Source organism: Elaeis guineensis, chromosome 13 (genome assembly GCF_000442705.2).
Source record: "Elaeis guineensis isolate ETL-2024a chromosome 13, EG11, whole genome shotgun sequence".
In the NCBI taxonomy this organism is placed as follows: domain Eukaryota; kingdom Viridiplantae; phylum Streptophyta; class Magnoliopsida; order Arecales; family Arecaceae; genus Elaeis; species Elaeis guineensis.
The window spans coordinates 61,513,456-61,585,544 of NC_026005.2; the positions used below are offsets into that span (position 1 = coordinate 61,513,456).

General features: G+C 35.5%; 1 pseudogene; it reads left to right on the top strand.

The window, feature by feature from the left end:
- Positions 1-8,862: 8,862 nt before the first annotated feature.
- Positions 8,863-38,404, top strand: LOC140853140 (protein DOWNY MILDEW RESISTANCE 6-like; annotated as a pseudogene).
- Positions 38,405-72,089: the final 33,685 nt, after the last annotated feature.

Here is a 72,089-nt window from a genome sequence, read left to right on the forward strand (position 1 = left end):
AACATCAAAAAGGGGACACCATTTGATACCAACCATATTACAAAACTATGATATATGCAAAGTGAGTTTTTGTTTAGATGACTTGGCAATGACCACTTATCCAAGAAACTCTTTTTTTTTCCACCAAACAAATTTGTCTTTCATACTTCATAGTGCGGTAATAGAATTTAGCTCTCTCTTTTTTTGTTTATTCTCTTTGTATTTTAACCCCTCTTTCAGTGATATCTGACCACTTCTTTGTAATTTCTTTTTCGATTATCTGAATAAAATTTAAATGAGTAGTTGGGTCAACCACCACTCTCCTTTTACTTAAAGAAAGATAATAGAATTCAACCCTAGTCACGTCACGTAGAATTGTATCCTTAATTTTCTTCATTTCTTCGCATATTAATAACTAGAATGAAAAAAAGGGAATGACAAGGCATCTGAGAATAAACGATTAATTTCTATCAATAGACCTACTAAAGACCCAAAACATAGAGTAGTTAGCACAGGTACCATGGAGAGATATATTTTTATATCTCGCATTGAAAATCCTCCTTTATTGTAATACATATATGTATGGTCAACTGTTGTAGTTCAAGATCATTTGTATTTTTTTCACTTTACGCGGAATTTCTAACTAAAATAGATATGTACAATGAACCGATAGATGAGATTTTCCTGTCCCTAAAAAAGATATGCTGATTCCAGACTTGGTTATTATATGTAATGATCGAATCATTCATGATAAATAAAAAGAAAAAGTAAAGCCATTCCATTTCGATAAAAGACCATACCCAAGTTCAATAGCTTTGTGTCCGCTATCCCGATCATGATTTTCAGAGTTGGATTGAAATAAATTTTGGCTTTTATGAGTTGGTCTATATCACTTCTACTAGCGAGCATTTTGATGATCATAGAATTTGTTTTGTCTTTCGTAACTTAGTGACTACCAAATAAATTAACATATTGGCCACCGAACTAATGTTGGTGTTGAGATATAATTGACTGGTGGATGAGTCCAGACCCCCTAGATTTGTCATTTTACAAAGTTAATTTTATCATTTCTGAGCGGATGATGTCATTTGTGTTAGAAAGCTTGGGTGAACGAGAAACTATTTGTCACGCTCCGAACCCAACATCCGGATCGGATACGTGATGGCCGCACACTCCTTAGAACAAGTCCTAAAAAATATGAAAGGCCAAATTAAATCATTACAACCTTATCAACCATAATAATTTATTTCAACAATAATTCATAAAATCTTGCATAATTACAATTTAAATTTTTTCAATTCTCTGATCAGATACTATGACACTCTTATTTATCCTTCTGCTCACTTGTAAATCCAAGCCATAGCCAATCATAAGCATCCTGTAACTTTGAGAAGAAAAGAAAGATGAAGGGGTGTGAGCTTTACAGCCCAGTAAGAATTCCTATATCACACCAATATAATAATATAATCTGAAAATAAAGATAAGCAATAACACATAAAAGTCGATGTTTACTGTCCAGAATACTGCAAACATTTATAGATTATCTGTTTATCAAAAGAGATGCATTATCATATGTTAATAAGTGAAACAATTTTATTCAACGATTATTTCATGTCTTATCTTTCTATTTTCTTCTATTATCACATTGTCTTTAATCCTTTTCTTTTTAGCTTTGGCTTTGGACTACCAGGATCATGCGACGATCTTTTATTCGGATCGATTTCTGTGATCTTCCTCGGATCGAAATATTCATGATCTTTCTCGGATCAAAGTGGCCATGATCTTTCTCGGATCAAATTATTCATGATCTTTCTCGGATCAGATTCTTCATGATCTTTCTCGGATCATATTCTTCCACACATAAGCCTATGGGGGCTGTCCCAGGCATAAGTTCCTGACAGGCTATTCCACATGACAAAGCCAGTCTAAACCATATTTCTCTTTCTTTTCATTTTCATAAAATTATAATATTTGACTTCATTAATCAATTCAAATTTTGTAGTGTAATAAGTATGTCATACCCATATAATCATGCCATCAATCGCTGATACATATGTATTGATATAACGTAATCATGCTCAAAATCACATAAATAAATAACAGTGTCTCACATATAACAAATTCATCGATCTCAAATCTAACGATGCAAAATCAATGAGATAAAACCAACGATAAAATAACATATATAATGATGATCATGTACAGGGATTCTTATCTTTACCGATGACTGATCCAAGCACAGAAATCAATGTTCTTCTTTGATTTATGAATTTCTTTAACAAAATATTCCACTCGATATCATATGCAGACAATCATCTCTTTAAAACCCTAATCAAATATAAAAATCATATATGGAGAGAATTATCCGATAATCAATCCTAATAACACAAATCTAGGACCTCTCTCAGGATTAACCAAAATTAGGACTTGTCTATGTATCAGGATCCTTCATTGATCCATAAGACTTCTAGAGAGAAAAAATCCATGAACAGAGAAAAAATTTTAGAGAGAGAAAGTAGAGAGAGAAAATTTTTGTATCCTTCAGACGAGGCAATCATGATCGAGATCATCAAAGATCATATCAGGATGACTCAATATGGATTAACCATGATTGATGTTATCCATTTTGAATAAAGATCGGATCGGGATCTAATCTACTGCATGAATTTCAGAGCAATCTCAGATCATCTTATTTTTATCTCAAGTTTATCCTAAGATCCGTGATGAAATCAAAGAGAGAAAGACACTAGAGAGATAAAATCCATAAAAAGTGAGAAAAAAGGTCTAGAGAGAGAATCTAGAGAGAGAAAATATAGAGAAAAGGTAGAGAGAGGAAAGAGAGAGAAAGGAGGGAGAGGAGAGAGAGAAAAATCTCTCTCTTTTTTTTCCACGGCCCTCTCTTGGGCCGAAACAGGGGATCCCAAATCTCCTCCTTTGCTCGACCGACCAAGGGCCGCAGCCAGCATGATGGTGGCCGGACGACAAGGGCCGACGATCCCACGGTCCGGAGGGACCAAATCGGTGGTCAGCGGTGACCATCGACGTCGAAAAATCGAAGGAAGATGGGCAAAATAGAGGTTTCTTCCGCAACAAAATTCGACGACTCCGATCGTCGGTGAGCGTGCACACCGGCACGGGAAGGAAAGGAGAGAAGAGAGGAAGGAGGAGGAGGCTCACCTTCGACGCCGGCGAGGCTTTCCGATGAGAAACTGGGATGGGCACAGTAAGGGTATGCGCAGCACTTTTCCTGACGATCGCCGCTGATTGACCCGAGATTCTCCGGTGAGAGGGAGAGAGGAGGGTTCTCCTCCATAAATAGAGCTGAGGGGGCTCTTATCCGACTCCGATTGGGAGCCGATGAATGGAGGAAGAAGGGAGTCTTCTCCCCTATTTCTTTCTTTTTTTTTTTATTATATGGGCTGTGGGCTGTTAAGGGTTTATAGGCCCAAGAACCTGGGCTGTTACAATCTCCCCTCCTTAAAAAATTTCATCCTCGAAATTAAGTTATGTTGTTTGAGATACATATTTCAAAGTATACATTCTTCATGTCATTCTCAAGCTTACGATAATGTCTTATATATTATTTATTTCTTAAGATCTTGTTATAACAAAATTATTTGAAATTTCAAATTTATCTGATCTTATTGATTTCTCAACTTTTTGAAGAACTGTAATATTTTAGACTTGTATTAATATACCACCGTTATTTGTCTAATACATTCCACTCAAAATTCATAATTATCTCAAACTGCCTATGATAGAAAAATAAATAAAGGTCAAACATCGGGCACTCTTCACGATCATCGATTTCTTTCTTCTCTTGACCTTCCAACAAATTTTATATGTAAACTCTCATCTTAAGAAAATCTCAATCTTCTATATTAGTCCAAGTAACAATATTAAATTTAAAAAAAAATATGAGATCTATGTCAGGATATTCTAAGTTTGAACTAATATCAGAACTATTGAGCTGTTAATAAACTTGAGATATCTAGAATTTTTTGATATTATTTATAATGAAGCAACCTACTGACAAAAATTATCTAGCTATGATTAGATTAGATCAAAATTTATAGTATCCTTTCATTATCAATAAAATTCTTCCTTATTTGCAACTAATGTATTCCATCATAATATCTTTTGATTTAAAAGATTAATACTTCAAATCAATTTAATCCATCATGCTTTTGCTGCGCACTCTGATCTTAATTTATCAAATTATATAAGTCTATCAAAGATAAAAATATTCTTATATGTTAGATCAATCCAGGATAGATCCAACCTTCAAATTTCATATAAGACTTAGGACAAAATTTTAAGTTTCTTTATCTTTACTACCTTTGGGTATAGCATATAAAAATTAAATCTTGATCCACTTCCTATGTTTGAAATCATTGCATAAGTTTCATCACTCTTCAAGAATCCAACATGTCTAGAATTAATTGGAGTTAACCTTAGATTTACCTTACAATCATTTAGATAATTTCTAAATCAATCTTTCTTTTTAAAAGAATTAATTCTAACTTGACAAACTAAAAGAACTCAAGCCAACATCCTTATAAGTAGAATCAACTTGATTATTTCTTATAGAGCTCCCTTCATCACAACCCTTAATATTAATCAATAAATCCATATAAAATCTTGTCCCTTGTATAAGTCATTCAAAATTTAACACTAGCAAGATGTCTTAGTTCAATTTAGAAAAAAAAATTCAAACTTTGACTTGAATAATTAATACACTTCACCATCTTCAACAATCACAAGAAAAATTTTAAAAAAATCTAATCCGAAGATGGTAATATGAATTATTAAAGATTTCATCATAACCTGTATATCATACTCTGACAAAATAAATTTTCTTCTTTAAATTTAACAACAATGTCAAAATACTTTTGATCCACTTAGAAAAGTATGCTTTTGACTTGAAATTCAATGCAACTTGAAAGATCAAGGAATCATATTTAGAATATGATATTTTGAGTAACCAAAAATTTTACCAAGATGTGTATCTCATATTCTCATAATAAAATTCAAGTATATTTTTCATCTAAGATTGAGTTTCATATATGATCCTCTTATAGGTTCAATGCTCAAAAATATTTCTCTCTCATATGATGAAATTTCTTTTTAGACCATATCCTAACTTCCTTCTGATAAATTTAAAATTTGTAATGCTCAGATAATTAACATCAAAATTAGAAAAGTTATCATGATTTCCTTCCATATAAGCTTAGCATTCCAAAATCATCGAGTATACTCAACATAACATATCAATACCTCCCGCTTCCTTCTAAGGTCAACTCTTCTTATATTCAGGCCACCCTACTAATTGAAATCCAAGATATAACTCGTCAATTCTATTATAGATATCATATGCCACTTATGCATAAATTTCATCACAATACCTATTGATTCAAAATTCAAATATTGATTCCTTTCTTTTATATCCATCATGTTTCTTATGATCATAACCTAAGTTCAAACATCACTAAAGTTACAATTTTGAATAATTATAACCTTAAACTCAAATACCACTTAAATCATATTTTTTAGTGATCATAACCTAAACTCTAATATCATTCTATCATACCTTTAATGATCATAATCTTAAACTCTGATATTATCAATCATACTCTATTGATTATAATCCCAAAGTTTTGATATCACTTATATGACAATCCCTAGTGACCTTAAACCTGAGCTCTAGTACTGTTCTATCATATTCTTTGATATCACTCTGTCACATCCTATTGATCATGCATAAAGTTTTGACATCACTTCATGATCTTAATGATTTTAAATCTAAGCTCTGATACCATTCTGTCACATCCTAATCATAAATCTCACATGATCATAACCTAAGCTCTGATATTATTCTGTCATATCCTATCACGTATATCATAATCCCCAATGATCATAACCTAAGCTCTGATACCATTTTGTCACGCCCCGAACCCAACACCCAGATCGGATACGTGATGGCCGCACACTCCTTAGAGCAAACCCCTAAAAAATATGCAAGGCCAAATTAAATCATTACAACCTTATCAACCATAATAATTTATTTCAATAATAATTCATAAAACCTTGCATAATTATAATTTAAATTTCTTCAATTCTCTAATCAGATACTATGATACTCTTATTTATCCTTTTGCTCATCCGTAAATCCAAGCCATAGCCAATCATAAGTATCCTGTAACTCTGAGAAGAAAAGAAAGATGAAGGGGTGTGAGCTTTACAGTCCAGTAAGAATTTTTATATCACACCAATATAATAATATAATCTGAAAATAAAGATAAGCAATAACACATAAAAGTCGATGTTCACTATCCAGAATACTGCAAACATTTATAGATTATCTGTTTTATCAAAAGAGATGCATTATCATATGTTAATAAGTGAAACAATTTTATTCAATGATTGTTTCATATCTTATCTTTCTATTTTCTTCTATTATCACAATATCTTTAATCTTTTTCTTTTTAGCTTTGGCTTTGGACTATCAAGATCATGCGACGATCTTTTATTCGGATCGATTTTTGTGATCTTCCTCGGATCGAAATATTCATGATCTTTCTCGGATCAAAGTGGCCATGATCTTTCTCGGATCAAATTATTAATGATCTTTCTCGGATCAGATTCTTCATGATCTTTCTCGGATCATATTCTTCCACACATAAGCCTGTGGGGGTTGTCCCAAGCATAAGCCCCTGGCAGGCTATTCCACATGACAAAGTCAGTCCAAACCATATTTTTTTTTCTTTTTATTTTCATAAAATTATAATATTTGACTTCATTAATCAATTCAAATTTTGCAGTATAATAAGTATGTCATACCCATGTAATCATGCCATCAATCGCTGATACATATGTATTGATATAACGTACTCATGCTCAAAATCATATAAATAAATAACAGTGTCTCACATATAACAAATTCATCGATCTCAAATCTAATAATGCAAAATCAATGAGATAAAATCAATGGTCAAATAACATATATAATGATGATCATGTACAGAGATTCTTACCTTTATCGATGACTGATCCAAGCACAGAAATCAATGTTCTTCTTTGATTTATGAATTTTTTTAACAAAATATTCCACTCGATATCATATGCAGACAATCATCTCTTCAAAACCCTAATCAAATATAAAAATCATATATGGAGAGAATTATCCGATAATCAATCCTAATAACACAAATCTAGGACCTCTCTCAGGATTAACCAAAATTAGGACTTGTCTATGTATCAGGATCCTCCACTGATCCATAAGACTTCTAGAGAGAGAAAATCTATGAAGAGAGAAAAAATTCTAGAGAGAGAAAATTTTTGTATCCTTCAGACGAGGCAATCATGATCGAGATCATCAAAGATCATATCAGGATGACTCAATATGGATTAACCATGATTGATGTTATCCATTTCGAATAAAGATCAGATCGGGATCTAATCTACTACACGAATTTCGAAGCAATCTCAGATCATCTTATTTTCATCTCATGTTTATCCTAAGATCCGTGATGAAATCAAAGAGAGAAAGACACTAGAGAGATAAAATCCATAAAGAGAGAGAAAAAAGATCTAGAGAGAGAATTTAGAGAGAGAATCTAGAGAGAAAAAATATAGAGAGAAGGTAGAGAGAGGAGAGAGGAAAGAGAGAGAAAGGAGGGAGAGGAGAGAGAGAAAAATCTCTCTTTTTTTTTTCCTTCTTCCCACAGCCCTCTCTTGGGCCGAAACAGGGGATCCCAAATCTCCTCCTTTGCTCGACCGACCAAGGGCCGCAGCCAGCATGGCGGTGGCCGGACGACAAGGGCCGACGATCCCATGACCTGGAGGGATCAAACCGGTGGTCGGCGGTGACCACCGACGTCGGAAAATCGAAGGAAGACGGGCAAAATAGAGGTTTCTTCTGCAATAAAATCCGACGACTCCGGTCGCCGGCGAGCATGCACACCGGCACGGAAAGGAAAGGAGAGAAGAGAGGAAGGAGGAGGAGGCTCATCTTCGACGCCGGCGAGGCTTTCCGACGAGAAATTGGGACGGGCACAGTAAGGGTATCCGCAATACTTTTTCCGACGATCGCCGTCGATTGACCCGAGATTCTCCGGTGAGAAGGAGAAAGGAGGGTTCTCCTCCTTAAATAGAGCTGAGGGGGCTCTTATCCGACTCCGATTGGAAGCCAGTGAATGGAGGAAGAAGACTCCCTTCGGGAGTCTTCTCTCCTGTTTCTTTTTTTTTTTTTTTTTAATTATATGGGCTGTGGGCTGTTAAGGGTTTACAGGCCCAAGAACCTGGGCTGTTACACTATTTTTTCGGGGTCATATGATCTGGTGACTACAATTTGACTCAGCAAACTCTTAAGATGACTCAACTAATGCATAGGAAAGTAAGTTTGGGTTTTATGAGTTGGGGACCACTTCTATTAGAAAACTCTAGGGAACAAAATTTGGTAGACACCTAATAGATTCGGGTTTAAAGGCTTATTAGTTGAGGCACTTGCTATTAGTTTTGGCTTTCTTTTTTTCTAGAAAGATAAGATCATTGCATAATCACTTCCACCGCTCAAGCTGGCTTTTCCAAGTTGCTAATGCCACTTGTACAAGTAAATCCGAAGATCTAACTAATTTTGATTTCAATCGCAATGACCATAATTTGTCTTGTCAAATTTTCTTGCCACCAAACTATTTTTGTTTTTCGTAATTAATTGACTACCAATTGTTAACAAAATAAAGATAGATAATAAAACCGCTTCGCAATTATGGACTTCCCCAGCCCTATCTTTCCCATGCCTTCTATAAATTGGCCTTCCACTCCATTGCGGCATTACCTCTTTATTGTAAGGCCCATCATCAAACTAATTTGAAAACCCAAATTATGGCTCCCCATGCCACCCCTGTTTCTGCTTCACCTATTGTTATTGTAGTCAACCAGAAAGGAGCGAAGCACTTCTTGGAGGCTGCACTCTGACCCATTGGCTAAAGCTAGAATGATAAAGGACGCAGATAGGGCTTGCACCAACTTGGGTCTCTTGTTGTTAACCATGGTATCAAAGAATCAACTACAGCTTCACCAAAGAAAAGAAAAGAAAAGAAAAGAAAAGAAAAAAAAAATCAACTACAGAGAAGATGCTTGAGGCTATCAAGGCTATCTGTACCCTTCCATTGGAGGCGAAGATGAAGTACATGACAAGGGATCATACAGCACCAATAGACTACGCTTTACAATCAGATGGCACTTGGCTAGAAGTTCTCTGCCACCAGGGGTACCCTGCTAGTAGTGAGATCGTCCCTTTCTAACCCTCAAAACTAGAGATAGTAATCGGATGGGATCAAATTGGATACGAATCGGTTAATATTGAATGAATAAAAAAATCATCAATCTAAATCTGATCTATTTATTAAATAGATCAAAAATTTAAATATAAATTCGATCTATTTATTAAACAAATAATCCGATCCGATCAACTTAATTTGTTTATTAAATGGATCAAAATAGGTTAAAGGGGTTAAATAGATTAAACGGATTAAACAGATCAGATTAAATGGATCAGAAATACGTTAAGTAGATTTTAAACATATTAAATAGGTCTTAAACATATTAAATAGATTACTTGATTCAACTCAATTTAAATATTAAATGGATTAGATATCTAATATCCATTCTAATCTAAATATTAAAAAAGTTAAATAGTTCGATCCGTTAATGATTCAAATTTATTTAACTTAAATTTAAATCTATTTCTGATAGATCGAATATAAATTGGATTGATAGATTGAATCATATTTTATCACTCCTATTCAAAACCCTCCAACCATAGGGATACAACCGAGGCATTTCCGGAGGCAAGCTAGCAACTAGCTATAAGGCTAGCAAGGGCTATTTTTGAAGGACAAGGCAGAGATTAAGGGGACGTGGAGGGCACGATAAAAGAATATTTCCAATATATCTCAAGCAACTTTTATCCACCATGCCCCAATCCCCACCTAGCCCTTGGGATGGAGCCACATACGGATCCATTCCACATGGTGATCCTTCTGGATGATGCGGACAAGTTGCAACTGATCGACATGGTCATGGAGAAGTGGGTCACCATCCCACACATCCCAGGGGTATTCCCAGGGAAGCCCATGGAGAAACAGAGAGGGGAAGGTACAAGGCCGCGGAGCACCAGGTGATGGTGAACCAGAAAACCACAGGGACCTCGAACCCAAAATATTTGAATAGGTACGATTTCCTTTTGTGGTTTTCACTTGCCTGGTATTTCTCAAAATTTTCAAAGAGGCCTCTAGATCGCAAGCAATATGGCGATGTGCCCCAAGTTCACCCAGCAACCTTTGACATCCTGGTCAACAAAAAAAAATATTCGGTAATAATACAAAACAAGTTCCCTTCTACAATCACTTAAATTTTCTCTCTTGATCGTTTTGATGCTGATGAGTTTGCTTTCCAATGGTTTTATATTTTAATAAATAAAATAGAGTATATCTGCTAGCTGAACCATTCAAGCTTTCTAAAAGAGCACCTACTTCCCTTTATTTTTAAAATATTGATTCTGATCAAATCTTTTAGTACATTTATTGCTATGAGAGTTCTTATTATCATTTTGAGTAGAGTTTATTGGACTGTTAGTTTATTTTCCTTATCTCCGTTTCTCTATATTCTTGCTCAAGTTCTAGTAGCGGAGGATGATCCAATATTAAATATAAGGATAAGGAATCAACCTTACAGCTACAGAACCATTTTTATGATTGATGGAGGCAAGCTATTTGAGATGGTTGAGACTTATATTTTCTCAGATATTTCATTTTCGGTCCTTAGCAATCACAAAAATCTTATTAGCATGTCCTATGACATCATCACCTTCTTTTATTTTATATATATCATACCTATCATGAAGAAGTTAAATATGTGTACCTTAATTAATCAGTTTATGTTCTTCAGAACTCTAATTAAATCATCCTTCATGAAACTTAATATTGATGACTTGGTAACTAAATTGTCTTCTTCAAACTTTTCTACATTTTTTTTTTCTTTCTCTTAAATTGGTCTATCACTTGGGTGTTTTACCTTTCAGAATATCCAATAGCTTATATTGATTTGTACGTATTCCATTTTACATTTTGTCATGCCAAAAATTAGAACCATTTAACTTTTCAACTTTTGATAATCCATTCATAACTCTCAACTGGCGATTGTATATAACCTCCAAGAGAATTATAAAAACTAACTGGATCAACCCTAAAACTTACCCAATGAATCATGTTGAGTAGTCAGTCCTATTTTGCTACGTGATGTGCTCTGTCTGTTGCTGTAGAGCTGAACACATATGTCTGCTGGATGGATCATCAACTGGATTTGAGATGGTGAAGATGTTGTCCTATGAAGCTATAATTGAGCATAAGACTGCTTTTGAGCTTATACTGGGATGAAGACCCAGCAGATAGCTGGTCTATTGGTTTGAACATCACTGTTTGTAGGAACATGCTTTAGTGGATTACAGACCAAAATTATAGCAACTCCGAAGTTATGGACTTTTTTAACTACTGACAATGGTTGGTGAAGTATAATCTTAAAGAGAAAGAAACGTACAACATTATATTCCGGATATATTTGGTTAAGAGAGGTTGAATTCTAGAATGGCAATAAGAATAAATAACTGCTATTTTAGCAATTTAGTTGAAGAGAGTTTCATTTCAATTCTATGAAAAAATCAAAATGCCTCAATATCTCAAAATCTCTGTTTCGGCTTTCATTTTAAATCATTCGTATTACAATTCTGATTTCGATTGTAAACCAAACACATCTTTTGTTCATCAAATTTTGTTTTCTAGTTATACTTTGATAGAAAATTTATCACTTAACTAATTCTCAAAGATGGGGTTGGAGATTTTAGAATTCAAGGAAGTGTGGTATCTAATGAGGGGGAGTGGAATTTCGGATGAGGTCCGGTTCTTGGAAGAGGAGATTGAGATTTTAGATGCTAAGGTCTTTAGCTTTCTTGGACAGTTGATTTTTAATGAACACGCAACGATTGCAGTACAACAGTAATGTCTACCATGAGGGTATGTTATTTCAAGTGGAAATGCATGTCAAAGTTGAAATCATTAAGCAAAGAAAGCTAATATTCATGAGTTTAGGTTGTGAGATCTCTATTGCAATAAAGGCATATACTGGCTGGACTAGACTTGGGCCAAGCTGGGCTTTGGCAAGACCTAATCCAAAGGTCAAAAAAGTTTCTTAAGCCCAGACCTAGCTTAGCCTAGCCTTTGAGCCAACATTCTAGGCCTACGCCTGGCTCTTACACAAGCTTTGACTTTGGACCGGGCCTCAGGTTTTATAATCAATTTATTTTTTTCTAAAAAATTCTTAAAATACTATAAATATTTTGAAATATTAAATATAAATAATTAAATATTACTAATATTCTATAATATACCTGCCATCACATTAAGTTCATATATCAACAACAATTGTCAATTAAGTCTGCAAACATATCAAACATAAACAAATATCATAAGCAAAATAAAAAAAAAGATTGGCCTGGGCACCGACTGCGCTTTAATCCCCAAGTCTTAAGTCTGGCCTATTTATTAAACAGGCCTGTTCTTTGTTCGGGTGTAGCCCAATGGGCCTAAATCTTTAGCTTGAGCCCACCCAAAAAATTTTGGGCGCAGGTGGGCCAGGCAAGCTATGTAGACCCTGAACAGGTCTAAGCTGGATAAAGCTGAAGAAAAATTCTTTGTGCACTGCATGTGGTGCAATAAAATTGACATGGAGTGCACCGTCCAATTAAATTGGAGCACGTAGCATACTTAACGATGAGACAAACATTTAATGCTACTCAATTTTTTCTTTCTCTAATTTTTATGATGAAAATATCTTTTCTTCCATAGAATAAAGAAGGAACAGTATTATTACTTCTTGATATCTTGTATAATTTTTCGTATATATATATGACATCCTGAATCATATAAATGACTTCTTATATATTTATGACATCCTGAACCATATATATGACTTTCTGATGTCTTGTATGACTTCCTATGAATATATATGATATTCAAAATAATATATATGATTTTGTGTGAATATACATGATATCCTAAATAATATATATGGCTTTATAATGTCTTATACGACTTCTTGTAAATATATATGACATTTTGAACAATATATACGACTTCCTATGAATATATATGACATCTTGAATAATATATATAACTTCCTAATGCCTTATATGACTTTCTATTAATATATATGACATCTTAAATGATATATATGACTTCTTGTGAATATATATGACATCCTGAGTAATATATGTAACTTTCTGATTCCTTATATAACTCACAAAAAATCACATAAGGCATCAGAAAGTTATATATATTATTCAAGATATCATATGTATTCATAGGAAATCATATAAGATATTAGGAAGTCATATATATTATTCAAGATATCATATATATTCACAGAAAGTCATATATATTATTAAAGATGTCATATACATTTACAGAAAGTCATATAAGGTATTAGGAAGTTATATATATATTATTCAAGATGTCATATATATTGTTACTGATGTGATAAAGATATAAGAAGTTATATATATCATTCAAGATGTTATATATATATTCATAGAAAATCATGCAAGACATCAAAAAATAATAATAATATTTTTTTATTTTATGAAGAGAAGGATATTTTCATTAAAAAATGGAGAAAGAAATAAATTGAGCGGTATTAAATGTCTGTCTCATCTAAATATATTTATATGCCCTAATATTATTGGATGGTGTGCTTTTATTGTACCGCATTTGGTGCACAAAAAATTATTTTAGAGCTGAATGAATCCCATCTCAGCTCAATTGGGCTTAAAGTCTCTAATTAGGCCATTAACTAATCTTTTATTTTAGTGAGTAAAATGGATCCTGCTATCATTCAACTGTCTAGCTTTTTCCCAATAAAAATGCAAGACCTATGGGCAATTCTAGTCTTATTGATGTAAAGGTGAAATTGCATATATGCAGGCGATGGAAATCAAGCAGGCCTAATCTTGTATAAATCTTAGAAGATAATTGTGGAACATCATTATGAACCCTAAAACAATAAAGTGCATGCACAACTCACATTCATGTATCCAATTTTAGATCCCGTCTAAGTTGTTTAACTTGCCGAGTGTTCACATTGACCAATACATAGGATGTATAGTTGAGTTGGCTGAACAACTTTATATACGTAGATTGAATAATTAATCAATAGCTAAGGATCATGAGATACATAGATTGAATAATTAATCAATAGCTGAGGATCACGAGGTGTAGGGTTAGTACCTCAATTGAGAGAATCCTAAATTTTAATCAAAATAAATAAAAAAATTAATAGATTAAGTAAAAAATATCATCACTTAAAAAAGAAGAAGAAGAACAAGTTTAGTAAACTTAAACTATGTGAACATTGAAGTTTGAGCAAGATGAACCTCCACTCTGAACTCTCAATTGGAGAACCCTAAGACTAGGTTGAACTTCTATCCTTGAGGAAATATTGTCTAAATCCTATATATTAAAAGAAAGATAGGTCTCTGATCTAGAAGAAAGATTTATGAAATAAAATATAGATTCTATCCAAAATATTGACAAGGTTGACACTCAACATTAATAAAAGGCAATTATATATGTTGCCAAATTATTGGAAAGCCTCACCTTATTATCTTGTATGGCTTTTATCCTCAAAAAGAATATTTTATCATTTTCAATAATTGAATAATCACCAGGTGACAAAAATCTAAAACAACAAAGCTTTGAGAATGCAAAATCATCTAGGTGCATGTCCTCCTGAAAGCATCACGAGATCGTGCACACGTCTCCATCATTAGTTTTATCATATGCAAATAATTTACATCTTTTTTATATTTTCTCAATCACATTCATCTTATGTACTGTTTATACGACATATTTTAATTTTATAATACAAAAATTATTATAATAAATAAAATTTACAATGATGAAATTTTAGTAATACTTGGCAAAATCTGTTTTACCACTGTCGTAGGCGGTCAAAAATAAAAACCAACTCAAACTATATAGATAGGATGAGTAGGGATCGTTTTCATGGGGATGTAGGATGATTATCTTTTTTTTTTTTAAGAAAAAATAAAAGAGAATTATTTATAAAAGGATTAAATAGAAATAAAATAACAAGAATTCAATTGTAAATGTAAATTAATTTATGAAAGAAAACAAGTCAGAGAAATAACTCAGGAATTCCGAATTTACCATGCAAATTAGATTTTTTTTTCTTATGTTGCAATATTAATTCTTGTGATTAAGATATTAGCATAGCTTATCTCTAAGGGATACGGACTATATCAGTAGTTTACAGCTCGTCTTATTAGAGTATAAACTATCTAAATTTAAGTACAAGATATAAGATTTAATCTAACATACCACGATTTATCTCTCCAAAGTACGTACCATATCCAGAGATCATGGCACGTCAATAGAGGGTATAGGTCGTGTAGGCTGGATCAATACTTCAAAAAAAATAAAAAGATATAAAATAAAAATATAATTTTATTGCATAAAAATTAAATATAAAAAAAATAAAAATTCATTTACAGGCTTCATCGTATTTCTGAATTGAAGGGATTTAGCCACGCATCAAGCTCTCTTGCTCCATAATCTCTCAATATTTGATCCCTAAAGCTCCTTGATTTTTTTCTCTATTTTTTTCTTGCTTTTTCCTTGATTTTTTCTCCTCTCTACACTTATTTCCGGACTCACTATTTATAGATGAATTTTTCATATTTTTTTGGTAGGAAAAAAGTCCTAAAATCCTTAGAAATCGTATTATACTCTTTACATTAATTTTTGACCATCGGATCATCTTTGAACCACCCAAATCAGTCCAAAATTTGATGTTTTACTCCTTATCAAAGTCGGATGTATTTCTGACCATCCGATCGCACTTTAGATGGAATTCCAGCCGTTGGATCACGTAAATCTCTCTTTAACAAAGTTGAGAATCACCATAGCCGTTGGATTGAGCTCCAAATTTGATCTGGACCATCAATCAGCACAAAAAGCCTTCCTTCTACTGTGGACCGCAAACTGCTCCTATGGACCGCACCCTTGATTCTGTGGACCAAGCGGCCGGTCCACCGTGCACCGAAGGTAATTTTCAATATTTTTTAGGATATTTTGGCTTGATTTTTGCTTCAATTTTCATCTAAAAAATAAGAAAAAAATATACATTAAATTTTTCAAAAATTCTTCATTATTTTGATGCTTAAATTGCTCGATTAAATCAACATCTATTTTTCATAAATATATTTTAATTTAATATTTTTTAAAAAATTATTTATTTTTGTAAGAAAATCTAATTTATTCATGAAATTAAGTTTTTAAGAAGATGTTAGCACCATAAATTATCAACAATATCTTCAATAAATATAAAAATATATCACTTATCACACCTCCCAACTTGAACTTTATTCATCCTTGAGTAAAGAAAGAATTTAAAATTAAGTACCTTTTAATTTAAAATTTTGAATTTCATGAAACAATTTTCAAAAGAGCCACTGATGTTCAGTAGAGCGTAAATGAGGTATGTCATTGGAATATTAATATTAATCAATGTGGGAGTTAAGCTAAAAATACTAAATATTTTTTGAATTTTTTCTAAATTATTCCTATATTTATCTCCAAATCATTAACCTCATATGGACATGTATATTGTTACTTCCATCTTTCATTTATTAATTTTTTTTTTAACGTTGTATTGCTATTGAGTGTCTTAATCCCTTAAGCTTTCTGTTTGACCCATGTAGCAAGTTTTCAACCAATGACTCCCAAATCAGATGACTTTAGGGCACTAGGTATAAAATACCCCTCGGACCTACTTGCTTGAATCAAACAGACTACGAGTTAAAATTAGCTTTACAATAAAGCTTTTTTGCCCTTCATATCTTTTAACGTGAAACTCAATGCTTACTTAGGCAAAGAGACCCGATTACTCAGCATGAAGTATTTGAAAACTCTTTCTTTTTTTTTTTTAAATATGAAGAAATGTATAGTTACCCTATACAAGTCTATAAGAAGTAAACTCTTTTTTGATACTAGTAAAAAAATTTAGAAATGCTCAAAAAAAATTATTTAAGTTCTAAACTTAACTTTTTATTGAGTTTTCTTAATACTTGATCCCTCAATATCTCACAGACTCTAATTTGTACAACAATTTTTTTTTAAAAAATACTTGGTTTAACTCGATTCTTAAGTATAATCAAGTGCTTAAATACTAAATACTAACTTACTTGAGGACTTAAAATTTTTTTAATTTTTTTCTTATTCTCCCCCCCAACTTAATTGATATTGTCCTCAATGGAGTAGAAAAAATAAAGGATGCATAAAAAGAGAAAAAAAAAGAGATGTCACCTGATCTAGAAGTTTTTTCAAAATTAGTTTTCCCCTAACTTAGCCAATATTGTGCTCAAATCCCTTCAAAAGATACGAAGCAAGACTTGATTAACTTAAATAAAATACAAAAGAAAGCAAAAGTAAAAGCTGGAACTGGATTGCCTCTCAAAAAGTACTAAGTTTATTATCTTCAGCCAGGCCAAATTATTGACAGGTGCTTCCACATAGAGTAGTCCTTTATTTCTAAAAAAAATAAAGATTAGTTAAAATTAAAAAAAAATTAGATTGCCTCCCAAAGAGCGCTAAGTTTATCATCTTCAGCCAGACCATACTAATTCTACCTCACTTATCTCGTATCAAATATTAGTTGACAAATTCAAGTGGGTAAGGTAGGTGAGGTAAATCAAGCAGGGCATTAACCTCCTGGACTTGAATTTTTTCAATTGGTTCATTCAGAAAATTTATCTTTATAAGTAATTCGATAGGTAGTTGCCATTGTGGATGAACTCTCTGATCATTAGATGAAAAAATTTCATAAGCTATTTCAATTTTTTGATCTGGCCAGAGATTACAGTTAAAATCTTCTTCCCTTGGGTCAATGGTCTCATAGATCTCATTCTAGATCAAGTTTACATTAACTAATTGATCATTTTTATTTTCAAGATTAAAAATATTAAGATCAATGGATATGTTTCCAAATGAGACCTTCATAAGTCCATCGCGATAGTTGATCAAGGCGTTGATGGTTGCTAAAAATGATCTACCAAAGATGACTGGGATGTGACCTTTTGGATTTGATACTGGTTCAATTTTTAGGATCACAAAATCCACAGGGTAAATAAACTTACTGACCTTGATTAGCACATCCTCCACAACTCCTTTGGAGATTCTCACTGATCGGTCTGTCAATTGCAATGTAATTTTTGTATGCTTTAATTCTCCTATCCCCAATTTCTCATAGACCGAATCAGGTAAGATATTCACACTAGCCCCTAGGTCTAACAAAGCCCTATCAATGATGGTTTTCCCAATGACACATGAGATTGTAGGAGACTCTGGATCTTTATACTTGACTGGCATGTGGCTTGAAAGATATGAGCTCACACTAGCTGCCAAAAAGACTTTCTTAGGAATATTAGTGGTCTTTTTCTTTGTGCATAAGTCTTTGAGGAACTTAGCATAAGTGAAAACTTGTTGGATCATATCTAGTAAAGAAATATTTACTTTCACTTATTTGAATATCTTTAAGATTTGATCCATATGGGCTGAGTGTCTGTTGGACCTAAGTCTATTTGAAAAAGGAGCTATAGGATTGGTGGTTGATGTCTCAACTTGCTTGAACCTAGAGATGGGTTCTATAATTGGCTTGGATGGCTCATCAATCTTTGTTGATTCAGGCTTGTTAGACTTGGTCTGATCAGTCTGTGGTTCAGTCGATTGGTCTTCTTGGTTCTTAGTTATACCTACTTGATTGTCTACTTGTCTCCCAAATCTTAAGATGTGAATTATATTTACATAGTTGAATCGACTTTCAGGTTGAGATTGTTGACCAATTTGGGCTCTTGGGTTAGGTTCAGGTTGGCTTGACCATTTTTCTTTTTCTCTTTCACTAATGGTGGTAGCCAACTAACTTAATTGCATTTCTAGACAGGCAATAGCTTGGGTGTTTGAATTTACAACTTGATTCGTGGTTTGCATAAAATTATTTATATTTTTTGTCAAGGCTTCAAGGCTTTTCTCTAGTGAATTATGCTTTTAGTCATTAAATTATATACTATCAGAAGTGATTTTTATTAAAATCTCTAACCCTTTTTCTAGTGCATTAAGCCTTTGATCATTGTTGAAGCCTTGTGAATAATTTGATGGTTGAGTGGGCCTTTGATTGGATTGATTAAGGACAGGTCTACTGGGATTTGACCCTTGTGACCAAGAAAAGTTAGGGTGATTCCTCTATCCTGGGTTATACGTTGGTGCATAAGGGTCATTTGTAGATTTATAGTAGGCAGCATTAACCTGTGCTACTTTGTTTTCAGTTGGATTCATCAAAAAAGGACATTCTTCCATGATGTGGTCTGTGGCATTACATCCATTGCCAGTAGATGTTGAAACTTGGTTCACTTGGGTGTGTCCCTTGAGTTCTAAGGCCTCTAACCTACATAGTATAGTATGTATTTTGGCCTCTATAACTAGGGATGGGATACTTGGTGCATAGCACCTCTTGTAGGTTCCCTAGTTGCTTTCCACTGTAGGCTCTTTTCTGCAGGTCCTCTAAGAATTGTCGGGCTTCATTGGCTTTCTTATGCATAAACTGGTCCTAACACATTGACTCTAGAATAGTTCTAGAGTTTGGGTCTAGTCTCTCATAAAAGGTTTGGCATAGTCTCCAAGTCTCAATTTCATGGTGCGGGCATTGGGTTAAAAGATTCTTAAAATGATCAAAACACTTCCAGAAAGACTTACCCCCAAATTGATAAAATTGATTAATTTTATTTCTTAACTTGGTTATTTTATGATGTGGAAAAAATTTTCTCAAAAAAGTTTTGACAAATCCATCCCAAGTTGTGATCGAGTGATTGGGCAGACAATATAACCATTTCTTAGCACTGTCCTTGAGAGCAAAATTAATTAGCCTAAGTTTAATAGCATCATCTGACAATTGGTGTATTCTCATGGGTCACATACTTCCTCAAATTCTCTAATAAAAATATATGCATCTTCATTACCAGTGAATTTAGGGAGCATGTTAATGATTTGAGATTTAATTTCAAAAGTTGCATTGGTTTGGGGAAGTCTGATACAAGATGGTTGGACTGACCCAACAGGATAGCAAAGATCTTTTAGGATCTGAGGTTGATTGACTTCACTCATTGTGGACTTAGAATTTTCTTAGATTAGGGTAGGGTTTGAATCAATTCTCACTAAACGACTAGATTTTCTTTTCTAAGTTGCAATCTTGTGAGATTTTTAATGATTTTTTTTGTTAGAAAAGAGAAGAGAAAGGAGAGATAGATGAGAAGAGAATTTTAAAGATGAGTGCTTAAGAAGTCCTAAATCGAGAGACGATAGAGAAAAATATTTTAATTAGGGTTAATGGTTATAGGTTAGTAATTAAGTTATGCAGACAATCCTAACTAAGGATAATCCTAGATCTAGACAGCTTTTAACTATCAAGATTGCCTTTGAGCACTTCAGGTAAAAGACTAGCCACTCAACTAGTTAAGAAAGTATAAGATTGATGGGGGTCCCCTCGTTACTTTCCTTAAACACCAACTGAGTTGGTCAGATAAATGAACAGAATCAATTAAATAACCATCTTCAATTAGGATGTAGTCTCTAAATCACTTTTCTAGATACCAATCAAACTGCCTCATCCTAATCCAACCCAACTCTTTGGATCCCTTGTCCTATTGAGCTCGAGAGTCCTTAGGGACCAACGTCTAATTGATTTTAAGTTAAAGTTTAGGTCAATACAGTATGCAAGATGGTGATTTGTGGGCCAAGGAAGGGTAATAAAATCTCCATCTTATCTTATTTAGGATTTGTATCCTTAAGATGTTTTATAGAATTATGCAATGCAAGAAGAAAAGATAGCCAGATTTGGTAGTTAGTCAAGAGTAAATTGATTTGTTTTACTTTTTAGGTTTTGTAATTAAGTATCTAATTTTTTAAGTAGATTACGAGGTGTCAATGCAGAGATTTTTTTTTTGAAAGAAAATAAGTTTGACTAAGGAACTAAGAAAATTAGAAAGCAAATAAAAAGAAACTAAGAATAAGACTAAAAAAAAAATTTTTAAAAAAAAATAATCGTACCTAGATCTCTAGCAACGATACTAAAATTTGATCGCTGTTGTAAACGGTCAAGAATAAAAACCCACTCAAAATATATAGATAGGGTGAGTAGAGATCGTTTTCCACGGAGATCTAGGGCGATTATCTTTTTTTTTTTTAAAAAAAAATAAAAAAAAATTATTTATAGAAGAATTAAATAAAAATAAAATAACAAAAATTCAATTATAAATATAAATTAATTTATGAAAGAAAATAAGTCAGAGAAATAATCCAGAAATTCTGAATCCACCATGCAAATTAGATTTATTTTTTTTCTTATGTCGTAATATTAATTCTTGTGATTAAGATAGCTTATTTTTAAGGGATACGGACTATATTAGTAGATTACAGCTCATCCTGTCAAAGTATAAACTATCTAAATTTAATTACAAGATATAAAATTTAATCTAACATATCATGATCTATCTCTCTAAAGTACATACCATATCCAGAGATCATGGCACGTCAATAAAGGGTATAGGTCGTGTAGGCTGGATCAATACCGCAAAAAAAAATAAAAAGATATGAAATAAAAGTATAATTTTATTGCATAAAAATTAAATACAAGAAAAAAATAAAAATTCATTTACAGGCTTCATCGTATTCCTGGATTGAAAGGATTTAGCCATGCATCAAGCTCTCTTGCTCCATAATCTTCCAATATTTGATCCCTAAAGCTCCTTAATTTTTTTCTCTATTTTGTTACTTTTTTTTTGATTTTTTCTCCTCCCTATACTTATTCTCAGACCTCCTATTTATAGGTGAAATTTTATATTTTTTTGGTAGGATAAGGAGTCCTAAAATCTTTAGAAATCGTATGATACTTTTTACATTAATTTCTGGCCATCAGATCGTCTTTAAACCACCCACATCAGCCCAAAATCTGATGTTTTACTCCTTATCAAAGTCGGATATATTTCTGACCATCCAATCATGCTCCAAATAGAATTCCAGCCGTTGCATTGCACAAATCTCTCCTTAACAAAGTCGGGAACTACCACAGCCGTTGAATCGAGCTCCAAATTTGATCTGGACCCTCGATCAGTGCCAAAAAAAACATTCTTTCAGCTATGGACCACACCTGTGGATCGCAAACTGCTCCTGTGGATTGCATCCTTGATTTTGTAGATCGAGCAACCGATCTACCATGCACCAAAGATAATTTTTAATATTTTTAGGATATTTTAGCTTGATTTTCGCTCCAATTTTTGTTTGAAAAATAAGAAAAAAATATGTATTAAATTTTTTAAAATTTTTTTATTATTTTGGTACTTAAATTATTTAATTAAATCAACATCTATTTTTCATAAATATGTTCTAATTTTATTTTTTTTAAAATTATTTATTTTTGTAAGAAAATCTAATTTATTCGTGAAATTAAGTTTTTAAGAAGATGTTAGCACCATAAATTATCAAAAATATCTTCAATAAATATAAAAATATATCACTTATCACTGTTATTATAACTACTCTAGTAATTATTTTAAAAAATATCACCAAAGATATATAATATTATAGTGATTTGTCAGAAATGTTACTAAAAATTAATATATAGCAATAATGGTATATTATAACCACCATAAGAAATTATAATATAGAGTAACAATTTTAAAAATTATCATAAGAGTCTAAAATATTATAACAATTATTCATAGATATTGTAAAATTTTTTTTATATTGCTGTAGTACCTTGTAAGGATAATATTTTTTGGTTAAACAAAACTCAATTGGTAATATATATTGTTTCATTGCAAAATATAAACTATTTATCAATGAAATAAATTTTTCTACCTATATATCAATGTATAATTAATAATTTTATTGTTAAATATTTATGGTTTTTATTATGATAAATTTGTATTTGTTGCACATTGATTTCAGATTTTTATAATGATAATATTTCATCATGGAATATGTGGTTGAATTTTTTTCAAAAATAGATATTACATATATTTAATAGATTCTAAAAGTAACAAGGTTTTGCTACATATATTGACTATATGCTATTTATACTTAAAAATTCTTAATGGATTAAATATTCTATTTTCAACATTATTTGGATAGACTTATTTACTGAATGGGTTGCATGATCAGTCAAGTCAAGTAAATTGTTAGAGAAATATTAGTTAGGTCTAGCTTTAAATTTTTAATCTACTCTATGATAGTTTTATATACGTTAGTGATTATTAGTCAATTAAAGATATATTATTATAATTTATTAATACATGGGTGCATAATATCTTTTGCCTACTCTTGTGAAAAAAGTTTTAATATTTATTGGTTATTAATGGGACAATAAAGTTAATAAAATTGCTTGTATATTCTATTCTATCAAAGATTTTTTGATAGGTTTGATATATATTATTTTCAACTTGATTTGATCTAATCCATTTAATGAATAAGTTACATAAATCAAGTTAATTTAACAATTAGATGAAAATAGTTTATAATAGAAAATTTATTATTAATATTGCAAGTGATGCATCATAACCAAGTAATGATCTAAGATATAATTGTTATATCGTATTTGGTCCTCTGCTGACATGTCCAATTTTCGAAGACATGGCAGACACATAGCATCATAATCTAATGGTTCGAAGCACAAGATTTGAGAACCATCATGTGACCCAAACAGTATCATACACATCGACACTTAGTCGATCACCACATGAGATTGATAACATAGCGATGTCCACATCATTGGATTTTCATCAATCCTATATCACTTCCACCCTGGCTCCCTACAAGCCGTCCTCCAGATCAAATGTTCTCGAGAGTGTTAGGTGCATGGATCTTGCTGGGTCAGCATTCTGCCACGCAGGCCCACAATCTCTTCAAACATGAGTGGCAGACCCCATGGCAGCCTACTAACCCCCACTCTCCTAGCTCTGACAGCCACCATTCTGACTCCGATGATATCCACCATGATTGCTCTGACAGTCACAGCCTCGACACTGACGGGCGCCAACCACTTAACAAGCTCTCTCCTGTAAAAGGGGAGAGAAAGGGAAAAACAAAAGAGATTCCTTCTTCTTCTCAACTAGGGACTCTCGTTCTCATCATCTTCTTTCTCTTCTACCATTTTTTTTTCTAACTGTCACTGACTTAACCATCGAAGGGCCCATCGCTGGAGAATGTCTACCTCATTCTCTGATGGTCAGGCTTTCTTTATAGGTGCTCGGATCTGATCGGCTCCTGCTTGCCCTGATGATGGGCGGTCCTTGATCTGAATCATCCAGCCCAGTTACTCCAGCTAGTTCCACTACTTCGGTCCAGCCAGAGAGGAGCAGAAACATGTTGGTGCTAGAGGAACAGTGGGGGGCCATGCATCCACTAATCTCAATTTCTCGGAGAAGATAGTGCAAGCAAAGTCCTACCGACAACCTTCCCTGCATAGTGCACTTGATGCGCGACATGCCGAAGACCAACCTCCCCAACCAGATCCTACCAATGCAATGATGGAGAAAGTCCAAGCGCTTGTAGCTACTACACAATAGCTACGACACAGTGCGGTAAGGACCCAAGCTTTGCTAGCGTCTCTATCTCAGCATAGCCGTCGGACCCGTGTAGATGGGTCAAAATGAGGGTGCTAGCATTCAGACACGGCTCAAGCCTCTCACTGACTATCACAATTGGTAGAACTGGCTCCACATCACTCACCTCAACGCCCTCAAAGCTCAAGAAAAAATGATCGATGAGATCGAACGCTGAAGCCCTCTAAGAGGAACTCCACCACAAGTCAACACCAAGACCATTACTGACAAGAAGATGAACTTGAGAGGAAGGTATGGAAATTGAAACTACAAATTAGCGAGTTTCAAGGAGCTAGCCATTAGTAGAATGATGGCTATGGCTTCAACACCCAACCTTCATTCTCTCGAGAGACACTAAGCAAACTAATTATGCATCAATTCAAGATGCCGTGGGTCGGGCCGTATGACAGCATGACCAATCCGCTCGACCACCTAGAGGGTTATAGAACCCTCATGATGCTATGGGGCTGTGGGATGCATCCAATGCCCTCCTCTACCAAGCTTTTCTGATGACTCTCAGGAGAAGCACGAAAGTCTGATTCTCCAGCATTCCATAAGGATCCACTTACTTCTTTGAGTAGCTAGGAAAGCAGTTCATTACATACTTTGGTAGCTGGAAGCCACAACTAAAAAATGGTGACAACCTCTTTTTTATTGAGCAAAGAAAAGATGAGCCGTCAAGAGACCACACGGTGCATTTTAACATGGTTATGCTTGAAGTTCGAAACTTCAGCAAGTCCGCCACCACTTTGACGATGGAACGAGGATTCAGGGATGAGAGCTTGATTTTCTTCCTCAATAAGAACTCTCCAAAGGATTACGTCGAGCTCTTAGTCCAAGCCAAAAAATATGCTTGAGCCGAGAAAGGTAGAACTCATCATTGGGGAGAGAAAGGGAGGAAGAATGGTGACAAAAAATGGCCCTAGGATGATGATTGCGAAGCCTCAAAAGGAAAAGAAAATCACCCCTAAAAATAAAGGGAGAAGAATCCTTTCTATCATTCCAACGATCATGTCTCTCTCTCTACTTCATGTGCTCAGATCGTCATGGAGATCGAAGTTGAAACTTCACCCATCAGCCTCCAAAAATGAGAGTGCCAACAAATTAGAGAGATCGAGAATACTACCACACCCATCCCAACCATAACCACGGCATCGAGAAGTGCCATCAGTTGAAGGGTAGGATCGAAGACCTTGTCCGATAAGGGCACCTTATCAAAACAAGAGCCCCACGAAGAATCCTCATCGGAAGACCACCGATGTAGAGGACAACCTCGATGATAACTTGATAGCTGGCATTGTAGATATGACCTCGGTACCTATTGGTAGCAGGGGGTAGACAGCGCAGTGAATCAAACAACAAGCTCTGAAACCATCGATATTCAGTGCTAAAGGATGTGAATGGTTTCGTTCTACGATTACAGGCATCAATGACATTGAAATGAGGGGAAACTCCAATCATGGCAACCGACCACATTAACAAATGGATCGAAATCGAGCACCCCTCATAAGTCATCGGGATAAGAGCTCGAGATGGGATGGCATTGTGCTGGCGGTAAGTGACTAATCACTACAGCACCCGCACCAAAGCCACTGCCTGTTGACCCGAAGAACCTATGACTGAATGTACTGAATCATCCAAATCCATTGAACACGATAGGTGAACTCCAAATTAGGAATATTGAAAGAATAATATCCTACAAGCTAATCACAAGTGTAATACAATAAAATATTTTTTTGTATTTTATCTTTCAAACTCATGCAATTTGATAATTATTATTAATAAAGTAAGATTTTTTGATTCATTATATGCTGTATTTTATGTTTGTTTAAGATTATAATGAACCTCATAGATTAGGACAATGGTTTTAGGGCTATGATGAGATCATGCTAATGAGACCTAAATTTTTGATAGTTCTAATCTAAAATATTCTCAGTCATTGATTCATTGAGTCAGGGATCAATAATATCGATAAGACTGGGACATCCTATGTATGCTCGATGGTGAGGATAGTTGATCTCACAATCACTTGTGTGGTGATACTAATACAAGAATAAGAGTACTTATTAGAGAATGAGTTTACTGAATTGATCTATAAAAGAATATTTGATGGAGCCTTATTTGCATGTCAACAGATTATTCTCTAGTGGGAGCTATGTAAATGATCCTTAAACCTAAGATCACCATGGTAGCTTATGAACATGAATCCATATTTTGATTCATTCTCTAGCTTGATTTTTTGATCCTTATGTGGAGTGTTCTGGATATGATGAAGTGTGCATGAAGATTGTGAGTGGTCAATAAGGGATCGATTACTCCTAATAAGGAGAGTGAACATCCTATGTGATCTCACAGTTTGATGATTCAGAAAATCTTTGATCAAAGTAGGATGATAATTAGAAAAAAAAAATTTTAATATATCATCAACTGAATCATCACCTTTTGATCGAGATACATATAGATGAGCATTTGGATTTGATATGATTTCATACTCATAGCTCATCTGGGATGTTGTATGACTAAATGATTGAATTGTACGATAACTTGCTATTGAAGGATAATTTTGATATTTTTATCAAATTCTATCTCTTTCAGATAGTCATGATATATTACTAGACGTCAATCTTGACTTATAGACTTATAATAATTAAAAAAATTTAATTCAAAATCTAATTAGAAAGAGTTCTGATTAATTGATGTAATTAGACTGATCTAATTCAATCAGTTTGGTTTAGATCATGAGTCTGAGTCCACAGCTGGCTAGATATGAAATCCAATAGATCACACACTTTGAGATATGATTTTGATATGATTTAATTAAAATTTATTATAAATTTTATGAGTTAATTTGATATGCTAGTATATTGTGTTAACCCAAATTTCTAATTAGGTTAGTTCAAAGTATTTGAGCTAAACCAAACCTGTTGCCTTTGACCTAATTAGATTAGGTCTAAATTAATTAGTTTCCTACCTAACTTGAATGTGTTTTAAGTGTAGAAGGACTCTTCCATGCCACCAGATTTTTCATGCCAAAATTAATGCCGCCCACTTGGTTTTTGTGTTAAGGAAGAAGGAGAGTCCTTCTTCTTTAAGACTCTTAACCAATCTGACTTTTATTCCTCCCCACCTCTTCATATTACACACCTATTTATATATGAGAATTTATGGGTGTAGAAGAGGAGGAGTCCTTTTATTTGAAGGCTCTTCTGTGCCAATTAATCACATAGAGAATTTATTCTTTGCATGAGAAATTAGAGCGCCAAGAGTTGGCACCCCTTGGGATATGTTGGCGCCCCTTCATTCCATATATAAAGGGGGTGCCACATATGAATTAAACCCTAAATTTCTTTGGTTGTTAGGCATGTGACAAAAGAGGAAAAGATAAGAAAAAATAAGAAAAAATAAGAGAGAAAAACAGAAAGAAGAGAAGAGAGGAAAAGGAAAGCAAGGGTTGCTTGTCCTAGGATTTGATTTTTTCAAGTGTTGAAGTTCCAAATCAGTTTTGGGTGATGAGTTCTCTTAAAAAGAGATTTTTGGTATGATTTTAATGGAGGTTTCAAAGGTATATAGGTGGTGATGTGATTGGTTTTCGAGAAGAAAAGCCAGCAATGTTCTTGTGAAGAAAGGCTGCAGCACTACGTCGGTTGGAAAGGACTCTGATCTATCCCATGTGGATCACCATTGGAAGGCTCTACTTTAGAGTCTTATGGAGACCATTTTGTTACCAGACCACCATCTTCAGGAAGTGTTACTTCTAACCCATTGCATGCTTGTTTTTGGTTTGATTGTAGTCTGCAAGGAATTTCTAGGATTTGTGTTCTGATCGATTAGCTTTAAATATTAAAACTTATTTTCATGCATATCAAAATTTTTGAAATTCATATTTTATTGTGTGATCAAAATTCAACAATAGTATTAGAGCCATCTTTATTAGATTCAATCAAACAAGTACTATTTTTGTAATATAGATTAGATATGATTCATATGTTGTCGGTTGTATTGATCGATTACTTGCATCGATCTTTAAACCAAAAATTATTTTGATCATGATTGTAGTTAGACTATTAAATTTTAGTTATTAAATTTAAAATTTATCATTATTTAAAATTTTATGATTCATGATAGGTTGATGATTTAATCAATTTTATTGGGTGCATTGGATTAAGGTCAATTGTTAACCTAGTCAAGCCTATTTTGATTAGAGTTTTGAATCAGGTGTAATCCAAGTTGGATTAAGATTCAAAATGTTGGCTCAAATTAAATTTGACAAATGAATTGGACCAAGTGTTGGATCCAAATCATAGTCAAATAATTTTGGCTCAAGTGTTGAATGCTCCCTACATGATTTTTGTTATCATGTTTTTGGCATAAGCATATGAATGATATTACAACTTAAATAGCATGGTTTATAGCATGATATTATTATTTTTCTTCTTATGATATGCACTTTTACGTATGATGTAAATTGTTAGGATATATTAGAGACCAGTTTAAATCCTCATTAAAAATTATATTAAGTTGTAGTATTAGGATTCACTTGCTAACCGAATGTCGGATTCATTAATTAGTTGGTATCTAAGGTAAGTGTCAAAGGTGATTTTCGAATTAGGTCCGTTTGCTTTCTTGATCAAGTTGTTGGAGTCTAAAGAAAGCATGGGGTAGCCTCCCACCTACTTACCTAACTAATCTGATCTATTGAGTTTCGAGTTTGGATTGCTTAGTGATGTAGATACTACATGTGCCTTCCTTCATACTAAGCCAATATCATGTCAAGAATTATAGTGAGTTTGTTGTGCAACCACAAAACTTACTATGGAGATTGATGTAGGGTTATCTTAGTACATATTTGATGCTTACAGTATTTTGGATATATTACTTTATTGTGCAATCATAAGGGCAGCATCATTCAGATATGATTGTATGAAAATGAAGGATCTGATTTAACTAAAATATTATAGTTTTTTATGCAACCATAAGACTATGAATATTTTAGAAGTAGAAAGATGTTGAGAGTTGCATGAGATGCAATTAAAAAAGAGTTTCCTACCTTTAAACTCATGAAAGTTTGTTATGCAATCACAAGGCCTTTTATGAGAAATTAAGATCTCAACCCTATGAAGAAAATCAATAGAATTTCTCGTTTATCATAGAAGAGGGCTATAGTATTCTATAAAATTATGGGAGTAACAATTAGATAAAAGATCTAATATAGTTGTGTATGTCATCATGAGTTATCCGCTTATATTATTTTCTTGTTACTATAGATTAATCTGTATAATGGCATCTTCACTTTTACTGCATGACATATTTGATGTCAACAAGTTGATCAGACCCAATTATATGGAATGGTTGAGGAACTTAAGAATTATTCTCACATAGGAGAAAGTCTCCTATATTTTGGATACCCCTACACCTGATTCAATCGATGAAGATGCAATTGAAAAAAAAAGGACCACATATAAGATGTGGCAAGATGACAGTATGACTGTCAAATGTATCATGCTTGCCTCTATGAGTAATGAGCTTCAAAGACAACATAAAGGTATGGATGTTCCTTCCATATTCTTTAATCTAAAGGAGTTATATGGAAAACAAAGTCAGACTGCAAGATATAAGATATCTAAGCAGTTATTTCATGTCAGGATGAGTGAAGGTATGTTCGTGCAGGCTCATATCCTGAAGATGATTGACCTGATCACTCATCTGAGATAGTTAGATTTTGTAATAGATGGTGAGCTTAGTCAGGATCTGATCCTGTAATCACTCTCTAACTTCTTCTTACAGTTTGTCATAAACTATCATATGAATAAACTGAACACTAGCCTGTCTGAGCTGTAAAATATGCTTAAGACAGCAGAGAGCCATTTCAAAGGTGAAAAAGCTCATATTCTTCTTATAGATAAGATCTCCAAGAAGAAAAGCAAGAAGGATTCTAAGAAAAAGATGAACTCTAAGACTAGCATCTCAAAGAAGAAGGTGAAGAAAATCTCCAACAAGAGTACCTATTATCAATGTCGCAAAGGAGGCCACTGAAAGAGGAACTGTAAGGACTACCTTATAAGTTTGAAGCACAAAGAAGCAAGTGTTGCTAAAAGTTTGTATATGATACAAACAAACTTATTATTAAGTACTTCAACATCAGATTCTTGGATATTAGATACCGTCTATGGCTCACACCATTACAAATCATTACAGGATCTACAGAAAATAAAAAATCTGAATAAAGATGATTTCGTGCTATTCGGCACTAGTGGAGAGTCTATCCAGGCCAAAACTATAAGAACCAAGCTGTTGAAGTTACCTTCAGGCAAAATTTTAGAATTGAAAGACTATTACTATGTGTCAAATATTATTAGAAATATTATTTCTATACCTATGTTATTAGAAAAATATTTTGAAATAAAAGGAAAGGGCAATGGTTGCTCTATTTAATTTTTTAATAAATGTTATGGTAACACTTTTATAGATAATGATCTTTTATTCTTGTCACTTAATGATAATATTCTTCATGTTGATCATATGAAGAAAAAAAGAAAGAAGATGTGAATGTCACATATCTCTGGTACTATCGGTTTGGTCATATCAATGAGTCAAAGATTAACAGGTTATACAAAAAAAAAATTTAATCCTTGTGATTTTGAATTATATAGAACTTGTGAATCTTGTCTCATGGGTAAGATGACCAAGACTCCATTTACTAGACATGGAGATAAGATGAGCGATATTTTGGGTCTAGTACATATTGATGTCTAGGATCTAATATCAACTCAAGCTAGAGAAAGATACTCTTACTTTATCATATTCACATATGATTTATCTAGGTTTGGATATGTATATTTATTGAAATATAAATTCGAAGCTTTTGATAAGTTTAAGGAGTATCAAAGAATGATTGAGAAATAAACTGATAAAAGTATCAAGGTTCTTCCATCTGATTGAGGAGGAGAATACTTAACTATGAGTTTCTTGATTATTTAAAGAAAAATAAAATTCTCTCTCAATAGACACCTTCTTACATTTCATAATTAAATAGTATTACAAAAAGAAAGAATCATACCTTATTAGATATGATGCGGTCCATGATATGCTTCACAGATCTTTCGATCTTATTTTGGATTCATGCCCTAGAGACTGCCTAATACTCTATATGAGATATGAAAAAAAAGCCTAATCTTAAGTATCTTAAGATTTGGGGCTATCCTGCTTATGTCAGAAATACTGAAGGATATAAGCTAAGTGCTAGGTCGAATAAATGTAGATTTGTAGGTTATCTTAAGAAGAGTATAGGATACTACTTCTACCATCCTACTCAATAAAAAATGTTTATTAGTAGGCATGTCACTTTTTCGAAGAAAGAGTTCATCCAAGAAAGGGATAGTGAGAGAATTGTTGAACTTCAGGAAGTTCAAGACCTATAGTCTATCCAGAAGCAATATGTGGAGAGTCCATAAGTTGATCCTCAACCTGATATGTCCATTGTTGAAACACAGCTATAACACACATCTCCTCTTCGAAGGTCAAGTAGAGTGCGTAATGTTCCATTCAGGTATGGATTTATCATTGAGAATGACAACTCATCCCATATCATTGAGAATGATGATCTCATGATCTATTTGAAAGCAGTCATGAGTAGTGACTCTGACAGATGGCTTAAGATCATGAAATCTAAAATAGACTCCATATGTGCCAACTAAGTTTGGACTTTGGTTGATGCGCCTGAGGGTGTAATCCCAATAGGCTGCAAATGGATCTTCAAAAAGAAGATTGAAGCAGATGGCTAGGTAGAGACCTATAAGGTCAAGCTGGTGGCAAAATATTTCAGACAAAGATAAGATATTGACTATGAATAAATCTTTTCATCTATAGTCATGCTCAAGTCTATTCGAATCATAATTGCTATAGCTGCATACTATGACTATGAGATCTAACAGATGGATGTCAAGACTGTCTTCTTTAATAGAAATATTGAGAAAAAAGTTTATATAACTTAGTCAGAGAGATTTATCTCCAGTGGGAGGGCAAATCAAGTATGCAAGTTGAAAAAATTTATTTATAAATTAAAACAGGCATCGAGAAGTTGAAATATCCATTTTGATGAGATAGTCAAATCGTTTGGCTTTATCAAATATGTGGATAAACCATATATATATAAAAAGACTAGTGAAAATGTCATTATCTTTTTGATCTTGTATGTGGATGACATACTGCTCATTGAGAATGACATCTCAATATTGTAATCGATCAAAATATAACTATCATAAAAGTTTTCCATGAAAGACTTGGGTGAAGCATCCTATATACTTGGTCTAAAGATCTATAAGGATAGATCAAAAAGGATGCTTAGCTTATCCTAGTCTAGGTACATAGATCTTGTATTGAAGAGGTTCAACATGAAAAAAAATAAAAGATGTTACTTACCCATGAGTCATGGCATGCAACTCTTTAAGAAGATGTCTCTTAAGACATCTGAAGAGAGAAATAGAATGAGTTCTATTCCTTATGCTTCGACTGTAGGATCGATTATGTATGCTATACTGTGTACCAGGCCTGATGTAGCTTATGTTTTAGATATTGTAAGCAAATTTCAGACAGATCCAAGAGAAAATTATTGAAAAACTGTAAAAAATATTTTCAAGTACTTAAGAAAGACTAAAGATGCTTTTCTCATTTATGGTGGATCTGATTTGAAATTAGAAGGCTTCACATATTCTTGTTTTCAATTTGATCTGGATAATAACAAATCCATATTTGAGTATATTTTTACCTTATATGGTGGTGTAGTAAGTTGAAAGAGTTTCAAACGGTAAACTGTTGCTGACTCAATCATTGAGGTCGAGTATATTACTGCTAGTGAGGCTGCTGAAGAAGCCGTCTGGATAACAAAATTTATCTCAAAGTTAGGTGTAGCTTCTGAAATTGAACAATCAGTACCTTTTTATTGTAACAATACTGGGATGGTTGCTCAAGCTAAGGAATCGAGATCTCATCATAAATTCAAGCACATCCTAAGATGGTTCCACCTCGTTCGGGAGATAGTCGAAAGATGCGATGTGATCGTTGAGCGAGTTGACATCAAAAATAATATAACGGATCCATTCACTAAGATCTTATTATTGCAGCAGTTTGACCACTACCTAAATTGTATGGGCATCAAATATAGGGACGATTGACTTTAGTACAAGTAGAAGATTGAAAGAATAATGCTCTACAAGCCAATTGCATGTGTGATGTGATAGGATATTTTTTTATATTTTATCTTCTAAACTCATATAATTTGACAATTATTATTAATAAAGTTAGGCTTTTTGATCCAGTATATGCTGCATCTTATGCTTGTTTAAGATTATAATGAACCCCATAGGTTAGGACAATGATTTTAGGGCCATAATGAGATCATGCCAGTGAGATCTAAATCTTTGATAGTTCTAATCTAAAATATTCTTAGTCATTGGTTTATTGAGTCAGAGATTAATGATACCGGTAAGACTTGCACATTGTATGTATGCTCGATGGTGAGGATGGTTGATCTGATAATCACTTGTGTGATAACACTAATACAAAGATATGAGTGCTTATTAGAGAATGAGTTTACTAAATTGACCTACGAAAGAATATTTGATGGAGTCTTATTTGCATGTCAGCAGATTGTTCTCTAATGAGAGTTGTGCAAGTGATCCTTAAACCTGAGATCATCAAGGTACCTTGTGGATATGAATCTATATTTTGGTTCATTCCGTAGCTTAGTTCTCTGATCCTTATGTGGGATGTTCTGGATATGGTGAAGTATGCATGGAGACTGTAAGTGGTCAATAAGAGATCGGCCACTCCTAATAAGGAGAGCAAACATCCTATATGATCTCACAGGTTGATGATTCGAAAAGTCTTTAGCCAAAGCAGGATGGTAATTAGAAAATTTTTTTTAATGTATCATCAACTGAATCATCATCTTCTGATCGAGATGCATATAGATGAGCATTTGAGTTTGATATGATTTTATATCTATAGCTCATCCGAGATATTGTATGATTGAAGGATTGAATTGTATGGTAACTTGCCACTAAAGAATAATTTTGATATTTTTACTAAATTTTATCTCTTTCAGATAGTCATGATACGTTGCTAGATATCAATCTTGACTTATAAACTCATAAAAATTAAAAATATTTAATTTATAAATTAATTAAAAAAAGTTCTGATTAGTTGATGCAATTGGGCTGACCTATTCAATCGGTTTGGTTTAGATCATGAGCTTGAGTCCACTGCTGGCTAGATATGGAATCCAATAGATCACATATTTTAAATTTAATTTGGATCTAATTTAATTAAAATTTATTATAAATCCTACAGGTTGATTAGATATGCTAGCATATTGTGTTAATCCAAGTTTTCAATTAGGTTAGTTCAACGTGTTTGAGCTAAACTAAACCTGTTGCCTTTGACCTAATTAGATTAGGTCTAGATTAATTGGTTTCCTACCTAACTTGAAAGTATTTTAAATATGGAAGGACTCCTCCATGCCATCAGATTTCCCATGCCAAAATTAATGCCGCCCACTTGGTTTTTGCATTAAGGAAGAAAGAGGGTCCTTTTTCTTTAAGACTCTTAACCAATCTAACTTTTATTCCTCCCCACCTCTTCATATTACATGCCTATTTATATATGAAACTTTATGGGTGTAGAAGAGGAGTCCTTTTGTTTGAAGGCTCTTCTACACCAATTAATATCACATAGAGAATTTATTCTCCAATGAGAAAGTGGAGCATTAAGAGTTGGTGCCCCTTGAGATATGTTGGCGCCCCTTCATTCCTTATATAAAGGGGGTGCCACATATGGATTAAACCCTAAATTTCTTTGATTGTTAGGCATGTGATAAGAGAGGAAAAGACAAGAAAAATTAGAGAAAAAGATAAGAAAAAATAAGAGAGAAAAATAGAAAGAAGAGAAGAGAGGAAAAGAAAAGCAAAGGTTGCTTGTCTTAGGGTTTGGTTTTTTCAAGTGTTGGAGTTCCAAATCAATTTTGAGTGGTGAGTTCTCTTTAGAAGAGATTCTTGACATGGTCCTAGTGGAGGTTTGGAGGGTATACAAGTGGTGGTGCGATCGATTTTTGAGAAGAAAAGTCGGTAGTATTCTTATGAAGAAAGGCTGCAGCACTACGTCGGTTGGAAAGGATCCTAATCTGTCCCATATGGATCACTGTTAGAGGGCTTCTACTTTAGAGCCTTATGGAGACTATTTTGTTACCTGACCACCATCTTCAGGAAGTATTACTTCTAACCCATTGTATGCTTGTTTTTGGTTTGATTGTAGTCTGCAAGGTGTTTCTAGGGTTTGTGTTTTGGTCTGCTAGTTTTAAATGTTAAAACTTATTTTCATGCATATCAAAATTTTTAAAATTCATATTTCACTATATGATCAAAATCCAACAGTACTATGTCAGCTAATGGAAGTAACCAAATTTGGAGCTTATGCATCGACAACTTTCAGCAGCATCTAGCCTTCATGGACCTGGGACTTCAAAAGACTTCGGCAACACTACCAGTAAGCAATGTAATCTCTTATACCTTCATCATCAATAAGATCGTCCCTCCTACTAGAAAGCCTGATTGTGAGCTCTTGCCAAACTGAGCACAGTCATTGGAATAATGCTGAAGACCTCCGAATATCTCGCACAACTTCTTGTCTATGGATAAGTCAAGTAGGGGTCAGAGATAACTTCAGATCAATACTAGATGGTGGCTTGAAAGAGCCTTTAACCATAACATTGGGATGACCACATGAGAGACAAAAGGGAATGAAGGTGCATTTTATTAAGAAAAATTTTTTTATTACAAGATAACTTCAATTGGATGAAGTCTTTTATAACAAAAGAAGAAGATTTACAAGTACAGCCACCATCCGGACCCACAATGGGGTTGATGCGACGAAAATTATAGAGCTCGACGATGCCAACCTCATGGCCCTTGGAGATATGTTGGCCTTCATGATAAATCTCCAAGAAAGGCCGAAAGGCTACACTCATTGGAGAGAGCCAGTCTACCCCCAGAAGGATCCAAGACCCTCCCATGGAGTGGCATCCCAGAACAGCCTCGGCAGATGCCACCACCACTCAGTGAATAAAGCAGTAAAAATTTCCAATACCTCCCATACTAAATGACGATGCATTCCCCTCCAACATGCTCCCTTGAGGCAAAATTTGGCTAGATAGAGGTGCAAGAAGGCTACATCCAACATGATCAAGTGACGATAGCGCTCAGGCAATCAAAGAGATGGCATCATAGGGAGAAGACTAGATGGTTTTAACTTTGAGAGATAGGAGATTTTTATTTATAGAGGAATTGCACCCCAGCACCTCCAACTACCCCACTGGGCATAGGACATGTGTCAGTGGGGAAGAGGTCTGGAAGGCTATACCATCAGAGATCAAAGTGCCAACTACCCCTCTCGATGCATCACCACTATCGAAAAGGCATCTGACATTAAATGCCTAGAGAAATACGGCCCGTCAGTGCACAGTCTTCCAAAGAAAATCTAGTTCCGGCTAAGACCCTTGAAAGGAATAGGGGGAAGGTGTTCAATGCATCTCTGAATAGGATAAGGTATATTCAGGTGCTCACATGCATGCCAGCAATTGGATCGGCAAGTCAATCCCTCGAAGAAACCCCAACCTAGATGCCATGGCTTTCGAACATAGATCAGCACATGTTGAAGATGGTGGGATACCCTAACCCGAGATGAAACTTTTCACGAATGGATATCTTGAGAGCAATCGAAGTGACAAATGATTGAGGTTGAAACAACTGAAAAAGATGGCTTGCTGACAGCATAGTTGAAAGATCTGCTCAGAAATCACCTCACAAACCTTTATCAAGCAAACAATGATTTTTGAGAGAGACCTAAATACCCCAATGATCTACCCAACAATGAAGATCGAACATACCCTGAAGTCCACAACCCAGTGATTTCGCAATCACGTGGCGTCAAAGGCTTCGGCAAAAGGCTGTGTCCTCAAGAAAGGATGCAACTATGAAAGAGGTATACATGATAAAACTTCTTCTTTCATTCATAAAATATTTACATAAAAATGATACCAAAAGGCATTAGATAAAAAAAAAAAAGAAAGAGAAAAAGAAAAAGGATGAAGATTCAATCCTCATCTGAGGAGAATGTCCCCACTTCTTTGTCATTGTTCCCTAGACAGAGGCAGTGCAGGTCTAGCTACGGCATCATATTTTGCAGGTGGACCTTATAGTTCTTGAAACCTTGTACGAAACCAGCAGTAGAGGCATTGAGGAGTTGCCCCTTGAAGGCCTCGAGACCTTGTACTCCATGATGCAGTGGAGATGGGCCTTAGCGAAGGCCTCTACAGAGGTCTCCTGGCGGATCGCTCCCCCCGAGATGGAGGACCCCTCGCTTGGGGCCCTCGGAGGAAACATCACCCAAGAGACACTCGGAGGCTCAAGTGAGGCAGTCTTTGCCCTCTTAGGTGGAGGCCTCCTCCTCAGAAAAGTCACCTTTTTCTTCATGGCCTCCTTCGCTGATCGCAGCAATGGCTCCATCACGGCCAAGCACTTAAGGATGAATGGAAGTCCCTTGATGAATGCATCTACTGTAGGAAAGCAATTTATTTATACAAGTTTCAAATGACGTGCGCCCAGCCAACTAGCAATTGAGTCGTGCCACGTGGTCAGACCCAAAGCACCAAACATCACGGTCATTAATTACACCCTCATCCATTCTAAATACTAAGGAACGATCCTTGAAATGCTTCAAAACTCACCTTAATCTGCCATGCGGTAGGTGGGGATAGGCCTGGGGTGACTCCCCAGTGTGCTCCCTTGAAGGATCCCCTAGCATTAATGGTGGATAGGGGTATGAAGTGTCCTACAAACAAATGCTTAGAAAGTCTGATGAATAGTTTCGCAGCCTGATTTCCTCTGAAATCCTAATCGGGGGGACACCAATTATCAAGGTTCTTGAAACACATTCGAAGAAAATCTCGGGCCTCCTCTAAAGATCAAGCCAAAGTCTCCGAACTAACTGAACCTGGGTCAATGCCACAGACCTTGAAGAGCCTATGATGGTGAGTCACGTCAAAAGCTCTTCAGGGAGGCCAACAATCTGAGAAAATGTTGAGACTCCAAAAAAATTTCATAGAACCACGCTATCATCCATCCGGCCATCCCTCTAGGCCGTTGGTAATTCAAGACTTAGAAGGACGTCCACCAACTTCAGAGTCAGCCTAAAGACAAGGATGAAGCACGATCGCCATTCTCCTAATGATCTTGGCTATAGAATACGACTGGATGACACCTCGATCACCTTCTCTAAATACAAGCGGTGCATTATGACATACAATGAGCACAGAGTGACACACAATGGCCAAGCACTCGAGCATGTACCGCATCGAGCATTGAACAATAGTTGGACCAAGGAGCATCTCACGATTGCAGATACTAGTCGAAGAATCACTTCGAAAGAGTCTGACATAAGTCGTCATCAATCTAAGTCATCGCATAATTTTCATCACCTCAGCACCAGTACAAGATAGTGTCCGATTGCTTCTACCGCATCAGTAAAATCTCAAAATTGCATTGAAGCTAACTCTGATGTATGACTTTGAAATCCAAAAGAAGACCTACTTCTCAATGTGAAGTATTTAGCACTAGAAAGTGGGTGGCAAAGTGTTATGCCATATTTGGTCCCTTGTCGAGGTGTCCAATTTTTGAAGGCATGGCAAATGCATAGCATCATGACCTGGTAGTTCGAAATAGGTGATTTAAGCAATATCATGGATCCGAATAGTATCACAGACATTGGCACTTAGCCGATCATCACACAAGATCAGTAACACGATGATGTCCACATCATCGGATTTGCATCGATCTCATATCACTTCTGTTTTAGCTCCCTACAAGCCATCCCTCAAATTGAATGCTCACAAGAGCACCAAGTGCACAGATCTTGCTGGGTCGGCATTTTGCCACGTAAATCATGATTACTCCAGATGTGGGTGGCAGGCCCCATGGCAGCCTGTTGACACCCACTCTCCTGGCCCTAACAGTCACTACTCTGACTCCGACGGCATCCACCATAATGGCTTTGATAGCCACAACCCCGACACCAATGGGCGCCAACCACCTGGCAAGCTCTCTTCGATAAAAGGGGAGAGAGGGAAAAATAAGAGAGATTCCTTCTTCTTCTCAACTGGAGACTCTCGTTCTCATCATCTTCTTCCTCTTCTATTATTCTCTCTCCAACTATCACTGACTTAACCATTGAAGGATCCGCCACTGGAGAACCCCCACCTTGTTCTCCAGCAGTTGGGCTTTCTTTGCAGGTGCTCGAGTCCATCGGCTCCTACCTGCCCTGACGACGTGCAGCCCTAGCTCAATCCGAATCATCCAACCCAGTTACTCCAGCCACTTCTACCACTTCGGCCCAGCCAAAGAGGAGCAGCAACAATAATTATTAGAAACTTGAACGAAGAATGATTAATCAAAGATTTGGATCATCAATCCAATCTGATTTATATTAAAAATACATAAGAAATTAAATTTTTTTTGTAATATATTTAAAATACTCTAAATTATACATCATTACTTTTTTAATTATAGTATATATAAAAAGAATAATGAATTATCTACTTTATTCTTACAAATAGAACCATGGAGGTTGACTCCCATCTTTGCAAAAAAGATGACAAATAAGATCTCATACTAGGAGTCTTCGGCCATGCCTTGCAGTCTTACTATTGCTAACTTGGAGAACCCCCAACATTTATATTGATTCTCAAGGATTAGCTAAGCCTTAGTCTCTTAGATTGTATGAGTGCACACTATTCACAAATATCTTTCAAGCAAGATTTTTGATTCACTCTCATTTGCTTTTGCTTTAAGCACCTCTGGATACATCCCCATAAGATAGCAACAATTTTTTCTTTCCTTTGGTCATTTCCTCTCTATTATGAAATCTAAGTCACATGAATCTTTCTTGAAATGGTCCTCAACTTTTGAATCGAAAAATGCATTCCTCCCTTCCTTTTTAATTCTAAAAAAATGTCAAAAATGCCAGAGGAGTCTATAGTCGGTGTTGATTGATTGCTCTTTAATTTTAATGAACCATATGCTAATTGACCTTGAAATAAAGCACCTACTTTACAATTAAAGTTGAAATAATATGGTTTGCTGATCTCTTCTTTTAGCTTTGTAGAGGAAACTCCAAATACAAGCCATCATTGTTTGTGCAGACAAACTTCTTGGATGCTAAGCTCCAAAGTCAAGCCCTAATGGATTCAATGAAGCATGCTCAATAGAAAAAAGCCATGAGTTTTTTATTCTTTATGAATTTTTTCAAAAATTTGACTGCAATGAAGTTGGGTCTAGTCGATCAAACACACCCATATCAATAACTCTTATTGTTAATTACAATTCAAGTCTTATATGTAACCATGTAAAACCTATTAAACAATACAAACTAGGTAGTTTAACTGAATTAAAAACTAAGACAACCATCATGTACGATCCTGCAACTTTCAAATCAGTGGTTGATAAAGAAATAAGCTACCTACTTCTCATGAAGAAAAAAATTAGGGCATACTCTACAACAAGGCAAGGGAGGATTCAGTTACTAACTAAAGATTATGCTACTGCTTTTTTTCCTCCACTATTGATATTGACCCACCCATTGATAGGATAGTATAGGTAGTTTAGAGATATACAATTTCTATGATAAAAAAACTTTAATGTTTAGTCTTAAAAATCAAATAAACCTAAAAGATAAATAATATATTTGTCAATGTCACGTAGCAATTTTGGTCAATCGTAGTTAGGGGTCACAATATTATCAAGATGGATCATGTAAAAGTCGAGTCAAATACTGGTCATGTCAAAAAAATCTCTAATTTGAACCTGATCCATTTATTAAATAGGTCAAAATTCAAAACCTAAACTTGTGATATTTAACGAGCAGATAATCTAATACAACTTGCTTAATTTTTTTTAAAAAGTAGGTTAGAATACTTTAAATCATGAAGATTATTTGATCTAAAAAATATCAGTTCTACTTTGAAAAACCCATTCAATCACCCTTCCTCCCCAAAATTCAAACAGAATAGTTTCCTTAAAATTAATCAAGCTAATCTTAGGATCTAATCTCTAAAACTCCAAAAAGTAAAGAAAATAGTGTATCAATTAATTGATGAATCAGGAATCAATTCCAAGATCTAGATTTGGAATCAAGAAATTATGTTCTTAAGATCTAGACTCAATTTAAATCAAGAAATAAAGTTTTTCAATGATCAAGAATGAACGATGATCTAGATCAAGAAAGAATAGTAGATCAGAAGAGGCACCTTAATCTGTTCTTACTAATGCTTTTTTCCCCTTAGAAATGGCTTTTCCCTTCTTTGCTTCTTCACGAAGGCATGCAATATCACCACCGACACTGATAGTTGTCTTCTTAGTCGATGGTCCACTATGGCATCTTAAAGCCAGAGTCATCCTCTACCTTGGAGCCTTGGGATATTTTCTTGAGGGACTTGGGGCTAGGAGATCAACCAATGGGCAAGGTCACAATCATCGACATCTTGGTCCTCATCCTCCTTGGTGATTAGGATGGAATGCTCATAGCTCTCAAAGTAGTTGGCATTGCCATAGAGGTCAACATCGAAGGTGATGGAGGTGAACAATACCACCTCCTCCATCTTTCATTGCTCCTCTTAGGTACAGATGATCTCCACATCTAGAGAGTCCATTCTTTTTGTGTGTATCAAAACCTCTAACCCTAAAAATCAAGAAATCCATCTGAGAACTAAATTGAGATTAAGATCAAATTTTAAAATACAAAAAAAAAGAAGAAAAAGGAAAGAAAGATTGAAAAAGAGAAATAAAGAATAGAGTTTCAAAGGGAGAGAAAGAGAGAAAGAGGTATATTTTCTCATTATGATAGGGTGTCAAAGAGCTTTGCTTCTTCACTCTATAATGGGATAAGACCATGATAAGCGATCAGAGAGTGAGGAGGCAGGGAAGATAAGAAGGGGAATGAGGGACAAAGGGGAGAAAAAAGAGGAGCACTTGGTTCTCGATCGATGATGTATGGAAATGTTGCTTTCAGAATTCTCCAGAAAGAGAATGAAACTCTAAGGTCTAAAATAGGTATGTAAGCTAGACTTAAGATTCAAAACCAATTTCGAAAGAGAAAAACAATATTGAATAAATAAATTAACCTAACCTAACCTAAGTATTTAATAGATTAAATGAATTAAGAGGTTGAATTCAAACTCACTACTATCGCAAAACTTTGGGGAGGTGATGATGTGGTTAGAATAAGATGTTGGTCGAGATCTACAATATCAGAGGATATCTATAAGAAAAGTCCATACTTACTGAGTTGTTCTGATGGAAGATCCTCCGATGCTTAAGTCAGTCGGAGCTTTGAGAATAGCAGAGAGAAAAGATAGCGAGAGTCGGAAGAACAAAGCAAGAGTTCTTCTTCCATGATTGAGTGTTCTTGCTTGCCTACCTTAGGGGTCTCCTTCGTACCTCTTTTATTTAGAGATTGAGCCTATAGACCGCTAATCAGAATCTGTGTTTATTAGATCTAATTTTGCAAGTCGTTAAGCCACATTCTAGCTCTTTATTATAGAGAGAAATATTTTTTACCTTCTGTAAATCGAGATTGTTAGTCATGGATGGCAAATGCAAGCTTCACCATGTAGCTGGCTGATTTGGTGGTCTCTGGGTTCATGGTTGGTGTGACCTTACCACATCATCTTGGGTGCATCTCAATAGAGGATTGGTCTCGATGGATGGATTTTTTCTGCAACATATGCCCCTCATTTTCGAATTCGAAGTGACTTTTGGACTTCGAACGAAGGAAGTAACTATTTTGGTTGTTGAACCACTGATTCGATTCTCTCTCGGAGGTGTTTGTATTACTGCTTTTGGAAAAATTTTCAAAGATTAATGATGCATCATTTCATGACTCACATTGTCTTTATTAGGAAGGAAGCTCAAAGAGGAATGGTACTCTCAAGAGAAGAAATTTGAAGATTGCCCTAAGAGTCATCCAGGATCCACCATGCAACAAGTTATGGTAAGTTTCGAAGCATGCTTCATGAGTTGTCCCACATGGTTTGATCAAATAATTGTATAATGAAAGGCCACATGGTGCATCACTTAAGGGCTAGCCAAGTGGCATAATCTAGATGCACACCATCGATAGATGTGCACCATCGACAGCCTCGATAAATGGACCATCCATCTGGTGGAATTTTCTATCATCTGACTATTAGTTATCCTTTTGTCATAATAGTCTTTAGAAGTAGATTCTCTCTTTCTTGTCTTCTAGTCATGAAGCCATTATTGTCATTTATCAAGTTGGTTGTGAAGAAAAAGATGGGCTCTCTCAGTAGGAAATTCTCATCCAAAAATGTGAGTACCCAACCAGAGTTTTTTGTTTCTGACTCATGGCAGTGTTGTACAAGGTTCTAGCACACATTTGGTAAGACCCAGGGAGAGGTTAGTAGCCGAAGAAGACTTGATGAGACTCTTGGAGAGGATGGTAGCTGAAAGAGTTCAGTGAGATAGCCGAAGAGGACTCGGTGAGACTCTGAAAGAGGATGGTAGCCGAGGAGGTTTGGTGAGACTCAGACTGGGTTGGTAGCCAAAGATGGCTGATATATTGACAACAATTATGAGAGTCGACAAGAAGGATCGACTAGTGCCTGATTGATAAAATTAAATGGGTCTAACTACTTAATCTACTGATTGAGGATGATCTAGCTTAATGCGGATCAACTCAGGTGTGAAGCCCCTGTGCCTAATGGATAAAGGCTAATAAATCCTGCCTTTCAATGGGTATTTGTCTTTTGAAAAGTTGGTTAGGGATAACGGTCCTAACATGTGGTATCAGAGCGAAGTTGTAGGTTCGAAATCTAGCAGGCTTCCAAAGAGTTAAAAAAAAAATATCATTAGAGAGAGGAATTGTTCTGCCCAAAGTGTTAAAAAAAAATATTTCTGGAAAAAAGAATTGTTGTGCAAGATTTCAGCACACATTTGGTGAAATCCAGGGAGAGGTTGGTAGTCGAAGAGGACTCGATGGGACTCTGAAAGAGAATGGTAGCAGAGGAGGTTCGGTGAGGTAGCCAAAGAGGACTCGGTGAGACTCTAGAAGAGGATGGTAGCCGAGGGAGTTCGGTGAGACTCAGGTTGGGGTTGGTAGCCGAAGGTGGCTGATGTATTGACAATAATTATGAAAGTCGACAAGGAGGGTTGATCGATGTCTGGTTGGTAAGATTAAATAGGTTTAACCACCCAACTTGCTGATTGAGAGTGATCTAGTTTAATGCGAATCAACTCAGGTGTGAAGCCTCTGTGTCTAGTGGATAAAGGCTAATAAATCTCGCCTCTCAATGGACATTTCTCTTTTAAAAAGTTAGTTAATAGCTACGGTCCTAACATGTGGTATCAGAGCGAGATTGTAGGTTCGAAATCTAGCAGGCCTCTAGAGTATTAAAAAAAATATCGCTGAAGAGAGGAATTATTGTGCAAGATTTCAGTATACATTTGGTGAGATTCAGAGAGAGGTTGGTAGCTGAAGAGGACTCGGTGAGACTCTGAGAGAGGATGATAGTCGAGGAGATTCGGTGAGATAGCTGAAGAGGACTCAATGAGAACTGAAAGAGGATGGTAGCTGAGGAGGTTCGGTGAGACTCAGACTGGGGTTGGTAGCTGAAGGTGGCTGATGTATTGACAATAATTATGGTAATCGACAAGGAGGATCGACTAGTGCCTGATTGGTAAGATTAAATAAGTCTAACCACTCAGCCTGCTGATTGAGGGTGATCTAGCTTGATGCGGGTCAACTCAGGTGTGAAGCTCCTGTGCCTAGTGGATAAAAGCTAATAAACCCTGCCTCCCAATGAATATTTGCCTTTTAGAAAGTTGATTAGGGGCTACGGTCCTAACAAGCAGTCCTTGGTGGGGACTAGCTTGGCCGCAGCTAAAAGGTCACAGGTTGTTGCATCGAAGTCGCTCCAGACTCCTCCTTCATCAAGCTGAGCCCTACCTCCGTTTGGAGGGTCAGTAGGGCTCATGGTGGATCCTCACCTTCCTGGGGGTAGTCGAGGGTTTGTTGAGGCTACAATAGAGGTTCCTATCGAAGTCAGATATAGATGCATTATGGAGTACAAGACCTCGATGGACTTTGAGGATGAGCTTGTCAAGGTGTCTTCGGCTGGGTTCATTTAAGGCTTCGAGGACTGCAAGATGCACCTGAAGAAGGTAGTCTCGAAAGCTGGATTTGAGATGCCTCCACCCTAGCAACATCAATGAGGAGAGATGTATTTGCTTTTGGCATCTTTACTTTAGCAAAACTCTATAATAAATTATTGATTAATGAAAGATATATTTTTCATTATATTTACCTCTTGTTCAAAGCTTTTGCTTCTCTATGATGTTGGTTTGGTCAGCTCTTTGCTTCGATCAAAGATTTGAATGGCTTGGATGGATTGGCCAAATCAAATTTGGGCTGAAATCTCCCTTGACATTATCCAAAGCTTTTGCTTCGTCAGTATGTAATGAATGAATTTTTGAAAGTTGTGGACTTGTGCACGTCCCAAGCATTAAATGCTAATTGGTGCTGTGTCACTTTTGCAAGTAAGAGAAGATGATTCGTCTCGAGGTTATGCGGTAGGAGCCATACAGGCCAGAGACATGGTGGAGCTCGCATTTAATGATGATACTTGCTTCTTAGGAAGCACAGCTTCTGAGGCCTTTACGATGGCAACATTTATCACACATTTAGTATGGTGTCTGAATTTTTCTGGGCCTGCTTCTTCTATAAGTAGGAGCTCTATTGCCTGGGGCTCGTATTATCTTGATTATCTTCCTCGATGTTGTGGTGGCATTATCTTTCCTAGTGTCGAAAGGTTATCAGTGCTCTTCTCCGGCTTGGGAGATCTCCTTCTTCCTTTGATCAATCGTTGGATGCTTTGAAGGAGTACTTCAGTGGGCATCCTGCTTTGGTATGGGAGGTATTGAAAAGTTTTATAGCTCTGATTGCGAGGCCATGATAGTGACTATCTGGGCTCTTAGCCCCTCACCCTCCACAATCAAGTTTTTGACCTTTTTGGAGGGCCTTGCTTGAGCTTTGTATTTCTTCTTCTTTTTTTTGTTGTAATGAGTTTCGTTCGATTGAAATATAATAAGTTTCTCTGGAATGTATATGAACCTTCTAAATGAAGTGCTTCCTTCACTGAGGCTCTTTTTGATGTGTCATCTAGCACTTTTTCTTTAAGATGAGTCGACTCTTCTCTTGTATTTATCACCGACTTTCCCAATAGTGTGAGGTCTCTAGGAGATTAATTCTTATTGGCCTTAATGGGTCGTGTGGCTACAGTGAACCATGTTGGATTTTCCAGAAGAGTAACTCAGTTGACTATAATGGGCCATGTGGCTTCAGTTGGCCATGTTGGATTTCTCAAGAGATTATCTTAGTTGGTTACAGTGGGCTACATTGGATTTTCTGAAACTTATCCTGGTTGGCTACAATAAGCCATTTGGCTATAGTGGACCATCCAAGGCTACAGTGAGATACCTTAGATTTTTTGGAAGAATGCTATAGTTGGTTATAGTGGGCTATGTAGCTATAGTGAGCTACCTATAGCTATAGTGGGCCATGTTAGATTTCTAGGAGACTTACCCTGATTGACTATGATAGGGCATGTGGCTATAGTGGGCCATGTGTCTATAGTCGGCCATGTTAGAATTTTCGAAGACTTACCCCGATTGGCTATAGTGAACCATGTGGCTACAATGAGCCACATTGGATTTCTTGGAGAGTCGGATCTCCAGGCCATAAGAAGCCTTAGAGAGTTTTTTGTCCTTTCTTGGATGTTGAGCCACTTTCTATCCCCGAGCCTTAGGAGGCTCAAGGCTTCATTTGTGCATGGGGACCAGCAGAGGATCCGTTTATCCTGATTGGGTTGCCATGCATCGCATAGCGTTCCGATGTTGCTTTTTGAGCATTTCATCTGGGGTTGAGCATCATTTGACATAGCCTTGACTCTAACTATTAGATATATGTCCTAGAAACTAATTGTTGGCTGACATATTTTCATTCTATGATACAAATTTGTACTTAAACTATTGATTTAATCAATAAAGTGTTAGGACTGTAGCCCCTAACCAATATTTCAAAAGATAAATGTCCATTGGGAGGTGGAGTTTATTAACCTTTATCTACTAGGCACAGGAGCTTTAGACTTGAGTTAATATGTATCAAGCTAGATCACCCTCAATCAGCAGATTAGATGATTAGACCCATTTAATCTTACCAACCAAGCACCAGTCGATCCTCCTTGTCGACTTCCATAATTATTGTCAATACATCAACCACCTTCGACTACCAACTCCAGCTTGAGTCTCACCGAACCCCCTCGGCTACCATCCTCTTTCAGAGTCTCATCGAGTCCTCTTCGACTACGTCACTGAACCCTCTCGACTACCATCCTCTCTCAGTGTCTCATCGAATCTTCTTCGGTTACCAACCTCTCCCTGGACTCACCAAATGTGCGCTAGAACCTTGCACAATAATTTTTCTCCTCAGTGATATTTTTTTTAACACTCTGGGGCCTTCTAGGTTTCGGATCTGCAACCTCACTCTAATACCACATGTTAGGACCGTAGCCCCTAACCAACTTTTTAAAAGACAAATGTCCATTGGGAGGCGGGGTTTATTAGCCTTTATCTACTAGGCATAGGGGCTTCACATCTGAGTTGACTCGTATCAAGCTAGATCACCCTCAATCAGTAGACTGGATGATTAGACCTATTTAATCTTACCAATCAAGTACCAGTCGACCCTCCTTGTCGACTCTCATAATTGTTGTCAATACATCAGCCACCTTCGGCTACCAACTCTAGCCCGAGTCTCACCAAACCTCTTCGACTACCATCCTCTTTCAGAGTCTCACAGAGTTCTCTTCGACTACCTCACCAAACCTCCTCGACTACTATCCTCTTCCAAAATCTCATCGAGTCCTCTTCGGCTACAACCTCTTTCTGGATCTCACCAAATGTGCGCTGGAACCTTGCACAACATAAAGGATAAGTTTTTTTTTTCATTCAAGTGTTATGTATCTTTGAATCATCTTTGAAATTGATGTTACGATACATATTCTCAAATATTGAAATTAGAGCCATGTATGATTGATTCTTAAATTACTTCCGATCATTGGATAGTCATGGAGATGGTGATCGATCTAAATAGACCGACATACGATTCACTTCCTTAGGGATAGATGGGTCTCTAGTCTATGGTGTAGAGATACTGAGCGGCAAGTGCGGATGGTTGTTGGAGAACAACTAATACTGAGCATGATCATACCAGAGATCATATGGATTTCTATCCAAACGATAGTGATCATCTCATTGCTATAGTTGTATGACTGATTTTTTTACCTGTGATATCACAGTTGCTTACAGTAAGACTGCAGTAGTTTGACTACACATAAGCATTAACTCAATTATGAGTTTTTGTAGTGGATATTGACTTCAGTTGGTTGAGATGTGGGAGTAATGTATGCATTTAAATGGGATCTATCAATCTTGATAGAGAGGAGTAGTCCTATGAGATTTGAGAAGCTGAGTCTACAAGTCTATATCCATAGCAATGTGATTGATGGAAAAAAAATTTATTTAGAATCACTAATGGATTTGAGCTGATCAGATCTATCATATGACTGATGATGAGGTTTGATGATTTATCCAGGATCTATCATCTAGTTGGGACTCACGATAGAGGAACTATATCATATATTAACTATATCTAGAAGTTTTATTTCGGTTCTGTTGAATTGCCACTATATATTGCTAATGTCACTAGTGGATTGTGAGAGCTTAATAGGATCATTTAGATCAATGATCTTTATCAAGTTAGAGTGAAACTGTTTTGATCTACTGAAAGATATTTCAGTGATACCTATGACAGAGATCATGGTATATTTTATTATCAGACAAAATTGAATCTATGGGATCACACATAAAGAGAAAAGATTTGGATTAGTTATAATTGAACTTATGAAGCATCAATTTATATGGATTTAGAAAAATTCTATTGGGTTCATATTAATTTTGCTAGTACCTGGATGAACCTTATTCTTCTTGTAGTTGGTTTTGCTTATATGATAAGCATTAGCCAATTCCTACACTTAATTTGAACCTAATTGAATTTGAATTAATGACCTCCAATGATTGGATGCTTAATTTATGGTCTGGATTAAATCAAGAAAGAGTTTCTTGATTTTATTCATCTTCATTTGATCAAGAACCTTTGAAGTGAATTTATGAAATCATATAGACTAATTTGTGAGCATTTAATTGGATCTCATATAATGGGACACCTATAACTAGGTGTGGACATGGGTGAATTATGGGTGGCGCCCCATTTACTTGATCCAAGTATATTATGGCTAGGACTTCTCATATGATTAGGAGGAGAGATTCTAATTTGATTAGGATATCCGTATGATGTCTATTTAAAGGACCCTTATCTTATCTCTCTCATTATCTCATGATCCCCATCCTTGTCGTCACCTATTACTATGCCCATGCCTCCTCTCCTCTCTCTCTAGCTCATGCCCTCTCTCTCTAGGCATCCCCCTTTTTAGATCTTAGAGAGAAGTGGGCGGCATTCTTCCTTAATGTCAAGGGTTCTTGGTTTCTTCCTTTTCTTCTCAAGTTTGTTGGGAGTTTGTTACAACCACTTCTTGATTGTTGTTCTTCTTGATTAGTTGAGAGATCAAGAAAGATTTTTGATTTCTTCAAGAATTAAGAAAGAAAGATCAAAAGAGTTCAAGGATTGATCCCTATCCAGGCTTGATTGAAGCCTATTCAGGCTTTGAGTTCAAGTGAGTCGTATCAAGAGGAACTTATCCAAATCGGCTCTGTGGATATCTATAAAGACAGGATGCTTGTGCTACTAATTCAGAGCCTAATCAATGTCAGATCTAAAGATTGAATTGGATTCAACCCCAGTTATAGGTTCGAGGTAAAAAAAAAAAGCGATTCAGATATGTAAATTGATTACAGACTTTTTCATTCATCTTAAAATCAGTTTATATTAATTTCAGTATATGAACTAGATCTATAGGTGCTTTCATATGGTGAATATATGCTTAGATTAAAAATATTTTAATTTCATTTTTTATCATATTTTAGATTTAAAAAAATTTTAAAATCCACATACACTAGTACCTGTAGAAAATTCAATAGTGATATCAGAGCCACATGTTCATGTGTATAAAAGTAACATAAAAATTTTGAAAATTATTTTCAAAATTTTGATTTTAGTTCATACATGCGATGTATATATTTATATCCAGATCTAAAAAATATTTTAATTTTGATTTTTATTCATATATATGATATATGAAAGCGTGCGTAGGTTAGAAATTAAATTTCTGTAATCTGAATTTTCATATATGCAATATATGATGGTATATTTGATTTAAAATTAATTTTTAAAAAATCTAAAAATTTTTACATATATGATATATGATTGCATGTGTTGCCCAGTTATGCAACTCAAGAGGGGGGGGGTGAATTGGGTTTCTAAAAATTTTAAGCCCAACTGATTACTTATCAAGAACAAAACAAAGACTTTAAATCAATATTAATTACCTAAAGCAGTATTGCAAGGATATAATAAAGAAATAAGATAAAGCACACCACAAACACAAAGATTTATAGTGGTTCGGTGCTAACCTTGCACCTACATCCACTCCCCAAGATCCTACTTGGGAATTTCAATCCACTATCCTTTGTATTCAACCCGAATACAAAATGTCAGAAACTCCGACACTAGCTATCCCAAGCTAGATCACTTATTTTTCGGGTACAAGTAAACCCAAAATACTCCGATTTCAGGTTCGGATCAATCTTTCCTTGTTTTGGAAATCCTCCAAAAATAAGAACAAAAACTCACAAAGAGTAAGAAAAATTTGAGCACAGATTAATACAATAACAGCTCCTTAAATGAGCGAATATAACAATAAAAGCTTTACTCAAATGAAGAACCCATTTTTCAGATTTTCTCAAAGTGGATGAACGCTTGAATGCTTGAGAAGAGGTTGATTGTTGATTGAAGATCTCTTGAAAGCTTTGAACGATCTCTAGATCAAGGTTGAAACAATAGGCGTGAAGAATTCTCTCCTTGAAAGATCTTGCTTTTCTCTTTCACAATCTCTCTGGTATATTGTGGATCCTCTCTCTTTTTCTTTTTGGATTTTTCGTTGATCTCAGGCTTTTTCGTGCAGATTTTAGATCCTCTCTTCTGTTCTTCTCGTTTTTGATTTCACGTTTGATCCGCTATTTAATCTGTAATTTCTTTCATCATTTTAAGCATTTTGTAGCATTAGAAGCAAGAGAAAACAATTTAGGTAGATAAAGAGCCGTTAGAGGATTTTTAGGAAGCATAAATGGCAATTAAAATGGGTAAAAAAATAGCCGTTGCTGATATTTCCCGTCGCAGGGGTCGACTCATGAGTCGACTCATGCTTCAGGGGTCGACTCATGAGTCGACCTCTGTTGCAAAAATCAGAGAATGCGTTTCTGGAAATTCTTGGCTCAAATTAGTAGGGGTCGACTCATGAGTCGACTCATGCCTTGTGGGTCGACTCATGAGTCAACTCACAGGTCGTGCCAAGCCAGAAAACTAACGTGCCAAGGAGAATTTTTGCGTGCCAATCAGCTCACAGTGCCATGAGTTGACTCATGAGTCGACTCATGCACTTCAAACCTTCATAACTTCAAAAATATAAGTCCAAACACAATAAAATTTTTACCAATAGATTTCAAATCATTTGTTCTACCAAATGGTACTATCAAATCAGGATTTTAGTGAAATTACGATTTTGCCCTTGAAGAGCATAAGGACTTTTTCATTTTAAAATTATTTGTATCCCTTCAATCTGCTTTGTAATCATCAAAATCAATCTAGGAGCAACAATCTCCCCCTTTTTGATGATGACAAAACATTTGAACAAAAATATTTATGTTAATGCATTAATTTCAAAAGAATCCATTATAGGTGTATATGCTTGAAAAGAGTATGATTCTTTTGGCATGTAATATAAATGCAAAAATAGTTTGTCCATTTTCTTAAAGATTTGAAAAGGGTATTAGATCATTTTGAGTTCAAGATATATCAGAGCAAGAGAAGAGAAATAAATTTTGCAATGTATCAGAGCAAGAAAAATAATTTTTTTTTTTTTTACAATGTTATCAGAAAAGATTTTACAATGTATCGGAGCAAGAAAATTTTATAATATATTAGAGAAAATTTCACACTGTATTAGAGCAAATGTCAGAGAAAATTTCATACTGTATCAGAGCAAATGTTATAATATATCAGAGAAACTTTCTCACTGTATCAGATCAAATGTTATAATTTATCAGAGAAATCTTCACACTCTATCGGATCAAATATTATAATTTATCAGAGAAACCTTCACACTGTATCAGATCAAATGTTATAATTTATCAGAGAAACCTTCACACTGTATCGGATTAAATTTTATCATGCATCAGAGCAAGTTAAAAGAAATTGTAGGGTGTATCAGAGTAAAACAAATTTCTTAAGATGTATCAAGGTGAATAAAATTTCAAAAGATGTATCAGAGCAAGTTTGAATTTTGAAATATATCAGAGCATAAAAAAATACTTATTTGCATTATACTTATGATTTTGCTTTTGATGGATGGCTTTAAGTTCTGTCTGATACCAAATTTCGATACCAAATTTCTCAAAGTTTTGTTTAATCTTTCAATCCTTGTTTTTGTTTAATTTCTCCAATATTTATTTAATTTCTCCAATATTTGTTTTAATCTTCCAATCTTTGTTTTTGTTTAATTTCTCCAATATTTATTTTAATCTTCCAATCTTTGTTTTTGTTTAATTTCTCTCCCTTTTTCTCATAATTTAGGGTTTTGCTTTTTGTCTAATTTTAATTTTTGTTTTTGTTTAATTTCTTCCCCTTTTTGACATCATCAAACATAGTTAACTCTTCCTTTTCTTTTTCTGAAATATTCTTTAATTTCTTCCTCTTTAGAGTTTTTTCACAGATGTTTGCTCCCCCTTAATATAGCAATTATCAACAGCAAACAACAACAAGGAGAAGACAATATTTCAACAAAAAAAAAATATATAATCAAAATATGATCATTACAAAGAGGTAGAAATATAGGTAAAAGATGATTCCATTAATATCATAATTGTTTCAATACATAGTTCTTAAAAATAAAATTCAACTAGCTAATTATCAATACATGGCCCCAAGGTATAGATCCTAGAACAAGATACTAACTCCTAGGACCTAGTAAAAATCAAGATAAGTCAATGATCGGAGTCATCAGATATAGGGTGAGGAGATGATGGATCAGAAGTGCGTCCTCTACCCCGTCTGCCTCTGCCACGAGTAGGAGGGCGAGATGAACTGGGTGGCTGAGAATGCTGAGATGCTAGGGCTGATACCATGAGTCTGATAGAATCAAGTACGTTCAGTGCTCTGGAAACAGATTGAAGTAGAGCAGTGAACTGGGTAGTAGCATGCTCACTCGATCCTCGGATCTCTTTCCTCAGTAATTCATATCCACCTTCTAGTGCTCCTCTGAGCCTGCCAGCCTCTGCAGTGAGGTCTGTGACCTCAATAGTAGACTCCTGTGGCTGGGGATGGGCCAATGCAAGGACTTGCCCTTGCAAGTCAAGAACTCTGCCAGTCAGTCTCCAGACTGTGTCCTCAAGCTGCTGTATCCTGACGGACTGATCTGAAATCATCTGAAATACAGTGGAGATGTGGGGAGTAATGGTCTGATCAGAAGAGGTAGCTCCAGGTGCAAAAGAAGTACTACTCCACTGGCTAGACAGCAAAGAAGCCACACGTTGAGATATATGCTCGATCTGATCATCAGCCAGTCTGAACTCTGAATGAGGTGCTCTGCTCTCTGGCTGATACACTGGTGTGGGCATCCTAGTAAACTCAGAAGGGCCAGCCTCAGTATCAGGAATGAACTGGGCATCTGGTGAAGCTGCCCTGAAGTCATGTACAGGAGAAGATGGACCTTCTTCTTCTACTCTGCCTTCAGTTCTGTCTTCAGCTCTTTCCTCAACTCTCTCCTCAGTTCTTTCTTCAGAGCCCTTGATCCAACCACCAACAGTCTTTGTAATTCCCATTCGATGCAGGCTGTGTTGGTTGAAAGTGTCCACATGTGAGAGCTTGGTAGGTGTCTCCCCCTCACAGCTAACTCCAAACCTCCTAAATACTCTAGTAAGGGCCATACCATAAGGCAAGTGTGCCTTGCATCTGTTCAAAGTTTCTCTCATGGCCTCTATCATAAGTGCAGGGAGGTTTAGGGGGGTCTGAGTGATGATATGAAACATTACACATACATCTCTGCCAGATAGTAGATCATGCCTACCACTCCTAGGAAAGAAGAGTTTTGTTACAATCTGATGCAGGACCCTCATCTCAATGGACAAAATCTTTGCTTCCAATTTGTTTAAATTTTCTGAAAAAGCTTCTCCTAAGATAATTCTGATCCCTTCTTCTTTAATTGGGAGTTCCATATATGAGTATCCTTCACTAGGCAACTGAAGTATTTCTCCCAATATCCTAGAATCCAGGCAGATATCAATTCCCTTGACTGTTGAAGTCACTGACCCATTTCCATAATTTAGGTTCTGGTAGAACTCTCTAACTAGATCAACATAGGTGACTTCCTTAAGAGAGCAATAAAGTTCCCATCCTTGATTTTTGATCTTGGTAGCAAAAGTAAAGCCTTCTTTCTCAAAGAACCGAAAATATATATTTTTCCCGGTTTCTACTTTTCTATCAGAAAGAGGATTTACACTGGGGCTTATGGAGGATTGAGAGAGACCTTGAGCAGGTACTGAAACTGGATCGGGAACACTGGAAGACTGAGCATGCCTTTTCTTTCGGACAATTTCCTCAGGCTCACGGATTGATTTCCTTCTTTGGGGAAGTTTCATCTTTGGAGCCATATCCAATAAAGTAGCAGACAAGAAGACTTGAATTGAGAGGAGGAGGGATCACAAGAGAGTAAAGAGGAATTTTAGTGGAGAAAGGAAGTAGATTTTGGAAGTTCGGTGAAGTGCTAGGGCACGTTCAAACCGCGCCAAGCAAAGCGAGAAAGTACAGAAAATCCTTTTGAAGGAGGCAATTTTTGGTGGAGAGTAGGAGGGAGAATTGCCTCAGAATTGATCCTTGGATTTGGAGCAAGAAGAGTTGGAGAAGACGGCTTTTGGAAGAAGAACGATAGGAAGATGAGTCGTCTCACAAACAGTAACCCTTATAAAAATAATGAACCCGTTGAAAGTTGGTGGGATTTACAAGTTTGCCATTGAGTCGACTCATGGGGGTCGACTCATGAAGTTCAGAAATTCAGAAAAAATGCAAATAAATTCCAAAAAAAATCGAAATTTTGGGAGAAGGAATTTTGCTCAATGATAAGTTTTTAGAGTGATAAATCTGAGCTTTTGGGACCAGGATAGATGTTGAAAATTGAGCTCTAAGATTTTTTGACATCTATTCTTTGGAAATTGAGAAATTTCAGACAAATGGATCTAGAATTCCTAGATTTCTCCTAATTTCACAGAATCTATCCTCACTAAGGGCCTTTGTAAAGATATCGGCTAATTGATTTTCAGTGCAAACATATTCAAGAATTATATTTTTGTTTTGAACGTGTTCTCTTATAAAATGATGTCTTATTTCAATATGTTTAGATCTTGAGTGTTGAATTGGATTTTTAGATAGATTTATGGCACTTGTATTATCACATTTTATTGGTGTTTCATTAAGTTTAATTCCAAAATCTTCGAGTTGTTGCTTAATCCACAAGATTTGAGCACAACAACTTTCGGCTGCAATGTATTCGGCCTCAGCCGTAGACAGTGCCACCGAATTTTGTTTCTTGCTAAACCATGAGATTAGGTTTACTCCAAGAAATTGGCAAGTTTCACTTGTGCTTTTTTTATCTAATTTACATCCAGCAAAATCAGCATCAGAATATCCTAACAAATTAATTTGTGAGTCCTTAGAGTACCATAACCCTATAGTTTGTATACCATTTAAGTATCTAAGGATTCTTTTAACAGCATTCAAATGAGATTCCTTAGGATTAGATTGATATCTTGCACAAAAGCAAACACTAAACATGATATCAGGCCTACTTGTAGTTAAATACAATAATGAACCAATTATACATCTGTAGTATTTTAAGTCTACGCTTTTACCTTCATCATCCTTGTCAAGCTTACTTGAGGGACTCATTGGTGTGCCAATTGGTTTGCAGTTCTCCATTTCAAATCTTTTGAGTAGTTCCTTGGTGTACTTGCTTTGGGTGATGGAGATTTCCTCTTTTGATTGTTTGATTTGGAGTCTGCGGAAGAAGGTGAGTTCTCCCATCATGCTCATCTCGAACTCTCCCTGCATAAGCTTAGCAAAGTCTTGACAAAGGGATTCATTAGTAGACCCAAAAATTATGTCATCAACGTAAATTTGTATAATTAGCATATCATTTTGGTTTCTTTTAATAAATAGGGTTGTATCTACATTGCCTCTTGAGAAACCATTATTTAGTAGAAATTTGCTTAGCCTTTCATACCATGCTCTAGGTGCTTGTTTTAGACCATATAAAGCTTTATTTAATCTAAAGACATGATTGGAAAAAGCATGATTTTCAAATCCAGGGGGTTGTTCTACATATACTTCTTCAGAGATATATCCATTTAAAAATGCACTTTTAACATCCATTTGAAATAACTTGAAATTCATAAAGCAAGCATATGCAAGTAGAAGTCTAATAGCTTCTAATCTAGCAACATGTGCAAAGGTTTCATCAAAATCAATTCCTTCTTCTTGATTATATCCCTTAGCAACCAGTCTTGCTTTATTTCTAATTATATTTCCATGCTCATCTAATTTGTTTCTAAAGACCCATTTTGTGCTAATTATTGAATAATCTTTAGGTCTTGTTACTAAGGTCCAAACATTATTTCTTTCAAATTGATTAAGTTCTTCTTGCATAGCATTAATCCAGTTATGATCATTTTCAGCTTCTTCAAAAGTTTTAGGTTCAAGTTGAGATACAAATGCACAATGATTAAGTACATCTCTAAGTGAAGAACGGATTTTTACCCCATGCATAGGATCACCAATTATTAACTCCTTAGGGTGGTTGTGAACATACCTCCATTCCTTGGGTAAGTCATTTGTACCTTGAGGTTGTTCTTGAATTTCTTCACCTTTCTCATTTTGTTTGACTTCTTGATCCTTGTCTTCTGGAGTTGCTGAGTCTTTCAGAGTGATCTCCTTCATACCTTCTATTAGTGGATCTGCATCATCAACACCCTTATTCTTCCTTGAAGGAAGATCGTTAGATTCATCAAAGACAACATGTATGGACTCCTCAACTACTAAAGTTCTTTTGTTGAAAACTCTAAATGCTTTACTAGTGGAGGAGTAACCTAGAAGGATTGCTTCATCTGATTTTGCATCAAATTTACCAAGTTTTTCTTTGCCATTATTTAATACAAAATATCGGCAACCAAAAACATGAAAATATGCAATATTTGGTTTTCTTCCTTTCCAAAGTTCATAGGGGGTTTTCTTAAAAATTGTCTAATTAAAGCACGATTTAAAATGTAACATGCTGTGTTAATAGCTTCTGCCCAAAAATATCTTGGAAGGTTGCTTTCACAAAGCATGGTACGGGCCATTTCTTCTAAGGTTCTGTTTTTCCTTTCTACTACCCCATTCTGTTGGGGTGTCCTAGGAGCAGAGAAGTTATGGCCAATTCCATTTTCATCACAAAAATTTTCAAAGTCATGATTTTCAAATTCTGTTCCATGATCACTTCTAATATTTTGAATTGAAAACCCTTTTTCATTAGTGACTTTTCGATGAAATTTAGTGAAAATTTGAAAAGTTTCATTTTTGTGAGCTAAAAAGAAAATCCAAGTAAAACGAGAGTAATCATCAATTATTACAAATCCATATCGTTTTCCTCCTAGACTAGTGGTTCTAGTTGGTCCAAATAAATCCATATGTAAGAGCTCTAAAGGTCTAGAAGTTGAAACAGTGTTTTTGGATTTAAATGATACTCTAGTTTATTTACCTAATTGGCATGCATCAAAAATTCTATCCTTTTCAAAATTCAGTTTTGGCAAACCGAGAACTAAATCCTTTTTAATTAATTTTGAGAGAGAATGCATGCTAATGTGTGCAAGTCTACGATGCCACAGCCAACTAGTCTCATTTATTTTAGCACTTAAGGAAACTAGGCATTGCATGTCTAATTTAGTTAAATCATTCAAGTCTACCATATAAACATTGCCATGCCTATGTCCTATAAATTTAATGCCATCGTTAATAGGACTCGTCACAATGCAAACAGATGATTCAAAGCTTACTTTATATCCTTTATCACAGAATTGACTAATGCTAAGTAAGTTATGCTTTAAACCTTTAACTAATAAAACATTCTCAATGTATTTGGAGGGAGTGATACCAATGTTACCTATCCCGATGATCTTTCCTTTGCCATTATCTCGAAAGGTGACCATCCCTCCATCCTTAGCATCAAGCGTGATGAATTATGATTCATCACCAGTCATGTGTCTCGAGCATCCGCTGTCAAGATACCATTTCCTGTTTCCTTCTTGGGATGCTAGACACACCTGCAAGCAAAGGTCACGTTTCTGTCTTAGGTACCCAAGCTTTCTTGGGTCCTTTCAGGTTAGTCAGAATGGTTCCTTTTGGAACCCATATTTTCTTTGTGTTTGCATATTTGTTAATAAAATATGTGTATGATTTATGTCCTATTCTTCCACATTTAAAATAAGTAATATTTGTAGACTTGTTACTTGAATAACTTACATAAATATCCTTCAAAAATTTTTGTTTCTTCAGGGGTTTATAACCAAGTCCAGCCTTATCATATATAGCTTTCTGATTTTCAAGGATCATATTTAGTTTGTTTGAACTTAAGGTGAACTTATCTACTATAGATTTCAGCTTGTTCATTTCATCCTTTAAGTTTTGATTTTCTTGAATCAAGGTGAATTTTTCAATTGAAAGATTTTCAGCTTGTTTCACTAAGGACTGATTTTCCAATTTTAGCTCTTTGTTTTTCTTCCCTAGTTTCTTTAATTCATCAATTGAATCATAGAGAGCTTCATGCAATTCTTCAAAAGTAAATTCACTAGTGGATTCAGAAGTTACCTCATTTTCATGTGCCATCAGGCACAGATTGGCTTGTTCTGTTGAGGTTTCCTCGTCGGAGCTTGAGTCATCGCTCGCACTCCAGGTCGCCATCATTGCCTTCTTTTTGAACTTCTTTGGACCTTTCTTCAATTGTGGACATTCGGATCTGAAATGTCCTGGCTTCTTGCACTCGTAGCATATAGGGGGTTGATCTTTCTCTTTTTCTTTGCTTTGATCCTCTTTTGTGAATTTCTTTCTCATCCCCTGTTTCCTTTTTCTTAGAAACTTCTTAAATTTTCGGGTGATGAGAGCCATCTCTTCATCCTGATCTTCATCTTCAGAGTCATCCGTTTCATAATCAGGCGAAGTTGTGGATTTGAGGGCAATGGTTCTTTTCTTTTTGACTTCATCCTCTTGATGTTGCTTCATGCTAAGTTCATGAGTCATCAAGGATCCAAGAAGCTCTTCTAGAGGTAGAGTGTTCAAGTCCTTTGCTTCTTGGATGGCAGTCACCTTGGCTTCCCAAGTTCTTGGCAGTGACCTGAGAATCTTCCTTACAAGTTCACTGTTAGTATAAGATTTGTCAAGACTCTTTAAACCATTGATTATATCAGTAAAATGAGTAAACATAGCAGTTATGGATTCATCATGCTCTATTTTGAATAATTCATATTTATGTACAAGCATGTTTATTTTAGACTCTTTTACTTGATTTGTTCCCTCATGGGTGACTTCTAACCTATTCCATATTTCTTTAGCAGATGCACAAGTAGAAATACGATTAAATTCACTTGCATCTAGTGCACAATAAAGAATATTCATGGCTTTGGCATTTAATTATGCCAATTTCTTGTCAACCTCATCCCATTCTTTCTCGGATTTGGTTGACTCCTCACCATCTATAATCTTGGTGGGTGTGTGAGGACCATTCACTATGATACTCCACATATCATAGTCGAGTGCTTGTATGAAAATCTTCATCCGAGCTTTCCAATAGGTGTAATTAGACCCATTGAAAAGTGGAGGTCGGTTTGTTGATTGCCCCTCGGCTAGAGAAGTACCAACATGGGTTGCCATAGATCTTTGGCTCTTTGATTCTTAGATCAAAGAAGGGCTAGAGCACCGGCTCTGATACCACTTGTTGCCCAGTTATGCAACCCAAGAGGGGGGGATGAATTGAGTTTCTAAAAATTTTAAGCCCAACTGATTACTTATGAAGAACAAAACAAAGACTTTAAATCAATATTAATTACCTAAAGCAGTATTGCAAGGATATAATAAAGAAATAAGATAAAGCAATAAAGCACATCACAAACACAAGGATTTATAGTGGTTCGGTGCTAACCTTGCACCTACATCCACTCTCCAGGATCCTACTTGGGAATTTCAATCCACTATCCTTTGTATTCAACCCGAATACAAAATGTCAGAAACTCCGACACTAGCTATCCCAAGCTAGATCACTTATTTCTCGGGTACAAGTAAACCCAAAACACTCCGATTTCAGGTTCGGATCAACCTTTTCTTGTTTTGAAAATCCTCCAAAAACAAGAACAAAAACTCACAAAGAGTAAAAAAAATTTGAGCACAGATTAATACAATAACAGCTCCTTAAATGAGCGAATATAACAATAAAAGCTTTACTCAAATGAAGAACCCCTTTTTCGGATTTTCTCAAAGTGGATGAACGCTTGAATGCTTGAGAAGAGGTTGATTGTTGATTGAAGATCTCTTGAAAGCTTTGAACGATCTCTAGATCAAGGTTGAAACAATAGGCGTGAAGAATTCTCTCCTTGAAAGATCTTGCTTTTCTCTTTCACAATCTCTCTGGTATATTGTGGATCCTCTCTCTTTTTTTTTTTGAATTTTTCGTTGATCTCAGGCTTTTTCGTGCAGATTTTAGATCCTCTCTTCTGTTCTTCTCGTTTTTGATTTCACGTTTGATCCGCTATTTAATCTGCAATTTCTTTCATCATTTTAAGCATTTTGTAGCATTAGAAGCAAGAGAAAATAATTTAGGTAGATAAAGAACCGTTAGAGGATTTTTAGGAAGCATAAATGGCAATTAAAATGGGCAAAAAAATAGTCATTGCTGATATTTTCCATCGCAGGGGTCGACTCATGAGTCGACTCATGCTTCAGGGGTCGACTCATGAGTCGACCTCTGTTGCAAAAACCAGAGAATACGTTTCTGGAAATTCTTGGCTCAAATTAGCAGGGGTCGACTCATGAGTCGACTCACAGGTCGTGCCAAGCCAGAAAACTAGCGTGCCAAGGAGAATTTTTGCGTGCCAATCAGCTCACAGTGCCATGAGTTGACTCATGAGTCGACTCATGCACTTCAAACCTTCATAACTTCAAAAATATAAGTCCAAACACAATGAAATTTTCACCAATAGATTTCAAATCATTTGTTCTACCAAATGGTACTATCAAATTAGAATTTTAATGAAATTATGATTTTGCCCTTGAAGAGCATAAGGACTTTTTCATTTTAAAATTATTTGTATCCCTTCAATCTGCTTTGTAATCATCAAAATCAATCTAGGAGCAACAGCATGCATATTCTGAAAGTATTTTGAGGATTAAAAACTTACTTTTTATGCAATAAATTTAGATCTAAAAATTATTTTTATGATCTAAAATTAGTGTCTGCATGAATCATTGGGCATGGATAGTTTTGCATTAGGTCATATAATTGGATTGTATCTTAGGTTATGATTAAATCATATTGGATCAAAAATGATGTAGCTATTGATTAAACTAAGTCAAGTATTAATTTAGGTTAGATCAATTGAGCTTATAATTCTATAAGTATTATAGATTGATCGATTAAACCCTATATATAGAATCGAGTTAACCTCAGGACCTAATTTAGCTTTATGGCTCGAACCCGATTCACCTAAGCTGACTAATTAAAATCAATAAATTATTTGATATCTAAGGTAAGTCTCGATCAGTTGATTTTAATTGGGAGGCTACTCACTTAGATAATTTAGCTCACGGTGAGTTAATGGCATATCCTTTTGTTGATCTCACTTATCTGGCCAATTAGATGATTGGGTTCATTAGTTGCTAAGATATTTTGTTTTAGCTCATGCTAGTTAGATCGGTTATGTGATGACTGATTAGATAAGACTTGACTTAAATCTTCCTAATCAGTATTAAGCCTTATGGTCTTCCACCATTGTAGAAGTAAAGGTATGGTACTGGCATTGACTATTCTCGACTGGTTACAATGATTCAGTTACATTGAAAATACACAACCACTCTATTAGCAAAGAGTTGCTCTAGAATAAAGATGAGATTGGGCCCAATATATGTTATCTAAGGGACTCAATGACGCCTTCACACTTGCTTGTAAACGGTGGGTCAGACTTAACTAAACAGTGGGATAATATGTATTATCCGAGCTAACATGACTTAACGATCAAGTCGCTGTAATATGATTAGAGAAGTATCTAGATAAAGAGTTACCTACACATTGGTGTGTGTATTACCAATAATTGTTAGGTGAGATGCACGGCATTGGTGGAACTGCAGCACCCACTAGAAATCTTAACATTGGTCACATCGGATTTTCACTTTCCACTCGAAGAGTATCAGAATCTGAAAAATAGTGAGAGTCTATTTACATCTAAAAATCTCGAGAGCAAATATAAATTTAAGTACAAATATCTAATTAGAATATTTACTCTCATAGATAAATAATGTCGACTTCTAACCCACTAGTCTGCATCCTTGAAACCAACCATCTGACTGACACAAATTTTAAGGACTAGCTTAGAAACTTTAGGATCATCCTGACATCTGAAAAAATTGGGTATGTATTTGATCAAGATGCCCCAGCTTTACTAGCTTATCCTATGGTAGAGCAAAGAGCTACTTTGGACAAGTGGATAGATGATGACCTTAGGGTCAAGTGCTATGTACTGGTTTCTATGTCAAATGAGTTGCAGAGCTAGCATGAGCACATGTCCACTACCCGTGCCATGATCACTCACTTGCCAGAGTTGTACGGTGAGCAGAGTCGAACAGTATGCTTCGAATTGTTCAAACGGTTATTCGATTTGAAGATACGTGAGGGGCAGTCAGTCCAGGATCATTATATGACAATGATCAAGGATCTTGAGAAGCTTGAGAAGCTTGAGCTTAATATGCAAAGGGAGTTAAAGGTGGATTTGATCCTTCAATCTCTAATTAGTTCATTCGGATAGTTTATGATAAACTACCATATGAACAAATTGGACTGTAATTTATCCGAATTGGTCAATATGCTAGTCACTGCTAAGGATACCTTGAAAAGTTTAAGGGGCTCTATTCTTATTGTTGAGTGGGCACCTTCCAAGAGAAAGTCTTAAGGAAAGAAAAAGAACAAGCCTGTAAAGAGGCAGAAGAAAAAGAGCAAACCTAAGAAGGACACTCTTGAAAAAGCTATGGAGAGGGAAAAGTGTTTTCACTGCAACTCCGACGTCCATTAGAGGAGAAACTGTCCGTCTTATCTGGAGCGTCTAAAGATGAAAAAGGATGAACAATCTTCTAAAGGTATACACATAATAGAATCTAACCTAATGATTTCTTTTACTTCTAGTTGGGTATTAGACTTTGGTTCTAGTGCTCATATATGTACTTCAATATAGGATCTAACAAGAAGTAGGAGGTTGAGGTAATGTGACATGATCCTTCAGATCAATAATAGAACAAAAGTTATTGCAAAAGCTGTTAAAATCTATCCTCTTCGATTATCATTAGATTTTGGATTAGATTTAAAAGACTGTTATTTTGTTCCTGTAACTAGTTGAAATTTGATTTCGATCTCTGTACTAGCATGGGATGGATTTATTTTTCAATTTAATAAAGACTATTGTTTAATTTATTTATGAAATAAATTAGTTACATCTGATCTTTTGATTGATAGTTTTTATCACTTGCATGCTGATGCTAATGTAAACCTAAATGAGCAAGTAGTGAGTACCGTAGGTCAAAAGAGATCCAGAGATAAGTTTAATCATAAGTACTTATGGCACTATAGGCTTGGCTATATTGAAGAGGACAGGATAACAGATAGAAAAAAGATGGGATCCTTGACTTGGTTAAAACTGAGTCAATTCTAACGTGTGAATCATACCATTAAGAAAAAATAGCTAGGTTATCCTATGTGGGATAAGGGAAAAGGCCACTAAGTTACTAGTCCTGGTACACACTGATGTGTGTGGCCCATCTGATGTGCAGACTAGAAATGGTTATAGCACTTCATTATCTTTACTAACGATCTGTCATAGTACGGATATGTATTTCTCATGAAACATAAGTCTGAAGCCTTTGAAAGGTTCAGAGAATTTAGGTATGAGATAGAAAAACAAACAGGTAAATCCATCAAAGTCCTTGGATCTAATCGAGGAAAAGAATCTTTAAATGCTGAATTTCTAAAATATTTTAAGGAGAATGGTATAGTCTCTCAATGGACTCCTTCCGACATACCTCAACTCAACGAAGTATCTGAAAAGAGAAATAGATCTTATTAGATATGGTCCAATCTATGATGAGCTTAACTGATTTACCCATATTTTTTTGGGGACATGCCTTACTTATCACGATACATATTTTAAATAGAGTTTCTTTCAAATCTGTTCCTACCACATCTATGAGATATGGCACATTAAGAAGTCGAGTCTAAGTTATCTTAAGACTTGGGGATATCCAACCTATGTCAAAAGACAGAAAGCTGATAAGTTAGAGGATAGATCTATTGTAACTTATTTTATAGGATATTCTAAGAAATTTATGGAGTACTACTTCTACTTTCTATATGATCACAATGTGATTGTGAGTCGCAATGCTATATTTCTAGAAAAATAGTTTATCCAGGATGGTGGTAGTGGGAGGTTAGTTGAGCTTGACGAGAATATCTTTAAAAAGCAATGAGCTATAGATCCTTTAAAATCTAGCCATAATAAATCAGTAGTTAATGTTCCACCTCCACCTCGTAGATCAGGTAGAATCTCCAATCCTCCTGAAAGATACATGGATATACTAAAAGAGGATGTAGAGAAAGCATTCTTTATAGGAGATGGAGGTCATGATGATATCCTACTACTTTTGACGAGATAATATCTGACATCAATTTCGAAAAATGATTAGATGCAATGAAGTCAAAAATTAACTCAATGCACTCGAATCAGATATGGACCTTAATGGATCTACGTGAGGAAATTATTCCTATTGGGTGTAAATAGATCAACAAAAAAAAAGATGTTAATGAAAAGGTAGAGACCTATAAGGTAAGGCTGGTGGTGAAGAATTATAGTCAGCATAAAGGCATTGACTATCATGATACTTTTTCATCTATAGCCATGCTGAAATCCATCCGTATATTGCTTGTTGTTGCAGCTTACTATGATTATGAAATCTGACAGATGGATGTAAAAACTGCTTTCCTGAATGGATATCTTGAGGAAGATATTTATATGGAACAGCCTCTGAATTTCACGTCCGGTGATAGTGATCACCGAGTCTGCAAGCTGCAGAGGTCCATCTATGGACTAAAACAAACTTCTTGAAGCTGGAATCTTCATTTCGATGATGCGATCAAATTGTTTTGTTTCATCAAAAATGAAGAGAAATCTTGTATTTATAAAAAGGTCAGTGGGAGCATGCTTAAATTTTTTGTACTGTATGTAGATGATATCCTCCTCATTGGGAATGATATTTCTATGTTGACCTCGATCAAAGCTTGATTGTCTAAGAAATTCTTCATGAAAGATCTAGAAAAAATATCCTATGTTCTTAGGATAAAGATCTATAAAGATAGATCTAGAAGGATACTTGGCCTGTCACAAAAGTTGTATATAGAGAAAGTGCTGAAGTGGTTCAGCATGAAAAATTTCAAAAGAAGTTTGCTACCCTTTAGGTATGATATTCGACTCTCCAAGATGATGTGTTCGATAACTTTTGAGAAGATTGAGCGTATGAGTAGGATCCCTTATGCTTCGATGATAAGAGACTTCATGTATACCATGCTATAAACTCGACCTGATATTATCTTTGCTATGAGTGTCACGAGCAGATATCAGTCGAATCCAGACGATGAGCACTGGATAGCTGTGAAGAATATCCTTAAGTACTTATGAAGGACTAAGGATTTATTCTTGATCTTTGGAGGAGCACTAAATTGTGGATTGAGGGTTATACAGATTCGGACTTCATGTTGGATCCTAATGATAAAAAGTCTACATCAGGATATGTGTTCATTTGCAATGGTGGTGCAGTCAGCTGGAAGTGTTTCAAGCAGAGTATCATCGCAGATTTGATCATAGAGGTCGAGTATGTCGCTGCTTTGCATGCTGCAAAAGAAGGCTTCTGATTCAAAAATTTATCGCAGAACTCGGTGTAATAACATTGGATGCCATACCATTGTACTGTGATAACAATGGAGCCATAGCATTTGCTAAGGAGCTCGGCTCTCATAAAAAATCAAAGCACATTGAGCGGTGGTTTTATATCATACGCGACTACCTCGAGAAGCAATATGTCGAAGTGCGAAGAATAGACTCTGTAGATAACATAGCAGACCCACTGACAAAGCAGTTGAGCCAGCCCAAAATGGAAGCTCATCTTGCAAAGATGGGGTTTAGATTAATGACCAATTGGCTTTAGTCCAAGTAGAAGATTGTTAGATGTATACCCTAGAAGTCAATTATTGACTGATGTATTTTTATTCTATGATACAAATTTATACTTAAACTATTAATTTAATCAATAAAAATTATTTTTTTATTCAAGTATTATGTATCCTTAAATTATCTTTGAAATTGATGTTACGATATATATTCTTAAATATTGAGAATTAGAGTCATGTATGATCGATTCCTAAATTGCTTTCGATCATAGAATAATCATGAAAATGATGATCGATCCAAATAGACTGATGTATGGTTCGTTTCTTTCGAAATAAATGAGTCTCTAGTCTACGGTGTAGAGATACTGAGCGGCAAGTATAAGTAATTGTTAGAGAATAACTAGTGCTGAGCATGACTAAATGAGAGATCACATGGATTTCTATCCAATCGTCAATGATCATCTCGATGCTGTAGTTGTGTGACTGGTTCTTTGATCTGCGGTGTCATAGTTGCTCACAATAAGACTACTGTAGTTTGACTACATATAAGTATTGACTCAATTATAAATTTTTATTGTGGATGTTGGCTACAATTGATTGAGTTGTGAGAGCAATGTGTATATCTAGATGGGATCTATCAATCTTGAGAGAGAGGAGTAGTCCTATAAAATTTGAAAAGCTGAGTCCACAAGTCTATAACCATAGTAATGTGACTGATGAAAAGGAGTTTTCATTTGAAATCACTAATGAACTTGAGTTGATCGGATCTATCATATGACGATGATGAAGTTTGATGATTTATTTATGACCTATAATTTAATCGAGACTCATGATAGAGAGATTATATCATACATTAACTATACCTAGAGGTTCTATTTCAGTTCTGCTGGGTTACCACTACATATTGCTAGATATCACTGATGAATTATGAGAGCTCGAGGATCATTTTGGATCAATGATCCTTATCAAGTTAGAGTGAAACTGTTCCGACCCACTAAAAGAGGTTTCAATGAATTTATGATAGAGATCATGGTATGTCTTACTACCAAACAGAATGAATCCTATAGCATCATATATAAAGGGAGAAGATTTGGATTAATTATAATTAGGCTTATGAAGCATTAATTTATATAGATTTAGAGAAATTCTATTAGGTTCATGTTAACTTTGCTAGCACCTAAGTGAACTTATTTTCTCTTATAGTTGGTTTGCTTATATGATAAACATTAGCGAATTCCTACACTTGATTTGAACCTAATTGAATTTGATTCAATGGCCTTAATTTATAGCTTGGATTAAATCAAGAAAGAATTTCTTGATTTTATTCATCTTGATTTGATCAAGAATCTTTGAAGTGAATTTATGAAACCATGTGAGCTGATTTATGAACATTTAATTGGATCCCATATGATGGGATGCCTAGCATAGGTGTGGGCATAGGCAAATTATGGGTGGTGTCCAATTTACTTGGTCTAAGTATATTATGGTTGAAACTTTTAATATAATTAGGAGGGATCCTAATTTGATTAGGATACCCTTATGATGTCTATTTAAAGGACTCTAGTCTTACCTCTCTCATTATCTCATGATCTCCCATCCTTGCCGTCACCTATTATTATGCCCATGCCTCCTCTCCTCTCTCTCTCTAGCCCACACCCTCTCTCTCTAGGCATCCCCTTTTTTGGATCTTAGAGAGAAGTGGGTGGCATTCTTCCTTGGTGTCAAGGGTTGGCGCCCAGTTGATCTTGGTTTCTTTCTCTTCTTCTCAAGATTGTTGGGAGTTTCTTACAACTACTTCGTGGTTGTTGTTCTTCTTGATTAGTTGAGGGATCAAAAAAGGTTCTTGACTTCTTCAAGAATCAAGAAAGAAAGATCAAAAGAATTCAAGGGTTGATCCCTATCTAGGATTGGTTCAAGCCTATTCAGATTTTGAGTTCAAGTGAGTTGTATCGAGAGGAGCTTATCTAGATCGACCTTGTGGATACCCATAGAGGCAGGATGCTTGTGCTGCTGATTCAGAGCCTGATCAACCTTAGATCCAGGGATTAAATTGGATTCAACCCTAGTTACATGTTTGAGGTAAAAGAGAAAGTGATTTAGATATGTGAATTGATTACAAACTTTTTTATTCATCCTAAAATTAGTTTATGTTAATTTCAACATGTGAACTAGATCCATAGGTGCTTTCATAAGATGCATGCATGCTTAGATTAAAAGTATTTTAATCTGATTTTTTTGCTGCATTTTGGATTTAAAAAAGTTTTGAAATCTATATGCACTAGTATCTATAAAAAATCCAACAGACCTATCCTCCTTTAGATCGATTGGCAATTTTATCCTTCAGATATTATTATAAAATAACATGTCAAATTGATTTTCATTATAAATAGAAATTAATTGCATTTACATCATGGCTGGTTGTCGTCGACAGTGTGACGATGGTGCCATTAATTGCCCTAAAAAATCAAGAGGGAGAGTGATGCCTTATCGGGGCATCGTTCCCTTCCTATCCTCAATTTTATCTCCTACCCCCTACACCTCCAGCTGGGATGGAGATAGCATTGGTGACACCGATCTTTGGTCGATTGTTGTTATTTTTCTCGTTGAGTACTCGATTTTACCGCCTTGAATATATTTGCCGAGCTGGCCCCCATAGATTAAGGTCTTAATCTCGTTGCTAAGCTAGTGGTACTCCTCGATGTCATAGCCGCGATTATGGTGGAAGCGACAATATTTTCTCCTGCTCCTCCTGTTCGAAGAGAACTTCATCGGCCTAGATCACTGCAGATATCCTTGGCCTTTGATCTCCATCAAAATTTAGAATCGGAGGATGGATGGAGGAGTGTAGCTATTGAATTATCATGGAGGACTCCTCAGAAGGCAACTCTTTCACGGTCAGAAAGATTCCCTCTTAGTCCAAGCCATCTAAGGATCTTTTTGATTCTTCTTCTTACTGGAGGTCTTTTTTCTTTCTACCTGTCTATGGAGTTTTCAAGCTTCCTCCATCCAGACATACTTTCGAGCTCGGGCTAGCAGGTCAGCATAATCCATCGAAAACTTCTTGTAGAGGGAGAAAACAAGATGCTCATTTTGTAAGCCTCACTTGAGCACTAACGTTGCCACTGACTGATCATGGTTCTACACCTCGAGTGTGGTAGCGTTAAAATGCATGATATAGTCACACAATGACTCATCCTCTTCTTGTTGGAGAGAAAGGAGGCTATTTAAGTTTCTCGATTGGGATTGACAACTGCTAAAGTACAAGTAACGAACAGCCTGTGGAGCTGCTTGAATAAATGAATAGATCTTGGTCGGAGTCCAGAATACCACACCCATGCTAACTTTCTAAGGGTAGCCACGAAGGAGAGACAAAGGAAGGCGTCTGAAGCATCCTAGAGCATCATGAGATTTTATAACCCTGCAGATGATCAAGAGGATCTGTAGAGCCATCATATTGCTCCAGCTGAGGTACTATGAATTGACTACAGATCGATTCCTCTAGGTCTAGGTGAATAATGGTTGAGAGTTGAAGTCGAGGTTGTTACTACTCCGATGAGATCCATTCTGGACTTCACCGAGGCTATCCCTATCAAGCATTTCTCTATTGCCACATCTCTTATAAAGGCAATGAGCCCACCCTTGATGTAAAAGTATCACATTTCCAAAAGTATACTCACGGAAGTACTCTATACCCTCCTTATATTCAGTAGAAATCACCTCATCGATTATTCGACGGTCCATCCAACTACGATTTATGGTGCACTATCTAAGGATTCTGCATATACAAATAAAAGATTGTTGCCCAGCTATGCAACCCAAGAGGGGGGGGTGAATTGGGTTTCTAAAAAATTTTAAGCCCAACAGATTACTTATGAAGAACAAAACAAAGACTTTAAATCAATATTAATTACCTAAAGCAGTATTGCAAGGATATAATAAAGAAATAAGATAAAGCGATAAAGCACACCACAAATACAAGGATTTATAGTGGTTCGGTGCTAACCTTGCACCTACATCCACTCCCCAAGATCCTACTTGAGAATTTCAATCCACTATCCTTTGTATTCAACCCGAATACAAAACGTCGGAAACTCCGACACTAGCTATCTCAAGCTAGATCACTTGTTTTTCGGGTACAAGTAAACCCAAAACACTCCGATTTCAGGTTCGGATCAACCTTTCCTTGTTTTGGAAATTCTCCAAAAACAAGAACAAAAACTCACAAAGAGTTAGAAAATTTTGAGCACAGATTAATACAATAACAGCTCCTTAAATGAGCGAATATAACAATAAAAACTTTACTCAAATGAAGAACCCCTTTTTTGGATTTTCTCAAAGTGGATGAACGCTTGAATGCTTGAGAAGAGGTTGATTATTGATTGAAGATCTCTTGAAAGCTTTGAACGATCTCTAGATCAAGGTTGAAAC